Below are 60,948 nucleotides of genomic sequence, written 5' to 3' on the forward strand. Positions count from 1 at the left end.
AGAATAAATTAGGAGAGAAGCTTTGAGCAGAGAAGATTCACAAAGGGCAACTAAAGTGGTCTGAGTATGTGGAGATAAGATCCAGATGGAAACTGCAGTCAAAGTCATGAAAAAGAGAGGTAAAGTTACAAGGACCTTTCAAAGGCAGAAATGCTAGAATTTGGCAACTGAATAAAGAGAGAGAAGTCATCAACAATGAGGAAACAGTAAATACTGATCCAGACAAAGAAAAGTGGGAAACAGTAAGGAAGTGGGAGTGGAGTGAAGGTGAGGAAGGGGCTTGTGCTAAGAGCTGGTTTGAAAAAGGGAAGCAAGGCTCTAGTTTTAAACATGTGGCCTTTGGGGTGAGCTTGGAGACCCCCAAGACCAGACCAAAAGAAGGTGATGTCCAAGAGCACCTGCAAACTTCCCCAGACTCTCCCTTGCTGTGTCTTCACAGGTACCCAGCTCACAGCTCAGTCTGTGCCAGCAGCTGGGAGTGGTGAGTGACCTGTGGGTCAGTCCTGTCAGTCTGGTGAAGGAAAGACTAGAAGAGAGAGTTTGGGGATGGTTTCTTTGACTTTCTTTTTTTTTTCTTCTTAAAAAAACTTTGTTAAATGTTTATTTTTGAGACAGAGAGAGAAAGAGAGAGCAGGAGAGGGGCAGAGAGAGAGGGAGACACAAAATCTGAGCAGACTCCAGACTCTGAGTTGTCATCACATGGCATGTGACATGGGTGTTGAACCCACCAACTGTGAGATCATGACCTGAGCCAAAGTCAGCAGCCTAACCAACTGAGCCCCCCCAGGTGTCCCTCTTTGGCTTTTCATAAGGACTTCTCCATAGGGAGCATCTGAATTCACTCCCCACCCCCGCCCCTGGTGCACAGCCTGTGAGGGATGTACACCACAGGTGTGAAGGCAAGTGGCTCTGTCAGCCTGCTTGCCTTTCAGACCCACTTCCCAGGAAGCTTTGCAGCTACCTTCAGAAAGCTGCTTGACAGTTATTAGCTGACCAGGGTCAGCTTCGGAGTCTCTCAAATGCTTATACATGAAGACCTGGAGGTGAAGAGAGGGGCTGCCTCACAGCCCAGGTGACAACATTAAAGCTGAAGATGAGAAGTGGTGACAAAGCTGCCACTGCAGGGGCTCACAGGGACAAGCTGACTGGCCTCAACCCTACTCCCACTCATGGGCAGCACTTCCTCCCCCACAGGGGGACACTTGGGACTTTTGGCTGGAAGATAGGAGAAAGTGCTATGCCAGGGAAAACCACAGAACCTGGACTTGGCTCTGGCAGTAGCTTAGCTCTTGGTGACAGCATCCTGGACAGTGGGACAGTGCTTCAAGTTACCTTTCTGCCTCCTATGAGGTGTCATGTGCCCAAGCCTTTCCTACCCTATACCTGCAAATCCCATTTTCACTCACCACAGTCCTCTGTGGCTGAGACAAGTCCTTCCTTAGCTCTGATGAACTTTCTTTACACAGCATAGTGGTTAATATTTGGACTCTGGAGTTGGAGAACCCAGATTTGAGTCGTGGTTGCATCTACCTAACCAGGTGAGTTCTTCACCTATAACCATATAAAAGACATAACTTCCATTTTACAAAGGAGAGAGAATAAGGTCGAAAAAAGTCAGTCAATTGGCCCAGGTCACACATGTGGTAAGCGACAGAACTAAGATTTGAAACCAAGCCTGTCTGATTCTGGTCATGTGCTCTTAACCACAACAGACATTCTGTGAACCAAAAACCCAAACTCTTCTTCATGGGAAACTTAAAAATCAAATACTAAATGTGCTCTTATGAAGAATTTTGAAAGCACAATGAAAATGGAGATTAAAAACCAAAGTGCAGCTTACACAAATTCAGAAAAATTATAATTGAAGGTCATATACTTTCTATGACAAGAAATCTTGGAGATATTTTATTATGAGATCTCTATTCTATGTTAGAAAAATATTTTTATTAACACACTTTTGGAAATAATTTCAAGTAAGCATGACTTCACTGTGTGCAGAATTTGCAACTACAAGAACTAAGGTGGTTCATTTGATATCGATCTCTATCAATAAAACTGCTGATTTCTTATTTCTCAATTCAGTGAACTGATTTAAACTCATGAAGAACCAGAAATTTCACCACATTCTGAACTTGGAAAATAGCCTCTCAGAATAGCAGTCACTGCTAAAGATGGCTAGACTCAGTGTCACTGATGTTGCCAAACCTATTTCTTGAGTTCATTTAATACTTTGGCACATTGATGGGACAATAAGCGGTAATGTCCAGAATAATGAATGAGAGACTTGCAAAACACTGGAGCAATCATGTGAAATCCAGTGTATGTTCAATCTGGTCACATTCCACATTAAAATATTTTATCAGAGCCTGACTCTCTGGAAATGTGAGGCCCATATGTGACATGGGTGGGAACACCCTGAGGGGTCAGAGGCCTCACTGTCCAACTGGAGACAAGCTGAGCAGTCTCCTTCCATGACAGTTCTCAGGGACAGAATGGAATTTATCTGGAAAGCCAGATGCTGGCACTGTCATTGCCTAAGGGCAGAGGCCAAATATGTCCAGGTTCCCAGCTGCAAAAATGTACACTCTGCTCTGTAACTCTCTGGCTAAAGACCCCCTAAGTGGATCCCAGCATGAAACCTGAGAAAGAATCCTCTACCACGTGCCACATCCCTCCCCAAAGGACAAAGTAGGCCTGTCCCTTTCCTGGTTTGGTGCCTTCTTGTATATAACACTCAGGGATCACTGGCTGCTCATTCTGGTGCTTGCTTGGTCTTGCAACTCCCCAGTGAGGTTGAAAACTTCTTTAAGATTCAGGACTCCAATGGTGGTCAACTGTGAGCTACTACTTATTTAAATGAAGTATTTATGTTTTTGAGACATCTTAGCTATATATTTACATCTAAGTTTCCTAAATGGAACACTGAGTCTAGTTTTTAATTCCATAATTTATGTACATCATTCTCTAAGAGAGTTCTCAGTGACACCAAGACCCTGGACCGAGTTCTTCATCTCTAAAATGAACTTGCAAATTCCACGAGAACAAGAACCATACCATGTACTTTATTTAATCAACTCTGATTCACGGATGTGCTATTTTAACCAAGATCTAAAAGACAGCTGAAGACAACCAGGCAAAAGACGTGGGAAGCATATTCCAGGCAGAGGGAACATCCTGCAGAAAGGCCTTGAGGAGCAAAGGAGGAAGAATGTTTAAAACTCTGAAAGCAGGCCCAAGTGGCCAGAGCAGCCGGATGAAGCTGGGAAATGGGCAGGGCAGACTGTACTCTGCCTGAGGTCACAGGGAGGGTCTTGGCTTTTATCCTATGCACCATGGAGAGCATATGCACCATGCTTTTATCCTATGCACCATGAGATCCAGCCATCAAGGGTGAGTAACATGGCTAATATTCAGTTTTTAGGGCTGCCTGGGTGGCTCAGTTGGTTAGGCATCCAACTTTGGCTCAGGTCATGATCTCTCAGTTTGTGGGCCCGAGCCCTGTTTTGGGCTCTGTGCTGACAGCTCAGAGCCTAGAGCCTGCTTCGGATTCTGTGCCTCCTCTCTCTGCCCCTCCCATGCTCATGCTCTGTCTCTTTCTGTCTCTCAGTAACAAATAAACATTAAAAAAATAAAAATTTAAAAAAGACAGATTAGGAGCCAGAGCAGGGTCTAGCTGAAAGTAGTGACAGAGACTGCTCATGTATGTAAACCTTTCCTCTCAGAACCTTACACAAAGTATGCACTTGCATATGGATTTATTACAAACTGAGCAAATGAAGTAATTCTAATGGCTGCTTTTCTACACGATAAATAACTTTAGCTCAACTGCCTACAATTTTTTTTTCCTTTGGGAAGGTAATGCTGTGCTCTTCTTTCTTTTTTTTAACATGAAAGTGACTGAGTGTTTCATGGATGAAAATAAAAATCGCTCAGGTACACATATGTAACAGAAGTGGTTGGAGATACAAACATTTTGACTAATAGTTTTGACATTGCCATGCCTTCTCCGGCTCCGCCCCCAACATCCAGTAAAACCAGAAGCCTAGACATACAAAGAGGTGAATAGTGATTAGAAAGCAAAAGCCTCAGAGGGGAGCCTTGCCCAGGGACATCCAGGACATTGGGGCCAGGGTGAGAGGCTATAAATGGGGCCATAGTTTATCTCTGTAGAAGGTACCTGTCTAAGCCAAAACCTTCAGGATGGATGGAGTGAAGGCTATTGTGGGGAGAGAAAGCCTCGTGTTATGGGGTGGGTGTGGGTTGGGGAATGAAGCAGAAATAGAATCCGCAGTGAAAACATCACCAATTCACCCAACCCCCACGTCAGGGAGACAAAGGGCCTTTAGGGAGAGAAGGTTCTGGCCCACCTCCTCTAAAGGGAGTCTCTAGGTGTTCCTGGGCTGCTCAACTGAAAGAAAATCGGTCTTGAATCTAATCTATTCTTTCCCAGCCCCTGCATCCGCGCGCAAGGGGTCTCTCCCCTCCCGTAGCCAGACCTAAAAGGATCGTCTCCCTCAGACCCCAGATTCCTCATCAGCTACGCAGGACACCGCAGGGTTGAGAGGGTGCAGACCCTGGTTCCTCCACTCAGCCCGTCCACTGCGCGAAATAACGCACAAAAATTCCCCCCAAATCTTTCCTCTAAGTCTACATCGGAGGGCCGTTGGCGACTTACCGCTGGTGGCCGGCCGGGAGTGTCGCAGTAAGGGTCCTTGGCAGGGCCGGGAGCCTCTCCCGAGCCGCGCACGGAGCTCAGCACCACGGTCAGCTCCCGGCGCCGCGCGTCCCCGCCAAGTGGGGGACGAGGAGGGCCAGAGCCCGCCCGCAGCGGCTGGAGGGGCTGGGCGGCTGCGGCAGGAGGCGGGCAGGCGAGGGTTAAGCTGCCGGAGAGCACTGGGGCGGGGGCGGAGCCGGGCCGGGAGCCAGCTCGCGGGAGAGGCAGGCGCCCCCAGCGAAGCAGTGGGCGAGATGAAGGGCTCTGGGCCTGGGTGGGGGATGCTCCCGGAGAACTGCAGCCTCCTTGTGCCGCCACCGCTTGGGCCCCGCTCGGTCTCGCTTTGTTAGTATTTCTCCCGGTCTCTGTCTCTGTTTGTCTGTCTCCCCGCAGCGCTGTGGTTTTACATCCTTCAGGCCTTGCTGCCAGGGCTGCCAGGATGTACAGACGCCCAATGGTCTCTCCTGGTCCGCGACTGCACGCCTGCGCGGCGGTCTGAACCCCTTAGAGCTCACAGGTGTGGGTGCACTAATCCCTGCAGCCGGTAGCGCCCAGGCAGATTTAATCCCAACGCTCTCGGAAGGGCTGGGCACACGGGGCCTAGTTAAAGATTCCTACTCAAGATTCCGAGCTGGCTTGGAAGACGTGGCAGTCCAGTCTCGGATGCAGGGCTGAGTTTTACAGAACCTTTTTTACAGAGTGCCTTTCTTGTACCGAATTGTATTACTAATGGAACGCTTCCCTTAAAGCGCTTCCCTTACAAGTACTTACTGTGTGAAGTCAGCCGGTGCTTTGCCCTGCAACAGTTTTGTGGGGAAGAGCAGAAATGTTGTGGGGACTCTCCCCTCTGAGCTCAGGACCAAGGACCTGATGGTGGGAAAGGAATAAAGTAAGGATTAAATAACTTCTGGATGGCTCTGGGAGCGGTGCCAGGACCATGGGGGAAGGTGTGTGGGGTGGAGAGGGGCGGGAGCGCACAGCTGGTGCTGGTGAAGGTGCCTATCCCTCAGGAGTGTGTAACGGAGACAGAGATCCGGGTGGTGGTGATGGCTGATCCCACACAACAGGGGTGAGTGCAGGCAGTGAATGATGGAAGGAAGGACTCAGGGGTCGCCTAGTCCAGCCTTGGGTTGAGACCCAAAAGAGGTCAGGACTAGGGCAAATGACAAAGACCATGAGTTCCTTTCAGCCTGATGGTCTCCACTTCGTCCCCATGTCCAAAAAACCCTCTAGACACAGGGTGTGTCATGTTGGTGTGGGCTGTCTTTGGCATAACCCATCAACCTTCTTTATAGTCATCTTGAGATCATTTCACCCTAGAGTCAAGAAGCTTCTCACTGCTGTCCCCTCCTCCAGAGAGTGTCTGCCACCACCTTTGGATAAGTCCACCTAATTAATTGCATTTCTTGCTATTAAAGGGCCTTTCTACCTAGTGACTGATGCAAGATGACCCCAGGTGTCCCCTCTCCCTGTGGTGTAGTCCTGACCTTTTCTGGCAGTTTCTGGCCATCAGACTTCCCTCAGTCAATTCTTCCCTGTTAGGTAGAAACAAAGGCTGGTCTATGTTTCATCGCCACATACACCCTGAATCAAGAGGAGGACTCCCACAGACTCCACAGTCCTCACTAGCTGAAGTTAACAAACGTTACTTTCTTCTGTTAGGATCTTCCATCTTCTGCATTACAGGGACTTTATATTTTTCTTAATTTTCTCCTGTTTTGAGGATAATTATGGGCTTAACTTCTTCCAGTGGGTGATAATTGCTCTTTTCCATCTGAACCTGTCACCCTTGGGCCAATGAGAGCTATTCTAAGCCATCTACTCTCATCCTTTCAGAGAATTTTAAAACATCCTTACTTTTAGGGGCAGGTGGGTGGCTCAGTCGGTTGAGTGTCCGACTTCAGCTCAGGTCATAATCTCACAGCTTGTGGGTTCAAACCCTGCATCAGGCTCTGTGCTGACAGCTCAGAGCCTGGAGCCTGCTTTGGATTCTGTATCTGCCTCTCCTATGCTCATGCTCTGTCTCTGTCTCTCTCTCAAGAATAAATGAACATTAGAAAAAATTTTTAAATAATATAAAATATACTTTTAGGTAACAAAACAAACTATGTGTATAATTTATAATATATAATTTTTTTCTTTCCCAAAGATATGGGATCAGGTCTTCTCCAAGGATCCCCTGGAATGATCTTTCACAGCAAGATTTCCCAGTTCAGAAACTACTGATGATTTTTCTTTAATAGTGTCCTATTGTAAACTTCCTTTATGTAATTTTTATAACACACTTAGTTTTCTTATCAGACCTCACAACATTTGTGGGCCATGGCTGTAACTCTTTTCATCCCTGGCATGAGCCCTTAGGGTTCTCTGACCTTGCTCCCTGTCCTCTTGATTGGCCAGCGGGTCTCAGACCTTCTGGCCATAACCCTTGCTTTCTGAAAGACCCAAAAGATTTCAGTTGACTGAACACAAATACAATACGTAGGTGCTGATCTGTAAACTGCATTGGTCATGGTTCAAGAATCCAGGTTTGCAGCCTGAACTCAGTAGTTCCTTATGGATCCTACATCAGAGAAGACTGGGAAACGAGACAATGGGATCCTAGGAAGGCTGGCAGGGCTGGGACTGTCAACTTGGAGAAGAAATGCTTCAAGGGCCACAATTTGGAGTAGGTATCTGGGTGAGGAGGAGGAACTCTAGTACTCAGGCTAGTTCTCCTGCAGAAAGTTGTTCTCCCCAATCTCAAACAAACGCACATTAGAGAGTACATTCACATGATGTGGCCTACTGAAATGACTTGGTGGTTTCTTGTTCTTCAAAGCTATCTGTATTTTGTTTTATTTAAAATATGGAATACTTCATGGATCTGCATGACATCCTTGTGCACGGGCAATGCGAATCTTCTTTGTATCATTCCAATTTTAGTACATGTTCTGCAGAAGTGAGCACAAAATCCATCTATATTGTAAAACTTCCATTTAAAAAAATTGAACACAGTTTGTTTCTTTTTCTTTTTTAAAATTCTGGTAAAATATATATAACATTGAATTTTCCATTCCAATATGTTTTAGGTGGACAATTCAGCATCATTAAGTACATTCACATGGTTGTGCACCATCACCTCTAGCCATTGCCAAGATATTTTTATCACCTCAACAAAAACTCTACGAACTAAGCAAAAACTCATCCTTCTCTCCCTAGCTGGGGGTAACCTCTATTTTACTTTCGTTCTCTGTGAATTTGACTGTTCTAGGTAACTCTTAATGAGGGAATTATACAATATTTATCCTTTTGTGTCTGGTTTATTTCACTGAGCTTAAGGTTTTCAAGATTCATCCATGTTGTAATATGTATCAAAATTTCATTTCTTCTTAAGGCTGAATACATTGCTTTATCCATTCTTCCATTGATAGACATTTGAGTTGTTTCCACCTTTTGTCTATTGTGAAAAATGCTGCCATAAACATTGGTATATAAATATCTGTTCAAGTTTCAGCTTTCAGGTCTTTTGAGTATATTCCTGGAAGTGGAATTATTTGATCGTAATGGTAATTCTATGTTTAATTTTTTGAGGAACATTGTACTTTTTACTACATTCCTGCTAGCAATTCCAAAGTTCTCCATTTCTCTACATCCTTACCAATACTTGCTATTTTCCATGATTTTGTTGTTTTTCAATTAATAGTCATCCTAATGAATATAAAATAGTATCTCATCATGGCTTTGACTTGCATTTCCTTAATGATTAGTGATGGTAAGAAATCTTTCATGTGATTATCAGCCATTTGTATATATTCTTTGGAGAACTGTCTGTTCAAGTCCTTTATGTATTTTTAAATTGGATTGTCTTTTTTTTCCCAGCTGTATTGAGGTATTACTGACATATCCATATGGAAGTTTAGGGCATACAACCTGGTTATTTGATACATGTATATATGGCAAAACATCCCTCCTCAATATTAGGGTGTTGTAGTAACATTTGAAGTTTACTCTCTTAGGAATATTCAAGTATATAATACAGTATTGTCAATTATTGTCATTATGTTGTACAGTAGATCCCCAAACTTATTCATCTTATGCTGGAAGTTTCATCCTTTGGTCAACATCTCCCCATTTCTCCCCCCACCATCCCCTGCCAACCACCCTTCCACTCTCTACTTCTATGAATTCAGCTTTTTTAGATTCTACATACAAATGAAATCATATAGTATTTGTCTTTGTCTGACTTATTTCTCTTAGCCCTCAAGATAGGTCCATGTTGTCACAAAAGGCAGGATTTCCTTCCTTTTTTATAGATGAATCATATTCTATTATGTTTGTGTGTATATATGTGTGTATATGTATATGTACATGTATATACACGTACATATTATTTATCCATTCATCCATTGATGGACACTAAGGTTATTGCCAAGTCTTGGCTATTATGAATAATGCTGGAATGAAATATGTATATGTATATGTACATGTATATACATGTACATATTATTTATCCATTCATCCATTGATGGACACTAAGGTTATTGCCAAGTCTTGGCTATTATGAATAATGCTGGAATGAAACATGAGGGTGCAGACATCTCTTTGAGATAGTGATTTCATTTCCTTTGGATATATACCCAGAAGTGGAATTGCTGGATCATAAGAAATTCTATTTTTAATTTTTTGATGAACCTCCATTCTTTTTTTCATAGCGGATAAATCAATTTACATTCCCAACAACCACATACAAAGATTATATTTTCTTCACGGTCTCTCCAACACTTGTGGTCTCTTGTTCTTTTGATAATAGCAATACTAACAATTGTGAGGTAATATCTTGTGGTTTTGATGTGCATTTCCCTGATAATTAGTGATGTTGAACACCTTTTCATGTTTTTTGGCCATTTAGAAGTCTTCTTTGGAAAAAATATCTGTTCAGTTCCTCTGCCTATTTTTTAATCAATTGTTTTGTTGTTGTTGTTGTTACTGAGTTGTATGAGTTCTTTATATACTTTGGATATTAGCCCCTTATCACATAGAGAGTTTGTGAATATTTTCTCTCATTCCATAGATGCCCTTTACATTTTGTTGATTGTTTCTTTTGTTGTGCAGTGCAGAAGATTTTTAGTTTAATGTAGTTGCACTTTATTTTTGCTATTGTTGCTTATGATTTTAGTGTCATATTTTAAAATTCATTGCCAAGACCAAGACAGCTTTTTCCCTTGTCTTTTCTTTTATGAGTTTTATAATTTCAGGTCTTAAATATATTAAGTCTTTAATCCATTTTGAGTTAATTTTTATAAGTAATCTAAGATAGGGCTTCAGTTTCTTTTTTCTGCATGTGCATATACAGTTTATTGAAAAGACTATTCATAGTCTATAAATATGCTATGGTATTTTGATTACTACAGCTATGCTATGCTATAGTACTATGCTATTTTGATTACTACAACTTTGGCATAAAATTTGAAATCAGGAGGTGTGATGCTTCCAGCTTTGTTCTTTCTCAGGATTTGTGCTATTCAGGGTCTTTTGTGGTCTTTTTGGAGTTTTAGGATTGTTTCTTCTGTTTCCATTAAAAAGTGCCATTAGAGTTTTGATAAAGATTGCATTAAATCTATAGATGACTTTGGATAGTATGGACCTTTGAACAATATTAATTCTTCCTCCACAAACTTGGAATATTTTCCCATTTATTTCTATCTTCAATATCTTTCATCAATGTCTTGTAGTTTTCAGTGTACAAATCTTTTACCTCTTTAGTTAAATTTACTCCTAGGTATTGTATTGTTTTTGATAATATTACAAATATAATTATTTTATTTAATTCTTTTTCAGATTATTGTAAGCATAGAGAAATGCAACTGATTTTTGTATGTTGATTTTGCATCTTTCAACTTTACTAAATTTGTTTATTAGTTCAACAATGTTTTGGTGGAGTCTTAGGAATTTCTATGTATATCACATCATCTGGAAACAATGACAGTTTTACATATTCCTTTCCAGTTTGGATTTCTCTTTTTTCTTTTCCTCAGCTAATAGCTCTGCCTATAGTTTCCAGTACAATGTTGAATTAGGAGTGGTGAAAGTTGTCTTATTCCTGGTCTTAGCAGAAAAGTTTTCAGCCTTTCACTGTTGAGTATGATGTTAGCTGTGTGCTTGTCATATATGGCTTTTATTGAAGTATACCCTTTTATATCCATTTATTGAGCATATTGATCCTGAAAAGACATTGAATTCTGTCAAATGCTTTTACTGCATCTATTGAAGTGACCATATGATTTTTCTTTCATTCTATTAATATGGTGTATCATATTTTATTGATTTGTGTATTTTGCTTGCTTGGGAGTGTTTCATACATATGAAAGTATATAGCACACTTGTAAAGGTAAATATGCAATCAGATTTAGGAAATGATAATTTGTAATAGAATGGTATGTTAACCACTTAACTATAGTTTGAAAGTCAGAGGGGAAGAGTATTAAAAATAATTATGGCTACTATACTTTGTTAATGAATTCAATATAAAAAGAAGTAAAAGTGATATCAAAAATAAAAGCAGTGGATTAAAAGGTGAATTTTTTAACAGGTGATCAAAGTTAAGTTACTATTGGCTTAAAAAGGACTGTTTTATCTATGATATGTCTTATGTAAGCCTCAGGATCATCACAAAGCAAAACCCTAGAGTAGATTCACAAAAAATAAAGAAAGGGGAAACAGAGCACACCACCACAGAAAATCACCAATTTACAAAAGCAGGCAGAAACAGAGGGAAGAAGAAACAATGAAACTACATAGCATCAGAAAGCAATGAACAAGATAGCGTTAGTAACTCAACAACAACCCAATTCACCAGTCAGAAGGCACAAGTGCTGGAGTGGCTAAAAACACAAGACCAGCTCACATACTGCCTGTAAGAGACTCACTTCAGCTTTCAGGACACATGTAGGCTCAAAGGGAAGGAATAAAAAAAAACAACCAGGCAAATAGAACAAAAGTGGGGTAACTATATTTAGATAAAATAGACTTTAAGCCATAAAAGGTAACAAGAGACAAAGAAGATCATTATATAATGATAATTGGGTCAATACATCAAGAAGCTATACCAATCATAAATATATACATACCCAACATCAGAACACCTAAATATATAAACTGAATACTAGCAGATCTGAAGGGAGAAACAGACAATACAGTAATAGTAGAGGCCTTCAATATCCCACTTTCAACAATGAATAGATCATCCAAACATAAAAAATCAATGAGGAAACATTGAACTTAACCATGCATTAGTCAAAATGGACCTAACAGACATCTATAAAACGTTCCATCCAACAGCAGCAGAACACACATTCTTCTCAGGTGCACACAGAACATTCTCCAGGATAGATCATATGATAGGTAACACAGAAAACCTCAGCAAATTTAAGAAGATTGAAAAGATCATACCACTGATCTTTTCTGACCACAATGGCATGAGACTAGAAATCAACAAGAAGGGGAAAGCTGGAAATTTTTAAAGCATGTGGAAACTAAACAGCACACACCTGAGCAACCAATGCATAAAAAAATCAAAATGGAAATTTAAAATTCTCAAAACAAATGAAAATAAAAACAACACACCAAAACCTACGAGATCCTGCAAAAGCAGCTCTGAGAGGGAAATCTATAGCAACAAATGCATATAGTAAGAGAATAGAAAGGTCTCAAACAACTTAACTTTACACTTTAAGGAACTAGAAAAAAAAAGAACAAATTAAGCCCAAAGTTTGCAGAAGGAAGGAAATAATAAGGATCAGAGCAGAAATAAATGAAATAGAGATCAGAAAAACAATAGAAATGATGAATAAAACAAAGAATGGGTTTTATTGAAAGGTGAAAAAAATTAACAAACCATTAGCAAAACTAAGAAAAAAAGCAAGAAGCCTCGAATGAATAAAATTAGAAATGGGGGTGCCTGGATGGCTCAATACAATTAAGTGTCCACCTCTTCATTTTGGCTCAGGTCACGATTTCACTCACAGTTTGTGAGTTCAAGCCCTGTGTTCAGCTCCGTACTGACAGCGCAGACCCTGCTTGGGATTCTCTCTCTCTCTCCCTCTCTCTCTGCCCCTCCCACTCTCACTCTCTCTCAAAATAAATAAATAAACTTAGAAAAAATTCTAAATGAAAGAGGAGATATTATAACTGATACCACAGAACTACATAGGATTATAAGAGACTTCTATGAACAATTATATACCAGTGAATTGGATAACCGAGGAGAATTGGAAAAATTCCTAGAGATGTATATTCTATCAAAACTGAATCAGGGAGAAATAGAAAACCTGAGCAGACTAAGTATATTGAATAAGTATTCAAAAAACTCCTAGCACGGAAGTGTTCAAAACCACTGGTAAGTTTACTAAACATTTAAAGAAAATTAACCCCAATATTTATTAAACTCTTCCAAAAAATTGAAGAAGAGGGGACCCTCCCTAACTTACTTTAAAAGGCAGCATTATCCTGATACCAAACCCAGATATAGACACTACAAGAAAAGAAAACTAAATTCCTGATGAATATAGATACAAACATTTGCAAAAAAATAGTAAACTAGGGGTGCCCGGATGGCTCAGTCAGTTGAATGTTCCACTCTTGATTTCGTCTCAGGTCATGATCCCCAGATCATGGGATCAGGCCCTTCATGAGGCTCCTCGCTAAGTGTGAAGCCTGCTTGAGATTCTCTCTCCTCCCTCCCCATACCTCCCTACTCACATTCTCCTCTCTCTCTCTCTCTCTCTCTCTCAATTAAAAAATATATATATTAGCAAACTGATTTCAATAACATATTAAAAGAATCATACACCATAACCAGGTAGGATTTATCCTTGGAATGCAAGCATGGTTCAGCATACACAAATTAATCAATGTGATAAGCTACATTAATAGAATAAAAGAAAAAATAATATAATCATTTCAATAAATGATTGAAAAATCTGTTGACAAAATACAACATCCTTTATGATAAAAATAATTCTCAACAAATTGGGTGTACAAAGAACATACCTCAACATAATAAAGACCAATGGAACAGAATGAAGAGCCCAGAAATAAATCCAAACTTATATGGCCATTTATTATTTGACAAGAGAGACGAGAATACTCAATGGGGAAAGGATAGTCTCTTCAACAAATGGTGTTAGGAAAACTGGGTAATCAAACGCAGAAAAAAAAGAAATTGGAACCTTATTTTAAGCCATTCACAAAAATTAACTCAAAATGGGTTAAAAACAAACATAATTCCTGATGCCATAAAAATATCAGAAGAAAACATAGGGAAGAACCTCATCACAATGATTTTTTAGTTAACACACCAAAAGCACAAGAAACAAGACGCAAAAATGAATGAGTGAGACTACATCAAACTAAAAAGCTTACACATAGAAAAAGAAGCAATCGACAAAATGAAAAGGCAACCTAGAGAAGGGGAGAAAATATTTGCAAATCTGTATCTAATAACATGTTAATATCCAAGATATATTAAAAAATAAACAACTCCTACAACTCAATGACAAAAACCAAACAATTGGATTGAAAAATGGGCAGAGAAACTGAATAGAAATTTTTCCAAGACGACATTCAAATGGCCAACAACTACATGAAGAGGTGCTCAACATTGCTAATTATCAGGGGAACGGATGCCAAAACCACAATGAGATATCACCTCACACTTGTCAGAATGGCTATCAACAAGAAGACAAGAGATAACAAGTTGGCAAGGAAATGGAGAAAAGGGAACACTGTACACTGATGGTTGGAATGCAAATTGATATAGCCACTATGGAAAACAGTATGGGTTTTTGAGGTTCTCAAAAAACTAAAAATAGAATTACCAAATGATTCACCAATCCCACATCTGAGTATGTATTTAAAGGAAATGAAAACAGGATATTGAAAAGATATCTGCATCTCTATGTTTACTTCAGCATTATTGATGGAAATAACCCAAGCAGAAAAAGAAGATGTATATATACATATGCACACAATGAAATATTATTCAACCATAAAAAAGAAGAAAATTGTACCATTGATAACAACATGAATGGACCTTGAAGGCATCATGCTTAGTAAGATAAGCTGGACAGAGAAAGACAAAAACTGTACGTCACTCACACATAGAATTCAAAGAAGGCAAGTTCATACAAATGGAGAGTAGATATAGCATAGAAAATTGTTAAAGGATTCAATATTGCAACTGGAAGATTAGAGTTTTGCATGGCATAATGATTACAGATAGCAGTACTGTATTATATACCTCAAAATTGCTAAGAGACTGGATCTGAAATGTTTTAATCATAATAAAGAAATGATAATTATGTGTTGTGTCAGTGGTGTTAGTTAAAGCTATATTGGTGATCATATTGCAATATATAAATGTATCTAATCAACATATTGTACACCTTAAACATATACAATATTATATGTCAATGATATCTCAATTAACTAAAGAAAATATGCATGTGCAATGATAAGTGTAGGATAAATAACTAGGAACAGAATCCTGGGTCAGGTGTATGAGTAAAAACGCTCATATGGGCTAAGATTTGTGAGCATGTGATTTAACACCAGACTGCCTGAGTTTGAATCCCAATTCTACTACTTATTAGATGTGTGATGTTGGAGAAGGTACTTAACTTCTCTCTCTGTGTCTGACTTTCCTAATCTGTAAATGGGAAAGATGACATGGTGTCTATCACACAGCGTTATTATTGTGTGAATTTTAAACATTGTTAGTTACTGCAAATTGCCCTCCCTAGAGTTTAGAACAATTTATAATCTTACAACCCATGCTTATCACAGTCGTCAAAAAAAAGGTATTCTTTTTTTTTTTTTAATATGTGAAATTTATTGACAAATTGGTTTCCATACAACACCCAGTGCTCATCCCAAAAGGTGAATTTTTATCAATTCAAGAAGTGGAAAATGGGGGCGCCTGGGTGGCGCAGTCGGTTAAGCGTCCGACTTCAGCCAGGTCACGATCTCGCGGTCCGTGAGTTCGAGCCCCGCGTCAGGCTCTGGGCTGATGGCTCAGAGCCTGGAGCCTGTTTCCGATTCTGTGTCTCCTTCTCTCTCTGCCCCTCCCCCGTTCATGCTCTGTCTCTCTCTGTCCCAAAAATAAATAAACGTTGAAAAAAAAAAATTTAAAAAAGAAGTGGAAAATGTTATGTCATTGTTTTATTTTCCATGTCTATTGTATTAGTGTAGTGAATCACCTTTTCAAAAACTCATAAGACTTGACTAGTTTCTTTTATGTGCACCGGGTATATGTTTTTCAGCAGTTTTTAATTGTGTGATTTGGGGTTAAACTTATGGACTATATAATACATATACATATGTATATATTATATATATATATTATAGACTATATATATTATGGACTATATATATATTTTTATATATATATTTAATGTTTATTCATTTTTGAGAGACAGAGATAGAGCGTGAGTTGGGGAGGGGCAGAGAGAGAGGGAGATACAGAATCCGAAGCAGTCTCCAGGCTCTGAGCTGTCATTAACAGAGCCCAACGCAGGGCTTGAACCCATGGACCATGAGATCATGACCTGAGCTGAAGTCAGACGCTCAACCAACTGAGCCACCCAGGCGCCCCTGGACCTTATATTTTAAGGAAACCACTCATTTTTGAGATCAGTAGCAAGTATTTTGTCACAACTTTTGATTTGTCTTTTGACTTTACTTATGGTATTTTTCCCTTCTGTAGAGTTTTATAGCTTTAGATAAGTAAATCAATTAATATTTCCTTGTAACACTTCTGTGTTCTATATCCCATTTAAGAAGGCTTTCTACTGCCTTTGATGGCTTTATTTTTATATTTAAATATTTCTTTCATGTGAGATTGTTTTTAAAGCTAGATGGCCTCCCAGGTGTCCTAAAATAATTGAATAATTCATCATTTCTCACTGATATAGAATGATGCCTTTACTATCTATCTGTTATCTATCATCTATCTATCTAGCATCCATTTACCATCTATATTATCTTATCATATTATTTTATCTTATCTAGGATTGGGAACAAAGGGAAGTGATTGGGGTTACCAGACCTAGAAGCTCAGTGAAGAGGTTTTGTGTCACTGAAACTCAGACTCTCAGAGGAAGAGGTGCTGTCTGATGATGATACTTCTGAGGGACACAAAGAGAGAGAATCCAAGAGAGGAAACTGGAACCAATTGTTACTGCTGAGGTAAAGGGCTATTATTGAGGTGATGCAGACAAGAACAGGGAGCAAAACTGGAAGGGTCAGTATTTTATTCCTCCTTGTGCCCTCCATTCTCTCTCTAGGACCCTTTTGGACAGAGTTTAACAAGAGACGAGCGGGCAAAGGAGAGTGTGGCTTGAGAGCCCAGCTCCAGCATCACAAAGATAAGTATAAAGGGTGGGAATTTTTGCAGGGGGACAATAGCTTACTAACCTGCATGCCATATGTTTTAGAACTACTTCTGGACTTTCTATTTTGTTCTGTTCTTCTGACAGTTCATGTGCTAGTACCACATTGTTTTATGTCTCTGCTATGACTAGTGCCCACTCATTAGTCTTCTTTTTCCGAATATTCCCTGTTCCTTTATCTTTGTTCACTATTTCTTTTTCCCAAAGCAACATTGCTGTAAGTATGGATTGGTATAATGTTAAACCTATCAATTGGTAGAAATAATTGTCCAGTGTATGATGTAGAATATTCAGGACAGGGCTTTCTATGAGTTCAAGGCTTCTTTGTTGTTGCTTAAACCCATAATTTATAACACCCCCACTTTCTGGACCAAATTCTGTATAAGTTCATGTTCTTAGTCGCCAGCAACAGAACTGTCCTCTGACTGGTTCATCCAGAGAAAAGACTGCACTGAAAAATTTTGAGTAGGTCTCAGAATTTTCAACAGCCCTGCAGAACAAGACACAGAGGCCATGTAGCCATAACCCAGCCCAAACCATAGTACCTCCTCTGCTCCTGGCAAGGTGAGGCTGTGGCTTGCACATTGACCACCCAGCATGGACCTGGCTCTTCTGCTGTCATCACTGGCTCCTGTTTCCATGTATGGGTTGGGGACATCCCACCAAACAAGCCCACCACTGGCAGGACAAACTGTAAGGGAGGGGAAGCAGAATCTGGATGTTCTAACTTCCCAAAACATATCGAGAGAGTGCAGAGCTCTCGCATCCAGGTGTCCACAGATGGCTTCCATTGAGCCTACAAATGAGAAAATCTGTGTCCCATTGTCCAAGACTTCCCTGCCATTAATGGGAAAGTTAATATACATGCTCATCTCTGGGCCAGTAACAGCCAGTTACAGTTGCCCTAGAAATGCTTGTTTTCTTGACCACATTCCTTATCCTCTCTAGGTCTTTACCTTCTCATATACAAAGGGAGGTAGAAAGGTGGGAGAGCTGAAGAAGGAAAGGCTGTAGGTCACGTATTTTATTAATTCTTTTGTTTAACACAGCATATGTTAAACAGTATGTATAAGTTCTATGCAATTTTAAATATAAGAAATGGAACAAATACTGTGGACCCTGCTTATAAAATATATTAAACATAATTTAGAAAATCCCTGTTATCTCCAGTGACATCTTCTTCCTTCCCACATATAGTCTTTTTTCTGAATTTTGTGTTAATCACATTCTCTTTTATACTTTCCAAACATAAGCATGTATTGGTAAACTTCATGTTGTTTAATCTTCTCCATTTCCTTCTGCTTTATAGAAATGAAACTGGAAAATATGTATTCTTCTGTCACTTGCTTTTTCCAGCAACAATATCCTTATGAGATTCACCAATGTTAATGTGTACGCTCTTTGTTCACTTTTCAATGCTGTATAGTGTTCTGTTGTATGAATATTCCATAATGCATTTACCCATTCTTTTTTTCCTGGCCATTGGTGTCATTTTCCATTTTTAGCTATAGTAGCAGTGCTGCCGTGAACACAAAATACCTGACAAATGTTTCTCTAGGGACTGTATCTTGAAATGTAAATCCTGGATTATAGAGTAGGGCATCTTCAACCTTGTTATTTTCCAAAATGGCTTTAAATTGCTATAGTAACCCTCCCTGTATCCTTGTCCCTTGTAATGTGATTTGGAGCTTCTCCCATCAGGAGGTAGAGTCTGTTGTTTCATCCCTTGACTGTGGGGTGGTGCAGTTCTTTATCCAACAGAATGTGTTGGAAGTAATGGTGTGCTTGTTCCAAGTCTCTGAGTACTTCCCCTCCCTTGAAACTTCCACTGCCATGTGAACTGCCCAGGTTAATCTGTGGTAGATGTGACACTATGGGGAGCAGAGAAGAGCCATCCATAACCAAACCCACTGTATTATTTTCCTATTGCAGTTGTAACAAATTACCAAAACTTAGTTGTTAAAAATAATACAAATTTATTATCTTACAGTTCTGAAGATCAGAAGTCAAACATGGGTCTTACTAAACTAAAATTGAAGTGTCTTTTGGAGATCATAAGGGAGAATCTATTTTCTTTTCTTGTCTACCTTTTAGAAACCTCCCACATTCTGTGGAAGATGGCCGCTTCTCCATTTCAAAGCCAACAGTATAGCATCTTCAAACAGTTCCCCCTCTCTGGCTTGTGATTCCATCATCACATCTCCTGCTATCCTCCTGTTTCCTTACTTCTTTGTAAGAATCTTTGTGATTACATTGGGCCCAGGCAGATAATCCAGGACAATCCTCCCTTTTCAGGATTCCATCTGCAAAATCCTGATGAGACACAGCCATTGCTAACTGATAACATACATGTTTTATCTTCAGTTTCTTAATTTGGATACTAGCTCATTAATTTTGAGACTTTTTCCTTTTGGATAGAGCATATATGATTATGTATTGTCCTCTAAATTCTGCTCACATGTCAAAATTTTTGATATTTAATATTTTATTGTTATTCAATTCTAAACATTTTCTAAGTTCCAATATTAATGAACTGGTTTTTGGTCCATGAGTTGCTTAGATCATGGCTTTTAAATTTCCAAGCATACAGCAAAGGAAACAACCAACAAAACTAAAAGGCAACCAATGGAATGGGAAAAGATATTTGCAAATGACATATCAGACAAAGGGCTAGTATCCAAAATCTATAAAGAGCTCACCAAACTCCACACCTGAAAAACAAATAACTCAGTGAAGAAATGGGCAGAAAACATGAATAGACACTTCTCTAAAGAAGACATCCGGATGGCCAACAGACACATGAAAAGATGCTCAACGTTGCTCCTCATCAGGGAAATACAAATCAAAACCACACTCAGATATCACCTCACGCCAGTCAGAGTGGCCAAAATGAACAAATCAGGAGACTATAGATGCTGGAGAGGATGTGGAGAAACGGGAACCCTCTTGCACTGTTGGTGGGAATGCAAATTGGTGCAGCCACTCTGGAAAACAGTGTAGAGGTTCCTCAAAAAATTAAAAATAGACCTACCCTATGACCCAGCAATAGCACTGCTAGGAATTTACCCAAGGGATACAGAAGTACTGATGAATAGGGACACGTGTACCCCAATGTTTATAGCAGCACTCTCAACAATAGCCAAATTATGGAAAGAGCCTAAATGTCCATCAACTGATGAATGGATAAAGAAATTGTGGTTTATATACACAACGGAGTACTATGTGCCAATGAGAAAGAATGAAATATGGCCCTTTGTAGCAACATGGATGGAACTGGAGAGTGTTATGCTAAGTGAAATAAGCCATACAGAGAAAGACACATACCATATGGTTTCACTCTTATGTGGATCCTGAGAAACGTAACAGAAACCCATGGGGGAGGGGAAGGAAAAAAAAAGAGGTTAGAGTGGGAAAGAGCCAAAGCATAAGAGACTCTTAAAAACAGAACAAACTGAGGGTTGATGGGGGGTGGGAGGAAGGGGAGGGTGGGTGATGGGTATTGAGGAGGGCACCTTTTGGGATGAGCACTGGGTGTTGTATGGAAACCAATTTGACAATAAACTTCATATATTGAAAAAAAATAAATTTCCAAGCATATTTTAATTATATTTTTCATATTTATTTCTAACTTAATTGCACTGGACTCAGAAGACGTGGTCTGCACAAGAATTTCAATTGTTTGAAATTTACTTAGATTTGCTTTGTGGGTAGCATGTGGTCAATTTTCTTAATAATTTCAGACGTTTAGATATCCTATATATTCGCCAATTGTTGAGTGTCATATTTTAAATTTGTCCATTGGGTCAAGCTTGTCAATTGTGTTGTTCAAAATTCAATATCCTTGTTTATTTTGCTTGCTTGATCTACCAATTAAGGAGAAATGATCCCCAAATTCTTTATGAGGGTTGATTTATTCATTTCTCCTCATGACTTTATCAATTTTGCTCTGTTATTCTGTGTTATTCTGTGTTATTTTTTTGTCCTGATAAACTGGGCCTCATATCATTATGCAATGAGCTTTTTTAGTAATGCTTTTCTTGCTTGAAAGTCTACTTTCTGTCTTATGTTAGCTTACATTTAATGAGCATTTGCTTTCTGTATCTTTTTCTGTTCTTTTTACTTCCAGCTGTTCTCTGCTATTTATTTAGGGCTATCTTTTATAAATGACATATATCTGATTTAAAAGAAAACTGACAATATTGTCTACCCATCATCAAATTTTAGTCAATTTAAATGTATTGTTTTTGTACATTTAAACTAGTTGTTTGGATTCTATCATATTATTTTATGCTATTTTTCTTGACTTTTCTATATAGTTTTTCCTTTCTTGCTTTATTTTAGATGATTTCTGTTTTCTCTTACTCATTGTATTTGTTCCATAGATTTTTTTGAAAGCTTTCCTCTTTTTGCCTACTCTGTTAGTGGTTATCTTGGGTATTTTAACATACTTGCTTAACAAAGTCTTAGATTAATATTTCTACCCTCGTCCTGAAGACTGCTAGAACTTTAGAATGATTTGTGTGCAATTATACCATCCCATTCATATGATATTTTTGTATGATACTTTTTTTAACCCCCTAATTAGACATTTTTATTGCTTTCATACAGCCAACCAGACCATGACTGTTCAGATTTATGCACATAGATTTCAATGTTTATTCCTCACCATTTTTTTCATGCACCTCAAATCATCCATGTGGAATAATTTTCCATCTGCCAGAAATATATCCTTTAAAATTTCTTTAATGTGCACTGTTAAGAATAATGTCTTTTGGGTTTTGTGTTCTATAATGATTTTTATTTTGCTTTCTGAAAAGATTGTTTTCCCATGTGTAGAATTCCAGATCAACAGTTATTTCTCTCATCACATCAGACTTTTGCTGTTTTTGTCAGAAGTCAGCTGTCTTTTAAATTGTTATTCTTTTGTCTCTTATCTCTACCTGCTTTAAATAGCTTGTCTTTGTATTCAGTTCCCTGCAGTTTCACATGATGTGCTTCAGGTGGATTATTTGTCATCTGTAGTATTTGTAACTAGTTAAGAGTTCTTGGGTCTGAGGTTTGATATCTTTCAAACATCTGAAAAATTATCAGATATTATGTCTTTAAGTATTTTCCTTTCCACGTTGTCTTCCTCCATTGTATTCTTAGATGTCAGTCTTTTCTATTCTAAATACAATGTCTCTTAATCTCTCATTTATATTTTTTTATTTCTTTGTCACTCTAGGCTGAATTTTAGATCATTTATTTAAACCTATCTTCCAGATTTCAAAATATCTCTTCAGTTGTGTCTAATATACTTTTTTTGTATTGCATAAAAGATTTATTAACATAACTTCGGAGAGTTCAAAATTAGCTGTGATGAAGAATCTGCTGCATACTATACTTTTTAACCCATTTTAAATATAACCCATCTTTTCCAATTCTAATTATTATGTAAATATTTTTATTTCTAGAAGTTCTATTTAATTTTTTTCCCTAATCTTCTCAGTTATTGTAAAAATGTATTACTCTTTATTCATATGCCCATGTCATTTTTCATGTCTTAAAACATATTGAGGGGTACCTGGCTGCCTCAGTGAGTAGAACGTGTGACTCTTGGTCTCAGGGCCATGAGTTCAAGCCCCACACTGGGCATGGAGCCTACTTAAAAACAAACAAACAAACAAACAAACAAACATTGAACATTTTTGTATTAGCCAAGTGTCTGACAGTTCAAGGAGCTGGATGGAGTATACTGCTGCTATCTTTTTTCTTCTCACTTTCTTTCATGGTACCTTATTCTTTTGTGTGATTTTGTGAGTTTTGACTACATGCAATTCATTTTCTTTGGCATTCTTTTACCAGGGAAATTCTTTGAAGCATGAGCTGAAGCTCTAGTCCTACAGAAGAGCCACATCAACCACAGTATGAGGTTTGTTGACCACAAAAATATTTTGAAACCTAGTTCTAGTCCTGTCTGAAGGGTAGCTTCTATTTAAGAATTCTTGAGGAATTTTCTTCCTCTTCTGCACAGCACCAATATCAAGGCAGTAAAGTCCTTGCTGTTTGTTAGTTGTCATATATCCTTGTTCTGAGACTATAATCGTTTGGGGTTCCAGCTTTATAGATGTCTTCATGACACTCCCTGGTATAGATGGGTCCTAGGTTTGCTCTCCTCCCTCCCACATCCTGAGAAGCTACCCAAATGGAGGTTCCTGGTCCCAGATTCAGCAAATCTGCTTGCTTACACTTCAGGTTCAGATTACTTTCAGTAATCTTTTGGTTTCTGTGTGTTTGTCAGCAACATGCTTTGTCAGTGGCCTTGGAGGGTATGGGGGAAACCATTGGAAAGGCACAGATCTGGCCTCAGCTTCACTTTGATCAGAGCTCTGCTGAGTCATTTTACTTGCTTCAATTTTCAGGTAGGGCTTCAGTGAGAAGTTAGCTTTCTCTACTTAAAAACTTTTTTATTTTATTTTTTTATTTTTTTTTTCAACGTTTATTTATTTTTGGGACAGAGAGAGACAGAGCATGAACGGGGGAGGGGCAGAGAGAGAGGGAGACACAGAATCAGAAACAGGCTCCAGGCTCTGAGCCATCAGCCCAGAGCCTGACGCGGGGCTCGAACTCACGGACCGCAAGATCGTGACCTGGCTGAAGTCGGACGCTTAACCGACTGCGCCACCCAGGCGCCCCTACTTAAAAACTTTTGAAATGTTGAATGCTGAGGTCATCTTAAAGGTCCTGTTGCACAAGTATATTACAGTTCTCTGGAGTTGATGATAATTGAACACTGATGCATCCAACATATAATTTTTAACCTCAGCTTGCCAAACTGTGAAATTTGTAGCTCTTAAAAATGGTGAAGATGTCACTGTGCCTCCTGGAGGAGAAGTGGCCCCCGACCATCCCCAACAGCTACCAGTAGTGGAGTGTATACAGGTATGGGAGCATGGCACGAGGAGCATCATAAGCACCTCGCTGTTGGCTGCCATGAGCCACACATGAGTTTTGGCATCAATGTGGTTGTACTTGGTTAGCATGATATCCAGGCAAAACACCATAACAGGGCTAACGTACAGTATGAGTAGCACTGTATGGATGAGCAGGGTGCCTATGGCCCAGGAATAGCCCTGGACCCAGATGCCTGAAGTCCTGGTCTCTGCATAGATCCTCCAGAAGCAGTAGGTGATGAGACCTGTGCATAGAAAGTGAATGCATAAAATGTAGGTGTGGGTAATAGTGACCAGGGGGCCACAGCCTGGCTCATTGCACAGGGTCAGCTGCAGGATGCATAAGGCCCCTTGTTTCTCTAAACTGGCATCTTGCTGCTTGCTAAGCCAAATGAGACATGTAGGGAAGAATTAGGCCAGCAGCCAGATGAGGGCCACCACTTTCTGGACAGCCTCACAGGACATGAAGGAGAAGCAGCACAAAGGATAACCAACTGCCAGGTAGGTGTGCAGCATGGTGGCCATGAAAGACAGGATGGAGACAGCACGGAGACAGGCACCCTGAGGTCCCCAAGGTTTAGGAGGTGTTGCTGGCTAACGTGGCCTGCTGATAAGCTGGTCAGAGGCTGGCCAGGCTGTTGTGTCCAGGGGGAAGGGTGCCAACTGAACCTCCAGGTTTCCTGGCAGGAATGGCAGGCTTTCTCACAGGCGGTTGGTTCTGTACCCGCCCAAGGTATAGATCTCCCCTGCAGGATCCTCATGGTGCTACTCCTCTGCAAAAATGTTGAGCTTGAGCAGGTCTTAGGGATGACTGTTTAACAAAAATAAAACAACAAAGCAAAATTCTGCTCATACAGGGCTTTCTACATTCATGCATAGCTGTCAGCTGTCCTGGCTGCATGTGTGTGGGCACATCTAAATGGATCAGCCGGGGCGCCTGGGTGGCGCAGTCGGTTAAGCGCCGACTTCAGCCAGGTCACGATCTCACAGTCCGTGAGTTCGAGCCCCGCGTCAGGCTCTGGGCTGATGGCTCGGAGCCTGGAGCCTGTTTCCAATTCTGTGTCTCCCTCTCTCTCTGCCCCTCCCCCATTCATGCTCTGTCTCTCTCTGTCCCAAAAATAAATAAACGTTGAAAAAAAAACAAATCTAAATGGATCAGCCTATTGCCATGATTCACTGGTCACTGATCTCTGATCTCTTGAGAAGTGTCCCCCATTTTGATGTCCCCCAAACCCATCTGGTTGGCTAGCAGGGAGTGTGCAATGAATGCTCACCACATTGGATTGAATTCAGTGGTCATAGTCAGGCAGTCCTATCTGAAGGGAAGGAGCAGCCATCTGGGAACTAGGATTTCTGGACTGTGGAACAGGCCTAGCTTCCGTCTGAGGCTGCACATGACAGGGCCTCAGGAAGTGGTACCAGGCTAGAGGGGCCTGGGTATGCTCACATAGGTGACCCTATGTGTGAATGTGTGTGTGTCCCACAACCCTTCTACACAGGACTCCACATGGGAGAGCATTCAGCTGCCCTCTTGTGGTGTCCCTGTGTGGCAAGACAGATACCCCACTTGGCAGAGGCTGCACAGATGCTAGAGGAAAGGGGCAGAAGGCAGGAGAGAGAAGAAGATGGGAGGTTCACAAGCAGCTGGGACATCACAGGTTATCCAGAAATGTATAGACGGTTATGTGCACTTGGTTGGGGCCCACAGTGGGGTGGCCTGGGAAAGAACAAGGCATGCTCCAGTTCAGGTAAGCAGGCTTTCTGTTATTGAGATCCTGGCTTTGAAACCTTAGGAAGCTTTGCTCATCTCTCTACATTTGTTTCCTTATCTGTGAAATGTGAGTGCTACCTATGCAGACCTCATGGAAATACTGCAAAAACCTAGAGGTTACATACTTAGTCCAATGTGTAGCCTGGGGTAAATGCTCAATACCAGAACACTAGCCCTTACCTTACCACACTCTCCAGAGGCTTGGGTCCTCTCTGCTCCACAGACCCCCTTGCCCTCACTGCAGAAGGAGTGCACTAAATGCTTCATGCCCCTAGGACCCCCACCCCATGCTGCCTGTGCCACACTCCAGCCCCTCTCTGGCCCCACACCAGGCCCCAGCTTGACACCATACTGAGCCCAAGGAAGGAGCTGCTACAGAGCTATTGACTTCCTGAGCACAGGCGGAATGTTCTTAAGATTAGAGGGAGACAAAAATTTCAGACATTGAGCCACAAGAAGCCCAGCCTCACATCATGAATGTCACTTGGAACATATTCAGCAAGTGACACACCAGAGTCCTGCTTCATCCCTCAGCTAAGGGCCCTCTGACCACATAGGCATTTGCTTTCTGCCTCCCTTCTCTTTCTCAGCAGTGTCATAAGCTGAAGACTTCAGAGGAAATCTGGCTTTGCCTCTTATGATTAACTGTAGCCTTAGCTGAATTACTTTTCCCCTCTGGGTCTCCATGACCCCACTGGGGGCCCATGATGACAATACACCTGTCCTGGAGGCCTGCATCCAATTACACAGGTGCTGACAGTCACTGCCAAGTAGCTTCTTTCCTAAGAGTGCCCCATGGATAGAGCCTTGCCATAGAACATATCTGGGGTACAGGTAAGGGGAGACCCCCACTTAACTCCCACTCAACCCAGGGACCATGCCTTTCTTGAGGGTTTGTTACAGTATTTGAGGAGGAGCAGCAACTTCATCCTGAAGGTAGACTATGGTAAAGACTCTAAGGGTTGTTCTGACAAAGTACATCTCCCTCCAGAAAATTTGCAACGCCAGAGAGCTAACCCTGCCTCCCTATCTCCTCTGTCAGGGCCTGTGCTCCCCAGGGGGTCGCCCCTCAGACCTTAAGTGGCCCCAGGTCTGGGGAGGGAACAGAGCCCTGCCCTGCAGGTGTACTCTGAAGCCTGTATGCCTAGAGCTGGGCTGGAGGTAAGGCTGCCCCCTGCTGTCAGCCTTACAGATACCCTTGCCAGTCCCTGGCTGTCAGTCTTGCCCTCAGCAGGTGCTTGTCTTAGAATACAGATTCCCTGGGAGAGGGAAACCATTAAATGACAACCCTTCAGTAAAAATGTAACTGAAGGCTCAATCCTTCTGATAGCTGGTGACAGGCAACAGCTCCAGGGAAATGGAAAGTTAGTAACTCCCATGATGAATGAGCTGGTAAGTGTAGTAAGGAGCCTGCCTTACTGTTGAAAATCATGCACCACCCAGGTTGCCCTTTCTGGAAAAATCCAGACTAGCATGGATGTGGGGTCTCTGGTATCAGCCTTTCTCGAAGGTCAGTATGTGCTGACTGCTGTAGGGATGACATAGCACTTCCCCTTCTTGGTTAGTGACATCAGCACCTTTAAATGCTCTATTCCCCTCCATTCTCTGATCTCAGTATGGGTCAGAACATGCCTGTCTGTACACGTTGTGGGTGCTATAGGAGACCACATACTGATACAGAGAAAATGAGCAGTACAGGTTAGCAAATCTACATGTCACTTTGGAAATAAAATCTTCACCATGTGTGGCATTTCAAAAGCCTCTGGCTCCTGGGACTGCCCTTGTCCAGGGACCAGACAGAAGGCACCATCCAGGAAGCTGGAGATAAGCTGAAACTATGGAAAAGCTTGATGCAAATTCAAACTGCCAAGTGGACAGGCCCCCAAGTCCTGCCCCCCAAGGGAGAGAGAAACTAAGTGACTGCACACAGCCTCACTGTGGGGCACCTACTGCATGCAAGCACCAGCACATGACATCATGGAAACACTACACTGAATCAGCAAGACAGCTTCTAGGTGGGAAACTGAGACCAAAGGAGGTTAAGTGCCTTGCCATTGTGGGAAGGCTCAGGATGAGTACAAGCTGCCTTTCCCGAGACATGCAGAGTATTCATTGCTGCATCCCCCAGAGTTGGCAACAGAACAGGAATTACTCACTGTAGTGTTAGCATGAAGCTCAGGTGTGTCAGGGTGTGGGCAGTTGAAGTGGCAGAAGTAGCCCCAAGCAGAACCTCTACCTCACATAGCTGTTCCCATAGACAGCCAGCAGCCAGGACTCTCAAGTTGAAGGGAATGATCTAAACAAGAGCTCTTGGGCTCCTAGCAGCAACACTATGTCCCTCAGCAATAGGCAGTGTCACCTGACTGGGCTGCAGGAATGAGGTCCTCATCGTCATATGCCTAGCTACATGCCTCTGTGTCAGGGAGAAACAAAGGAAACTTACAGTTGTACCTACTGGGTGCCAGGTAATTTTATACACATTGTTTCACCTTTGGGATTCTTTTTGAGGGTGAGGAAATTGAGGCAGATGTGAGATGAAGGCATTTTCTCAAAGGCATCCAGAAAATAGATGGCAGAACTCTGGTGTGTCTCACTCCACATTAAGTGTTGTTTCTTTCCATCCTTGCTCCATCAGTGTCCAGGACAGTCCTCTTGTCTCTACCGTCCTAGCAGGTATTGGTGCTGGACTCTTCACCACCATCACCATTTCCATCAGCATCTCAGTCAACACATCTTTTTTTAAATTTTTTAGATTACATTTTTGTTTTTTTGAGTATAGTTGACACACAGTGTTACATTAGTTTCAGGTGTGCAACCTAGTGATTCAACAAGTCTATATGTCATGCTGTGCTCCCCACAAATGTCACCACACAGCGCTGTTACAACACCCTTGACTATATTCTCTGTGGAAGCCTGTACCTCCCCTCACCTGTTTTGCACATTCCTCCACCCCCATCCCCTCTGGCAACCATCAGTTTGTTCTCTGTATTTATAGGTCTGGTTCTTTCTGTTTATTTGTTTATTCATTTTCAATCTACATATCTTCATCATCACCATTATTATCACCATGTCAGCATTACTGTCACCATCACATCGGTCTTATCCTTATTTCATCCCTGTTATCACTGTCCTCATCATCACATGATCATCACCATCGTCACTGTCACCATAATCTTCCTCCTCAACAGTCTTACCATAACAGGATCACTAGCATAGCATCAACATGTTGCTCCTATTTTAAATAAAACTCTTCTCATTGCTCTTAAGATAACGACTAAGGTCTTTGTCCTAATACATGAGACCAAGTGCAGCCCATCCCTTGCCCCTCCCTCCATCTTCAGTCTGTTCTCCAGCTCACTTCCCTCCTTTCCATTCCTTAAAGAACATGTGACTCTTGCTGCCTGGAAACATTGTTACCCCCCTTCCTTATCAGCCAGTTATCAGTTTGAAGGACTTTTTTGGCAAATGTCTCCTGCCTGCTGGAATGGATCACAGCTATCTTCTTTATACTCATATATTTCCACCCCTGCTTTTTTTTTTCTATTTACAACAATTTGTTTTAGTGTTTCCTTGTGTGAGTCACATCTAACTTTGTTATCAGAATCAGGTCCATAGAGGCTGTCCTGCTCACTAGCAGACCCTCAGTGCCTGTCACACAGAGAGGTCATGTAAATGCTAGGCTGAGGCTTAAAGTGGCTTGACCTGAAGGCCAGTTGCTGAGACAAGGAAAAGAGATGGGGTAGAAGTTCCAAATGAGGGACTCAGCTTGAGCAGAGCCAGGAAGATGAAGGACCCAACACTGCCAGGGCACTGCCTGTGGGCCACATGGGCTGTGGCAAGAAGGAGGAGGGGGGAAGCAATGAACACTGCAGAGCAACAAGACAAAACTTACCTACTATGAGGACAGAGCTGACATCCAGATGGACAATGGGCTGGAGGAGGCCTGGAGGCAGAGTGAGATTTCTTTGTGATGGACCAGATGTGTAGAAGAGGAATACTTTTGCAAAGACAGGTCCTAAGTTGACCGTTCCATTGGTAGATATGCCACTTTTTAAGAACTGTCCCTGAAATCCTAGAGGCCTTCACCATACTGACATCTTTAGAATTAGCAAATTTTCAGAGTACCTGCTGGCTTAGTCAGTAGAGCATGCAACTCTTGATCTCAGGATCTTGAGTTCAAGCCCCACATTGAGTGTATAGCATACTTAAAAGAAAAATTATATATACATATAAAATATGTATAAATATATACAAATATATACATATATATACATATACATATACATATATATATATATAGCAGAGTTTCAATCCATAATCAAGTAATATTGGAATGCCATCTGCATCTCCTGGTTAAACCTAGATTTTAAAAATAAAAAATATATACTGATGAAATATAAATTAAAACTCTGATAGCTCCCACAGGCCCTACTATTCTCTCCATCTCCTGTGTTCGGTTGTTGGCCTTGTTCTCTACCACACCGAGCTCCCTGAATGCAGGGCCACAGCTTATTTGCATTCAACCCCTTTCAGATGGTGTTTCCAGGTCAGCACTCCTACCTGGTAAATCTTAGGATAATAAATAAATGGGTGATAACACCTGAAGCCTGGCTGGGGTAGCTGCGCCAGAAAGACCATAGTGTTTGGTCCTCATTACTTGTATGCAAACCTGAGTGTCTCTTGGTCTTCAGGGCTGGCCCAGGTCTCACCTTCTACACACACTAGGGTGTCCATTAACCTTTCTCCACATTGTAGTCAGAGAAACTTTTTTTTTAAATTTTTTAAATTTGTATTTATTTTTGAGAGAGAGAGAGAGAGGGCATGTATAAGTGAGTGGGGGAGGGGCAGACAGGGAAGCAAAGGACCCAAAGCAGGCTCTGTGCTGAGAGTGGGGCTCAAACTCAACCAACTGTGAGATCATGACCTGAAGTTGGGCGCTTAGCCAACTGAGCCACACAGGCAACCCCAGAGGAACTTTTTATTCATGCAGTCACTGAGGCAGTAAGTAAAGATTATTTTATTGTATTTTAGCATGAAAAGCCTCTTTCGGGGCGCCTGGGTGGCGCAGTCGGTTAAGTGTCCGACTTCAGCCAGGTCACGATCTCGCGGTCTGTGAGTTCGAGCCCCACGTCAGGCTCTGGGCTGATGGCTCAGAGCCTGGAGCCTGTTTCCGATTCTGTGTCTCGCTCTCTCTCTGCCCCTCCCCTGTTCATGCTCTGTCTCTCTCTGTCCCAAAAATAAATAAACATTGAGAAAAAAATTAAAAAAAAAAAAGAAAAGCCTCTTTAACTGTGCATATAATTCTTACCATCTCATTTACCCCCTCCTGAAGTCCAAAAAGGCCCCATAAAGACTGGAAAATCATTCTCACTTCTGTCCCAGCTGAAGAAGTATTGGGACTGTGCCTCCCTGTGCAGCAGCTGCCCACGAGCCTCCCAGCCTTGTACACTCTGCCCTGCCCTCACCTGGTGCTCTCCTCCATAGCCAATTCCTTGGTTTCTTCCTGTCTCTTCTGTGGAGGCTGCTCCTTCCCATCTTCTGTAGACTCAGGCCCTCTCCTCACCTCACCCTGCTACTACTTAGGATTCATTTTGTTCATTTATTTAATTCTAAAAGTTAATATATAACACTATGTTCTTTTATTATCATTGTGAGCTATTTTAAATATATTGAAAAATGCAGAGAGGAACTAACAAATGTTCATGGGCCTACTATCCAGAATTAACAAATGTTTGTATTTTGCCATATTTGCTTCCAATAATTTTATATACTGTTTTAATGTTATATATATATATACATAGATATATAAAATATAAAATATCGTATATTTTATATGCAATATATACATGTGTAGCATATAAGTATAAAAAAAAACATTACACACATGGCTTACAGCTGCCTTTGTCACTATCCTCTGGCCTGCTCCCTTTCCTACCTCCCCAGGGGGAAGGCTCCATCCCAAATTTAGTCTATGTTCTTCCTACCCATGCGTTTGAACTTTCAATGCAAATACACGGTTCCCAAATCATATATAGTATTGGTGTTCATGTTTGGTGTTGAACTATGATTAATTCCACTATTGCCTTTTTTTACTTAATATTATACCTTGTAAGCCAGTGTTTTTCTTACACAGATTGTTCATTCTATGAAAATGCCCTACACACATGCACCCCAATGTTTACAGCAGTGCTATCGACAATAGTCACAGTATGGAAAGAGCCCAAATGAGCCATCGATGGATGAATGAGTAAAGAAGATGCGGTATATATATACATATATGCAGTGGAGTATTACTCAGCAATCAAAATGAGTGAAATTTTGCCATTTGCAACTATATGGATGAAACTAGAGGGTATTATGCTAAGTGAAATTAGTCAGTCAGAGAAAGGCAAATATATGATTTCACTCATATGCAGAATTTAAGATACAAAACAGATGAACATAAGGGAAGGGAAGCAAAAATAATATAAAAACAAGGAGGGGGACAAAACATAAGAGACTCTTAAATACAGAGAACAAACAGAATTGCTGGAGGGGTTGTGGGTGGGGGGATGTGCTAAATGGGCAAAGGACATTAAGGAAGACACTTGTTGGGATGAGTACTGGGTGTTATATGCAGGGGATGCATCACTGGATTCTACTCCTGAAATCATTATTAGACTATATGCTAACTAAATTGGATGGAAAGAAAGAAAGAAAGAAAGAAAATGAAAGAAAATGAAAATTTGCAAAATGAAAATTAAAGAAAGAAAGAAAGAAAGAAAGAGAAAATGCCTTACCACATTTCATTCTCTGTTTATACCACCACTCTATATCCTTTACCTATTGATGGATATTTATGTTATCTCCAATATAAGCAGAGCAGTGATGAGGATGCTGGATTGAGTCTCTTATGTGCATACATGATGTTTCTCTAGTAGCAATAATGATCAACCATAAGAAATCATACATTCATCAGAATTTTCCTTTGGCAGGCAACATGTAGGCAGATACGTACCCCAAGAAATGGAGAATACCACTATGCACACAGTCCTGTCTCAGCCCTGAGCACCCACGGAAGAAAAGACATACAGAGGTCACATGGAGGGGAAAATGCACATGAATTCCAGTGGAGCAAACTCTTCTCAGCCCTGCCTTCCATGGCTGGGAGGGGAAGGTCATTATAGGGTCCTTGGATGCAATATTCCAGCTGCAAGCCATTGCTCCACAATGAGGCTGTGTCACAGACACCAGAACACAGCCTCTGCCTCTAGGAAGCTTGTTGTAATACAGCAAGAGGGTGGGAAAAGGACACTGCACACACAGGACATAACAGGGGAAGACAATGTTTTTAAAACTCCCCACAAAGATGCAGCAAAGGAAGTCCTAAGAGGAAAATACATTGCAAGCCAGACCTATCTTAAGAAATAAGAAAAATCCCAGATACAAAATCTAACAGCACACCTAAAGGAACTAGAGCAGAACAACAAAGAAATGCCAAGGCCAGCAGAAGAGAATAAAGATCAGAGCAGAAATAAACAATATAGAATCCAAAAAAACCAGAACAGGTCAATGAAACTAAGAGCTGATTTTTTTGAAAAGATAACAAAATTGATAACCCCCTAGACAGACTTCTCAAAAAGAAAAGAGAGAGGACCCATATAGATAAACCCACAAATGAAAATGAAAATTAATCCCTCATAAATACAAACAATTATCAGAGAATACTATGAAAAATTATATGCCAACAAAATGGACAACATGGAAGAAATGGACAAATTCCTAGACACCTACACAATACCAAAACTCAAATGGGAAGTAATAGAAAATTTGAACAGACTCATAATTAGTGAAGAAACTGAAACTCTCCCAACAAATAAGAGTCCTGGGCCAGCTGGCTTCCCAGGGGAATTCTACCAGACATTTGAAGCAGAGTTAATACCTATCTGTCTAAAGCTGTTCCAAAAAATAGAAACAGAAGGAAAACTTCGGGACTCATTCTATGAAGCCAGCATTACTGTGATTCCCAAGCCAGAGACCCCACCAAAAAGGAGAATTACAGGCCAATTTCCCTGATGAACATGGATGCAAAAATTCTCAAGATACTAGCAAATCAAATTCAACAGCATATAAAAAGAATTATTCACCATGATCAAGTGGGATTCATCCTGGGCTGCAGGACTGGTTCAATATTCGCAAATCAATTAATGTGATATGTCACATTAATAAAAGAAAGGATAAGAACCATATGTTCCTGTCAATAGATCCAGAAAAGCATTTGATGAATTACAGCATCCTTTCTTAATAAAAACCCTCAAGAAAGTCGGGATAGAAGGAACATACCTAAACATCATAAAAGCCATATATGAAAAGGCCACAGCTAATATCATCCTCAATGGGGAAAAACCAAGGCTTTCCCCATGAGATCAGGAACATTACAGGGATATCCACTCTCACCATTGTTGCTTAACATAGTGTTGGGAGTCCTAGCATCAGCAGACAACAAAATGAAATAAAAAGCATCAAAATTGGCAAAGAAGTCAAACTTTCACTTTTTGCAGATGACATGATTACACAGAAAACCTGAAAGACTCCACCAAAAGGCTGCTAGAACTAATACGTGAATTCAGCAAAGTTGCAGGGTACAAAAATCAGTGTACATAAATCAGTTGCATTTCTATACACCAATAATGAAGCAACAGAAAGAGAAATAAATAAACTGATCCTTTAGTTTACAATTGCACCAAGAACTATCAAATAACTAGGAATAAACCCAACCAAAGATGTAAAAGATCTATATGCTGAAAACTATAGAAAACCTATGAAGGAAATTGAATAAGACACAAAGAAATGGAAAACATTCCACGCTCCTGAATTGGAAGAATAAATATTGTTACAATGTCAATGCTACCCAAAGCAATCCACACATTCAATGCAGTCCCAGTCAAAATTGCACCAGCATTCTTCTCAAAGCCAGAACAAACAATCCTAAAATGTGCATGGAACCACAAAAGACCCTGAATAGCCAAAGTAATGTTGAAAAAGAAAACCAAATCAGGAGCATCACCATTCCGGATTTTAGCCTCTACTACAAAGCTGTAGTCATCAAGACAGTATGGTAATGGCACAAAAACAGACATATAGACCAATGGAGTAGAATAGAGAACCCAGAATTGGACCCACAAATATAGGGCCAACTAATCTTTGACAAAGTAAGAAAGAGTATCCAAGGAAACAAAGACAGTCTCTTTAGCAAATGGTGCTGGGAGAACTGGACAGCAACATGCAGAAGAATGAAACTAGACCACTTTCTTACACCATACACGAAAACAAACTCAAAATGGATGAAAAACCTAAATGTGAGACAAGAAACCATCAAAACCCTAGAGGAGAAACTTCTTTGACCTCAGCCACAGCAATTTCTTTCTTGACACGTCTCCAAAGGCAAAGGGAATTAAAAGCAAAAATGAACTATTGGGACCTCATCAAGATAAAAACCTTCTGCACTGCAAAGGAAACAATCAACAAAACTAAAAGGCAACCGATAGAATGGGAAAATATATTTGCAAATGACATATAGGATAAAGGGTCAGTACCCAAAATCCATAAAGAACTTACTAATGTCAACACCCAGAAAACAAATAATCCAATGAAGAAATGGGCAGAAGACATGGATAGACACTTTTCCAAAGAAGACATCCAGATGGCTAACAGACACATGAAAAGATACTCATCATTTTCATCAGGGAAATACAAATCAAAACCACACTGAGATACCACCTCATACAGGTCAGAGTGGCTAAAATTAACAACTGAGGAAACAACAAATGCTGGCAAAGATGTGGAGAAACGGGAACCCTCTTGCGCTGTTGGTGGGAATGCAAACTGGTGCAGCCGCTCTGGAAAACAGTGTGGAGGTTCCTCAAAAAAATTAAAAATAGAACTACCGTACAAGTCAGCAATAGCACTATTGGCAATTTATCCAAAGGATACAGGAGTGCTGATTCATAGGGGCACATGTACCAGAATGTTTATAGCAGCACTTTCAACAATAGCCAAATTATAGAAAGAACATAAATGTCCATCAACTGACGGATGGATAAGGAAGATGTGGTTTATATATACAATGGAATACTCCTTGGCAATGAGAAAGAATGAAATCATGTCATTTGCAACAACGTGGATGGAACTGGAAGGTAGTATGCTAAGTGAAATGAGTCAGAAAAGACAGATATCATGTTTTCACCATATGTGGAATTTGAGAAACTTAGCAGAAGACCATGAGGGAAGGGAAGGGGAAAAATAGTTACAAACAGAGGGAGAGAGGCAAACCATAGGAGTCTCTTAAATACAGAGAACAAACTGAGGGTTGGTGGAGAGCAAGGGGGAGAGGGGAAAATGGGTGATGGTCTTTGAGGAGGATACTTGTTAGGATCAGCACTGGGTGTTGTATGTAAGCAATGAACCACCGGAATACACCTCCAAAACCAAGAGCACACTATACACACTGTATGTGAGCCAATTTGACAATAAGTTGTATTTTTAAAAAGGAAAATAAAAATAAAATTTTCTCTTTCTGTTTTCAAGAATAAGAAAAGAAAAAGAAAAAATTGAATAGATGGACCAGTGAACAGAATGAAATATGATTGAAATTACATCTGGTTTCCCCTAGAAGTTGAACTATGAAGCACTTTATAGTCTGTGAACTAACCAGGCTGGGAGACTTATAGTGTTCCCCTAGAGCATGCTTATGTGCCTTTGGTCAGGGCTTGGTGTAACGTCCACATTCTCCACTAGACGGCGGTGTTTACTGTAGTGGGGCAGATGGTTGTGGTGCATGTACTGGTGTAAGTACATGTGAGGGAGAGGTGAAAATGGTGTCACCCAGTTACCTAGTCTCTAGTATCAGAACTCTGCGCTCTCACCAACCAGCAATTGAGCGCTCCTCCTTTGTCTCCAGCTTCCATCCATTCCCCACTTCTATGCTGTCTGTGACCAAGCCATCAGCCTGCCAGGTGTCACACCTCCCTCCTGAGTTTTATCTTAGATGGAGCTGTGTTTCCAAACTCCTCACTTCTGAGGGTCCTGCGGCTTTGACTTGCTCCGACCCTCTGGGGGAGGATCTCGCTGAGCAATGGCTGGGTGCCAGCACCCCCAGGAACGTTCACGTGACTGTGCTACTACAGATGCCCAGAGACTATGGCTGGGTGACAGCCTGCCCCAGAAGAAGTTCATGAGATCATGTAGCAGCAGCATTTCAGGGATTATGGTAAATCACAACACACATCTGGCCCCAGGATTTACCCTTAACGTCCTTGTTCCAATACCAGCAAATGTGGCTGTTCTCTGGGGTCCAGTGGGACCTTTGCCTATGGAGAAGCCACAGAACTTCTACCAAATGTCCTCCCAGCAGAGGAACTGCCTCTCCCTGGTGGCCCAAGGACCCTTCAGACCTTGCTGTCTACTGCTGGGGATTCACTCTTCCCACCAGAGCTCTGCCAGGTATGGAGCTGAGGAGTTTCAGACTCTGCATTCCCCTGTTTATAGTATTTATACCATTTATCTTAATGGTATTTAAACCCTCCCCTTTCTCCCTTTCTTATTCAGTCCATTATGTGTGTTTCAACTCTTTCTCTTTCTCTCCAGCTGCTTTGGGGGAGTAGTGCTTTTCTTGTACTCTCCCCCCTGTCTCTGTCTTCTTTCCACAAGCAAAAACAAGTCCCTACCCTCTGTGACTTCTCTCTCCCCCAGTTTACCTCTTCACGCTGCATACCTGCCAAGTTCTGTGGTTCAGGTTATGCAGATTGTTGTGTTAATCCTCAGATCAGTTTTCTAGGTGTGCAAGATAGTTTGGTGTTGATCTGGCTGCAATCAGGGATGAGAGAGACAAAGAAACTTCCATGCTACTCTGCCATCTTGGCCCCTCCCTAATATTTGCTTCTTTTATACTCTCTGAACTGTTTTGTTTTTCTTTCCCTCTTCCTTACTTTTTCTTGCCCTTTAATATTTTCTTAACCTTAACAAGAAATCTTCAAACTTTATAAGAGAACATTTGTAGTGCTTTAGAGATTTACATGAATGAAGTTCTAAATTTTTCTGCATGAGTCGTGTAGTCCTTAATAGATAATTTCATGAGTTATAGCTGCAATCTCAATGACTATATTTTAAAGAAGAACTTTAAAATATTCCTCTAAATTTATTTGGAATAATGGAGGCTCTCTGAAAAAAATAATAAAGAAAATAATGATTGGAAACAATTATTGTGTCCTTTTTAGGGGGAAGTACTACATAGCTGCACAAAATTTGTACCTGAGTAGCTCTGTCAACTTGCTTCCCCCTAGTAGAGATCTAAGGGTCCAACTTCCATTTTGTATTTTATCTGTCCCTGTCAGTAGAAAACCCCAGTACTTCTGCTGACATAAACTCCAGAACCTTGTGGTCCTTGGGTGGATTTCATTAGGTTTCACTCTATTAGATAAAGCCACATCCACACATATTTTTGAGACAATTCTTTCTCTAAATTGGCCTCCTGTTGAGAAGTTATGTATATCCCTCCCACCTCACCACACACAAAAGCTGAAGAATAAAAGTACTACACCTCTCCCTAATATAGTGTGAGACATAGAGGACAAGATTGAGAGTTTTGAACGGAAGCTGGAGAAAGTGACCAGAATGGGCAGGGTGGGGAAGCATGATGACTGGGCCTCAAAGGGGGCATCAGGTGTGGGGAATTGGAGACATTTCAGAAGCTAGGAGTCACTACTGGGCAGGAGCCAGGGCACACCAGGCAGGTGGGTCTAAGGACAAAGGCAGCCTGCCACTGAAAAACCACAGGAAAACTGTTTTCAGGAAATGTGGGAGATAAAGGGAACTTTGGAGAAGATGGGGTATAGGACATTTGTTGCTCACCATCTGAGATGCTTTTGAAGGTGCTCAGGGTGAGGGAAGGACATGTCTGGCATTGGGACATGTGCCTTCCAGGCTTCCCACGTGTCATTTCCACAACTACGCACATGAGAAGTTTGCAGGTGAGGAAACAATCCAAGGAAAACCCAATAATTATGCAGGAAACGCAGGTCCAGGACTCAACTCCAGGTCTGCTGGTGCCCCACTGTGTCCTGCTCCTGGTCAATCAGAGCTCTAACCTTTTCCCCGCCTACCTCAACTCCATGCTGTTTCCAAGGAAGTGCAGAAGATAGGCTTGGGACAGGGGTGCCACCATAATGAAATCGGTGGTTTTGGAGAGTGGAGAGCACCCTGTGAGCAGTGGCAGGGTGCTAGGTGGGCTGTGGGGATGAACTATCCTAATCCCCACCTCACACATAAGGAATCAGCATCCTCAAGAGGCAAACTGGCATGCAAGCAGGGTCTGTGCCAAGACTGGGCCCAGCTAGCAGGCTCTAGAACCATGACGGTAAATGATGAGAAAAATCAAGGCAAGATAAATACAGCTTAAATTAAATCACATAGCTTGTAGCCCACCAATAGACACCTAAAACATTCAGAGTGCCCTTCCTCAAGCAACTCATGGCTGCCTTAGTGTCTTAGTGTTTTGTTTTATTAAAAGCTAAATGTAACCATATCTTAACAGCAGCTAGTCCTTCAAGGTCCTGAAAGCCTGGCTTCCAAATTCCTTAGAAAACTTATTTTATCTCCCTCCTTCCACATAAAATAAAAAAGGAGATAAAGAATAGGCATAAAGAGAATAGATTAAATATGTCTGCTTAAACAAACCAAGAACCAGAGTAACCAGACTAGAGGAGGGAATAAATAAGGAAAAAAGGAAGAAAAAAAATATGTATAAGAATTGCCCAAAAATTAAATCAGAAAATGAAAAATCACTGGGTGCCTCGGAACCAGTGGCAGCACTGGTCTGGATGAGGGCCTGTCTAGTACATCACGTTAATCCCACTCCAGTAGATACAAAGTTACCAGGTGTGGAAGGGCATGGTTTTCTATAGGTGGGTCCCACCTCCACTGTGGGCCTACTGTTGGTTCCCTGAAGCCCCCCCTTGTTGGTGATGGGGAGAAAAATGGTGACACCCCAGTCTCTCCTCCACAGACAGAGTGACCCAAACCACTCTGTTCAGACCATCCTCACAGTGCCACGGGTGTGAACGAGGCGGTTTGTCTTGCTCTGTTGACTCCCATGCCTCTCTGGCACTCAGCTGGGATTTAAACCCTGATGTCTTAAAGAGTCCCTCTCTGTGTGCCCTGTTTCTTAGGAAGTGCTTCTCCACACCTGGACATTTGGCCTCTGGCTGGCAGGCATAGGCAGTCTTTGTCCTTTGAATGGTTATATACTTTCTTCCCACTGCACTCCAAGGAGGGGATTGCTTTCTCCCACTGCAGACTGCACCTCTGAACTAGTTAGTGAGCCCGGGGCTGGCTCCCCTCCTCCCCAGGTGTGCGAACAGGTCAGCTGGCCCCAGTTGGAGAAAGCCTTGAAGTTAGAGATTGGATCTCTGTCTGTCCCGTTCCATGGTTTTTCTCTTGTCCAGATACAGTACTACACTTCCCCAGCCTCTCTTTCTCTTCCCTTTGTTTCTCCATAGAAGGAGTTACCATCCCTCTATGCCCACGCCACCTGTTTTTTCTCCACCAGTTTGCAACACACACTTATGGCCCTCCAGGTTGTCCCCATGGATGCCTGGAAATGTCTTTACCCTAAATAATGTTTTAAACCACTTATTTTAACAATATTTTCTTTAAAATCACACAATTAAAATAAAGGGTGTTCAAAAGTCAAAGTTTTTATATGCTACCATCTAGTGGAGACTAGAACATACTCCACTAATTCCATCTGAAAATGCATTCAGATCTTTTGTTCATAAGACAGAAGAGGAGTTTTGCTTACTGCAATCATTTGAAGTCCTTCTCAAAGTATAATCCAATGACCTGGGGTATCAGAATTAAGTGTTTAATCACAGTTTCCAAGAGCCCATGAGAGGGTGGCCCAGGAATATGCATGGTTTAACCCCACTGGAATTTGAAAACTAATGTTCTATCTCCTTGAGAGGCATGGTATGAATGTAGGCATTATCATAAATCTAGTCTCTAGTTAGGATGCAAATCTCTAAATCTTGATGGGATGTATATATTGAAATTCTCTTTTCTTTATTCCAGGGTTTAAAACAAGTAGAAAGTAAATATTCAATCAGTTTCCTATAAACTTAGGAAAAAGGATCATGCGTGCACCTGAGTGGCTCAGTCAATTGGGTGTCTCACTTCAGCACAGGTCATGATCTCACTGTGTGCTGACAGTTGAGAGCCTGGAGCCTTCCCCAGATTCTGTGTACCGCCCTCCGCCCCCGCTGCTCCTCCCCCACCCATGCTTTCTACCTTAGTTATTGGAATGAGATAGTCTCTCACTTCACATACCATGGAGTAATAGTATGGAAAATAATGAGGCAAATAAATATGCTCCAATGTGAAAGATCTTATAACAGATCAAAGATCAGATGGTTCTATTATCCTCCAGATATGACGTTCATCCTTGACTCCAAGGTGGCTGCTACAGCCCCTGTCATCACATATGGATCCCACCTGGAGCCCTAGTCTTCAGTCTGGGAACTGTGCTGCCAATGGAACCAGTCATCATTTCTGTTTTTATAAAAAAAGATTATTCTTTCATTTTTTTCTACTGTATTTTTTTACTTTTTTGTAAATTTTTAAAAATTCTGTTTTACTTTCATCATTTCATTTTATTCTATTTTTTATTTTCAAAAATTTTCCTTCCCTCCCCAACCTTTTTTTTTTCTTTCCCTTTTTTCTCTATTCTATCAAGCTTATTTCAACAACCAGACCAAAAAACACCTAGGATTTAGCTTCCATTATTTGATGTTTTTGTGCTGTTCTTAATTTTTCCATTTTAATTTTAAATTTTGTTAATTCTTTGTCTTCCTCCAAAATGGCAAGATGAAGGAATTCATTCCAAAAGAAAGAACAGGAAGGTATGACAGCCAGAGACTTAATACAGATACAAGCAAGATGTCTGAACCAGAATTTAGAATCACAATAATAAGAATACTAGCTGGGGCTGAAAAAATCATAGAATCCCTTCCTGCAGAGATAAAAGAAATAAAGTCTAGTCAGGACAAAATTAAAAATGCTTTAACTAAGCTACAATCTTGAATGGATGCCATGGTGGCAAGAATGGATGAAGCAGAGCAGTGAATCAGCAATATAGAGGACAAGCTTATGGAGAATAATGAAGCAGAAAAAAAGAGGGAAACTAAGGCAAAAGATCACGATATAAGAATTAGAGAACTCAGTGACTCATCAAAAATGAATAACATCCAAAGCATAGGGGTCCCAGAAGATGAAGAGAGAGAAAAAGGGATAGAAGTTTTATGTGAGCAAATCATAGTGGAAAACTTTCCTAACCTGCAGAAAGACACAAACATCAATATCCAGGGAGCACAGAGAACTCATGTTAGATTCAAGAAAAACCAACCATCAACAAGGCATATCATAGTCAAATTCACAAAATACACAGACAAGGAAAGAATCATGAAAGCAGCAATGGAAGAAAAGTCCTTATATTACAAGGAAAGACAAATCAGGTTCACAGCAGACGTATCCACAGAAGCTAGGCAGGCCAAAAAAGGAGGGGCAGGATATATTCAATGTGCTGAATTGGAAAAATATGCATCCAAGAATTCTTTATCCAGCAAGGCTGTCATTCAAAATAGAAGGAGAGATAAAAAGTTTCCAAGACAAACAAAAACTAAAGGAATTCATGATCACTAAATCAGCCCTGCCAAAAAATTTAAGGGGGACTCTCTGGGGGGAGAAAAGATGGAACAAAACAAAAAAGACCAAAGCAACAAAGACTAGAAAGGACTAGTGAACAGAAACTCCATCTCTACAGGCAACATAATGGCAATAAATTCATATCTTTCAGTACTCACTCTAAATGTCAATGGACTAAAAGCTCCAATCAAAATACATAGGGTAACAGAATGGATAAGAAAACAAATTCCATCTACATGCTGTTTAGAAGAGATTCATTTTAGACCTAAAGGCACCTTCACATTGAAAGTAAGGGGATGGAGAACTATCTATCATGTTAATGGTCACCAAAGGAAAGCCAGAGTAGCCATACTTACATCAGAAAATCTAGATTTTAAAATAAAGACTGTAACAAGAGATGAATAAAGGCATTATATCATAATTAAGGGGTCTATCTACCAAGAAGTTCTAAAAATTGTAAACACTTATGCTCCAACTGTGGAGGAATGCAAATATATAAATCAATTAATCACAAATAAAGAAACTCATTGATAATAATACCATAATAGTAGGGGACTTCAACACCCCACTCACAGCAATGGACAGATCATCTAAATGGAAAATCGACAAGGAAATAATGGCTTTGAATGATGCACTGGATGAGATGGACTTCACAGATATATTCTGAACATTTCTCCATAAGGCAGCAGAATACACATTCTTCTCAAGTGCACATGGAACATTCTCCAGAATAGACCACATACTGGGACACAAATCAGCCCTCAACAAGTACAAAAAGATCGAGATCATACTGTGCATATTTTCAGACCACAATGCTATGGAACTCAAAATCAACCACAAGAAAAAATTTGGAAAGACAACAAATACTTGGAAATTAAAGAACATCTTATTAAAGAATGAATGGGCTAACCAAGAAATTAAAGGGGAAATTAAAAAGTACATGGAAGCCAACACAAATGATAACACCACAACCCAAAACCTCTAGTATGCAGCAAAGGCGGTCATAAGAGGGAAGTATATAGCAATCCAGGCCATCCTAAAGAAGAAAGAAAGGTCTCAGATACACAACCTAACCTTATACCTTAAAGAGCTGGAAAAAGGGGCACCTGGGTGGCTCAGTCGGTTAAGCGGCCGACTTTGGCTCAGGTCATGATCTCGCAGTCTGTGAGTTCGAGCCCCGCGTCGGGCTCTGTGCTGACAGCTCAGAGCCTGGAGCCTGTTTCAGATTCTGTGTCTCCCTCTCTCTGACCCTCCCCCGTTCATGCTCTGTCTCTCTCTGTCTCAAAAATAAATAAACGTTAAAAAAAAAAGTAAAAAAAAAAAGAGCTGGAAAAAGAACATCAAATAAACCCAAAACCAGCAGAACATGGGAAATAATAAAGTTTAGAGCAGAAATTAACGCCATTGAAATAAAAAAAAAAATCAGTAGATCTTATCAATGAAACCAGGAACTGGTTCTTTGAAACAATTCACAAAATTGATAAATCCTGGCCAGTCTGACCAAAAAGAAAAAGAAAAGGACACAAATAAATTAAAACAAGAATGAAAGAAGAGAGACCACAACCAACACTGCATAAATACAAACAATAGTAAGAGAAAAGAGCAGTTATACACCAACAAATTGGGCAATCTGGAAGAAATGGACAAGTTCCTAGAAACATATAAACTGAAACAAAACGAAACTGAAACAAAAAGAAATAGAAAACTTGAACAGACCCATAACCAGTAAAGAAATTGAATTAGTAATCAAAAATCTCCCAAAAAACTAGAGTCCAGGGCCAGATTGCTTTCCAGGGGAATTCTACCAAACATTTAAAGAAGTGTTAACACCTATTCTTTTGAAGCTGTTACCAAAAATAGAAATGGAAGGAAAACTTCCAAACTCATTTTATGAGCATTACCTTGATTGCAAAACCAGACAAAGTCCCCACTAAAAGGAGAACTACAGACCAATTTCCTTGATGAACATGGATGCAAAAATCCTCAACAAGATACTAGCCAACTGGATCCAACAATACATTAAAAGAATTATGCACCATGACCAAGTGGGATTTATACCTGGGATGCAGGACTGATTCAATGTCTGCAAAACAATCAATGTGATACATCACCTCAATAAAAGAAAGGACAAGAACCACATTATCCTCTCAATAGAGGATACATTTGACAAAACACAGCATCCTTTCTTGATAAAAACCCTCAAGAAAGTAGGGATAGAAGGATCATACCTCAAGATCCTAAAAGTCATTTATGAAAGACCCACTGCTAATATCATCCTCAATGGGGAAAAACTGAGACCTTACCCCCTAGGGTCAGGAACAAGACAGGGATGTCCACTCTCACCATTGTTATTCAACATAGTGTTGAAAGTCCTAGCCTTAGCAATCAGACAACACAAAGGAATAAAAGGCATCGAAATCAGCAAGGAGGAAGTCAAACTTTCACTCTTTGCAGATGGCATGATACTCTATATAGAAAACCCAAAATATTCCACCAAAAACCTGCTAGAATTGATCCACGAATTCAGCAAAGTCACAGGATAGTAAATCAATGCACAGAAATCAGTTGCATTCCTGTACACCAATAATGAAGCAACAGAAAGAGAAATCAAGGAATTGATCCCATTTGCAGTTGAACCAAAAACCATAATATACCTAGGAATAAACCTAACCAAAGACATGAAAAATCTATACACTGAAAACTATAGAAAGCTTATGAAAGAAAATTGAAGACACAAAAAATTTGAAAAATATTCCATGCTTATGGAAGAAAAAAATGTTGTTAAAATGTGAATACTACCCAAAGCAATCTACATATTCAATGAAATTCCTATCAAAATAACACCAGCACTCTTCACATAGCTAGAACAAACAATCCTAAAATTTGTATGGAACCAGAAAAGACCCTGAATAGTGAAAGCAATTCTAAAAAGAAAACCAAAGCTGGAGGCATCACAATCCCAGACTTCAAGATGTATTACAAAGCTGTAACCACCAAGACTGTATGGTACTGGCACAAAACCAGACACTCAGATCAATGGAACAGAATAGAAAACCCAGAAATGTACCCACAAATGTATGGCCAACTCATCTTTGACAAAGAAGGAAAGAATATCCAGTGGAATAAAGACAGTCTCTTTAGCAAACGATGTTGGGAAAACTGGACAGTGACATGCAGAAAAATTAACCTGGACCACTTTCTTACACCATGCACAAAAGTAAGCTTAAAATGCAAGAAAAACCTAAATGTAAGACAGAAGCCATCAAAATCCTAGAGGAGAAAGTAGGCAAAAACCTCTTTGATCTCAGCCACAGCAACTTCTTACTCAACTTGTCTTTGGGGGAAACAAAAACAAAGGAAACAATCATCAAAACTATAAACTAAAAGGCAACCAATGGAATGGGAGAAGATATTTGCAAATGACATATCAGATAAAGGGTTAGTATCCAAAATCAATAAAGAACTTATCAAACTCAGCACCCAAAAAACAAAATAATCTACTGAAGAAATGGACAAAAGACATGAATAGACACTTTTCCAAGGAAGACATCCAAATGACTAACAGACACATGAAAAAATGCTCAACATCAACATCATCAGGGAAATACAAATCAAAACCACAATGAGATATCATCTCACACCAATCAGAATGGCTAAAATTAACAACTCAGGCAACAGCAGATGTTGGTGAGGATGTGGAGAAAGAGGATCTCTTTTGCACTACTGATGGAAATGCAAACTGGTGCAGCCACTCTGGAAAACAGTATGGAGATTCCTCAAAAAATTAAAAATATAACTACCCTACAACCCAGCAATTGCACTACTAGGTATTTATCCAAGGGATTCAGGTTTGCTGTTTCGAAGGGGGCACATGCACCCCAATGTATAGCAGTGCTATCAACAATAGCTAAAGTATGGAAAGAGCCCTAATGTCCATCCACAGATGAATGGATAAAGAAGATGTGGTATATATGTACAATGAAGTATTACTCAGCAATCAAAAAGAATGAAGTCTTGCCATTTGCAACTGTGTGGATGGAACTAGAGGGTATTATGCTAAGCAAAATTAATCGGTCAGAGAAAGACAAATATTATATGACTTCACTCATATGTAGAATTTAAGGTAGAAAATAGATGAATGTAAGGGAAGGGAAGCAAAAATAGTATAAAAACAAGAGGCAGACAAAACATAAGAGACTCTTAAATATAGAGAATAAATTGAGGGTTGCCAGAGGGGTTGTGGGTGGAGGGATGGGCTAAATGTATAAGGGGCATTAAGGAAGACACTTGTTGGGATGAGCACTGGGTGTTATATATAGGGGATGAATCACTGGAATCTACTTCTGAAATCATTATTGCATTATATGCTAACTACTTTGGATGTAAATTTAAATAAATAAATAAAAATAAATAAATAAATAAAAAGCAAATAAATAAATAATGAAATAAGCAAATATTAAAATTAAAAGAAAAAGCAGGAGGATAACCAAGAGTCTAAAGAGCAGAGCCAAGAGTCACAGAGAATTCTTTCCTAAGGCCTTGAAATCTTGTCCAGTAGGATATACAAACTTATGCACAAGTAACTCCTTTGTATTTTCCATCTCCCCTCCTCCTCCCTCTTTGAATGGCAATGTCTTGCATTGTTATCCTAGGCCTGTCCCACCATTGTGTGTTGGGAATGTTGAGTAGGTAGTTTCTTTAGTTTTATAGGTCCTCAGATGGAGGAAAAATTTTGTTTAAGAACGATGTTTAATGGATTAAAGCTAGGAACCTCATCTTCACCTAACTTAGAGGATTTAAATGATGAGATTTTGCACTTTGAGCTGATGAGATACTGATGCTTACATTTAGATGACTAGGTTGGCTCACAGATTGGCCCCTGTTCGCAGAGGTCAAGGAGAGGCTAGAAAAAGAGGCAGGCTGCTGCAGATTGGTTGGTGGCAGATTTAATTAGCAAGAGAACTTAAATATGAGGCTTGTCTTGGGTGTCCTTGAAGCAGCTCCAACTTGGTGGGCAAAGCATACGTTCCAAAGCCAGGGGAGAGTGAGGGGCCTCTTCTGCCTGGATCTAGCTCTAAGATCAACCAGTGGTCATATCCTCTCAGTGACCTTCTCTAACAGATGAGACTCTGAATTTTTAGTTGATACTGTAATGGAATGAGACTCTTGGGGACCTTAGAATATAGTGAATGATTTTGCATTTGGGAAGAACATAAGTTGTTGGCAGCCAGAGGTTGAACTCCGCATACAACCCATACCCTTGCATAATGCCCTCTTGCCACCTGTGACTATAATGAAATATCCACCCCATTACTATGCCATGCTGTATTGCTCAAGTGAGTTTAAGAAAGAGATATTATCCATAGTGGGTCTGACCTAATTATGTGAATGGGGGAGGGGTAGAAATGAGTGCATTGGATCTTGAAAGCCAGTTAGAAATATTTGGTGACATTATATAAGCACATGACCTCTGACCATTAGTGCATATTCCTAGGCATACACCATAACCACGCTGTGTCTGCCATCAAACTGGGGTCCTTTGGCAGAAGACTCTATATGTCCTCTGCTTCTCCCATCAGCCTAGGGACTCTGGCATCGTGTGTGGGCCCATTGCCTCCTCCTGGTACCCACACAGGCTGCAGGGCAGGAGGCGACACTCCCCACAGAGGGAGACGGTTTCCCAGCAGCCCTTGCGGCCTCGCGTGGCGCAGGCCCCTCGTCTGGGAAGACGACGTGGACTGGCCCAATGGCAAGCGCCCGGGCCGAGGGCTCAGGCCCAGGCTGGCAGGGGGCCTGCGTGCTGGCCACAGCCCTGCTCTGGCTGTGCCCACTGTTGCTTCGTGCTGAGCCTGAGGGAACTGCTGCGGATGGTGAGTGTGGGGGGGAGTATGGTGAGGGGCGTCAGGTTTCCCCACCTCTCAAGTGTCCCTCACCCACCCCACCAGCCAGGAGGACCTCTACCTGGCTGAGTGGGGCCCTAGAATTCCTGGGTTCCCCTTCGGCAAGGTCAGGGAGACCCATGGCTGAGGAGACCAGGGCACCCCCTCTTCTTGCCAGCTCTTTCCTTCTGGATCTCAAGCCTCCTCAGTTCAAGAGCGGAGGTTCATCACTGGCCTGTCTGTGTGGACCCCCAAAACCTCTTCATTTTAAGAACAGGATGCAGTGCTTCAGGAGAATTATCAAGCAAAATGTGCTCCATTTGGCCTCAGTCTCCCTAGAATATTGGACTGAGATGGGAGGGGTGCAACCACTTAATCCTCAGTGGCCCTGAGTAAACAGCATCCCTAAGTAAGTCCTTAGTTTCTGGGACTTCAAATAATGGTGTGCTAGTTAAGTGAAATAAGGTCTGGTGAAGCACCTGGGGCAGCACCACCTCCTGGTCTTGACTTGCGCACCCCAGTGGTATGCAGATGTGTACCTCTGCAGGTGCCTGCACCACAAACCTCACCCCCACCCTTCTTACTGAAACCCACAGGCTGCTTCCTTAGTACTACCATCACCAGCAAAGCCAGGTGGCTCTTTGTTACATGAGCCATGTCTCTTCACACTGGGCCTTGGATTTCCCAGCTGAAAAGTGAGGAGGGGCCACGGGGGCCCTGTGTCCTGTTGATGCTGACATCCAGAGACACCAAGGCTGGCATCCATAATACCTCATGGTGCCTCATGGGTAGGATTGTCTCCACAGTGTGTGGGAAGCCAGCAGTAACTGGGAAGATCTTTGGTGGCCAGAATGCACCGGACCGTCGGTGGCCATGGCAGGCCAGCCTACTCTACCATGGCAAGCACATCTGTGGAGCTGCCCTCATAGATGCCTACTGGGTGATCTCAGCTGCCCACTGCTTCCAAAAGTACGTGTTCCCAATGGGCCCAGTGACTTGGGTGGGATTGGGGAGGGAACACAAGATGGACAGAACAGAAGGGGGAGAATGATGTCCCAGACCTTTTTCCCTAGGCTTTGTTCCTGGCCACCACCAGGTGTCTGTGTGCACTGTTGCCCCTGACTTTGAGCATTCCCCTCTACTTGGAATGCCATCCATTCTCACCACCTTACTCCAGTTTCCTGACTCTCTGAGTTCACATCTCCCAGTACAAAGGCCATTTACCTTATCTCTTCCTTCAGGGATGTTCCCATCTGTCCCCCTCCTCACACTTTGGTAATACCAAGATGGTATGGCTGTCTCAGCTACATGTACATTACTTGTACATAGCTAAGTGGAAATTAACTTTAACTGTGATTATCAGTAAGTACTGGAAAACAAACTTTAGTTCTAAAGTCATTGCCTCCAGCCCACTTTTTGTCTTCTTTAAATTTTAGGATTCTGAGTCCTGTTCCCACTCAAGGTAGATTCTGCATTCTACATCTTGCCCAGCTCTAGACAGGCCAACAAGATGTCAGTGGGTTTGTTTCCTCTTGTGCAGATGGTAGTGGGTGTGTAGTATCCCTGGCTGAACATATGGCACAGGTTTTAGGCTTTAAGTCAGAGCAATAGTTCTAGGGTCCCCACTTTCCAGGGCTGGGGGAGCATTAGAGCCTGGACAAATTGGGCAATTATTTTGTCCTCTTCCAATCAGGCTGTTCAAAGGTCATCATTGGCACAACTGCCAGAGGCTTCCCTGGGTCCTAACCACCTGCACATTCTAGCACATTTCTCTATGGAAGCATCATGGGACTCTGGCTGTTTAACCAGCATCCAGAAATTCCTGTCACTTCTGTAGAAATATGTGCCTAAGAGCAACTGTGTTCACCACTGTCTCCATAAGCCAGAGTGAGGCATGAAGCAAATGGCCTCTGTCCTCGGATGGGACACAGATAGTCAGGAGAGTGGGCTGCATCTCAGGTGTATCCTGAGCTTACTCTGTGCCCAGAGGGAGCGGGGAGAATATCACACTTGAAGTCAGAGGAGGTAAGAGCCACTGGCATCAACTGGCTTTGAGAACCACTTGGGTTCTGTTCATTTATTCAGCACTCGTGGTTGGTAGGCCCCTTGTGAGGCCCACCATGGAGGATGTGGAGATGCAAGACCCACCTTGAAGTTTCTCATCCTATCAGGAAAGTGACACATGAACCCAGCTACTGTGCTGCAGGATGGAAAGACCAGAATATGCAAGAGGGTAGACCCTGAGCCAGTGTCAGGAGAGGTACCATGGGTTGCATCAGAGGAGGGGCTTGGAGCTAGTACGGCCTTGTGGGAGAAGAATCCAGTCACATGGAGTCTGGGCAAGGGAGCAGCACGAGCAGACCACATATGTTGGAAAGCTGCTCACTTTCCAGAAGCAAGTTCAGTTCCATGTGCTCGCCTGTTTGCTCCACACAGGCTTATTGAGTGCCTGTCTCCAGATGGGGTTCATCCTTTAGGGAAGTCTGAGTGTGAAGAATGGGAAGAGGGAATGGATGATTCTGCCCTGAGAAATGGGGTCTTTGAGAACCACTCCAAGCCATGGGACCTTCCAATTGTTCTGGTCAGAGCTGGGAAGGAGCCAAGTCTCCTCTGTTCTAAAATGAAGGGGTATAGTTTGATGTGCCCCAATGTTTCTTTCCAGCACTGAGATTCTCTGCTCCTTTGATTTGGGGGCATACTGGGAAAGCCATCAGAAACTTTCAAAGGACAGATTTCCTGAGGCAACAGACAGACAAGAATCCAGCCCACCTGATGAGAATATTAGGAAGGGAGGAGAGAGCAACCTCTGGAATAATGGTGATGTCTGGTTGCTTATGGGGTTGGGAGAGTTGGGGGTAGGCAGTCAGGTGAGAGTGCAAGGGTGTTAGCCCAGTGCTCAGAGGAGACAGGTGATAATACAGCCTCTCACAACAGGTCCCATGAACCATCTGACTACCAGGTCCTGCTAGGGTACCATCAGCTCCAACATCCCACTGAGCATAGCCGGCAGATGACAGTGTATCGAGTCATTGTTCACAATGACTTTAACAAGCGCTACTACATGGGCAGTGACATCGCTCTGTTGCAACTGCATCTATCTGTGAACTTTACTTCTCACATCCTCCCTGCCTGCCTGCCTGCCGGGGCCTACCATGAAGCTGCCCCTTCACAGCAGCTGCTGGATAACCGGCTGGGGGATGATCACTGAGGATGGTGAGTAGGAGCAGGGCAGGCAGGGAGGGTAAGGGTGGTGGAGGAGGAAGGTGTGTTAACTATTGTGGGGCCCTTCCAGCCCTGATACCATTTCCTTCTAAAGCTTCAGTTTCCTTCTGTCATGCTTCAAAAAGTCTGAGCATATCTAACTTTTGGAATCAAGAACTTGGGCTCTTTGACTCCAAGCCATTTAGGATTCCACTCTGATTCACAGGTCCTGCATGAGACCATGTCAGGCCCCTCCAAAGCTTCATCAGGCACCTCTTGGGCTTTCCCTACCATGGAAGTTACTCAGGGAAGCATAACAGTAAGGAAATGAAAACAAGTTTGCTTGTTGGCTTGAGAGGCAAAATTGGGTGTTTCTGGATTAAGAACATATTCCTATGTGAATCTCACTTCCCCTCATCCATTAATTCAAGTAAAACTTACCTGTTCTGCCAGCTTGCTGGGCTTGTACATTTTTAGGCTGAGAGAGGAGAAATGGTGGGCAAATATTTTTTTAACACAATGGAAAATGCTTTTAATTTAGGAAAATGTAACATAGAGTGAAAAAAGCAGAATGTAAATTTGCCGTGATTTGTAGGGTCATAGGGTCATGATCTGGCAGAGTATCTCACTGGAGGTATTTGGGGCAAGATTTTCTTTGCTGTGCTCTGGCCACAAATATCAATCACACTGTCTAGTCATGAAAACAGCCAATGCTTCAACATTTCCAAAGACACCCTCTTGGGAAGCACTGTCACTCATTAAGAACCACTGGCAGAGCAAGGAGGATTCTGCAAAACTGGTCGGAGGGTAGGAATTGGGGTATGAGGGGAAGTTGCAGGCTAGAGCAGCCAGCAGGTCAGGGAGCATCTGACATCAATGATAGACTCAGCCTGCAGCTGTTCTGTCCTCTCCCTGACCACAGTTGCTGGGCCTGGGTTGTCCCCAAGGACATGTGAGAGCTGTACATGGCAAGCACTCCACAGGACGGAGCTGTCACTGTGACACTGAAAACACCAGTCTGATCTGTGAGCAATCTGTGGAAATAGAATCCACATGGAAAGCATCCACAGACCAGCTGCTCGTTGAGGCTGGGCCATGTCTTATTTGACATACTACCTCACCCCACCCAGCATCCATTAGGTGCATCACTGGAACCTGGGCCAAGCCAGGACTTTCAACTTCCACCCTCCACCTCTACTTCTATATCTGCATAGCTGCCGGATTAATTATTTTCAAAACACAAGGAGACCCTTCAGTGGTTTCCCAGTGTGCTTGAGAGAAATCCAAACTCCATATACTGGTGAAGAGGCCTTGCTCGCTCTGGACCCTGCTGTGACCTTGTCTCATTTTTTTCAACTCCCACGCCACTGCAACCACCCAGACCTCCCTCCTGGCACTTCCCACCACAGACCCCGCACCTTTGCTCTCTTGTCTGCCTTAAATGTCTTGTCCCTTCATCTTTGCAAGTCCTCTGAGAGACTTCCCCAATCCTGTCAGTTGGAAATGGCAGCATGTCCATTAGCAGGCCGGTTGGGGAGGTAGCTAGCTAGCCCTTCTCTCAGGCTCCAACCCACATCTGACTTTCCCCCACTCCTGACCCCTGCAGATTTCCTGGCTGCACCATTTCAGCTGCAGGAGGGAGAGGTTGGCATCATTGACAGTGAGGTCTGTAAAATGTATTTCCAATCGCCAGACTCCAGCAGCAGTGAATATTCTATACACGAGGATATGTTTTGTGCTGGGGACCTCATGACAGGAAAGTCCATCTGCAGAGTAAGTGAGATTGGCTCTGTTTATCAAGTGGGAACTCCCCTCTCCCTTTGTGTCTTCTCTGGATCCTGCCCCTGACTTCCTCCTCCTAAGCTCACCCCAGCCTGAAGTGTCAGAACTGAAGGTCAGAAGACCCCAAAGAATACTAGTTCATTCCATACATTTCTTCGTTTAAAAAAAAACGTTGTTGAAGAATAGCATGCATAGAAAAGGGCATAATTTAGACATGTGCCATTTGATGCATTTTTAGAAATTTGCACAATCAGGGACACCTGGGTGGCTCAGTCTGTTAAGCATCCGACTTCAGCTCAGGTCATAATCTCATGGTCCGTGAGTTTGAGCCTCATGTCCGGCTCTGTGCTGACAGCTCAGAGCCTGAAGCCTGCTTCAGATTCTGTGTCTCCCTCTGTCTCTGCCCCTCCCCTGCTTGCACTCTATTTGTCTGTCTCTCTTTGTCTCAAAAATTAAACATTAAAAAAAAATTTGGGGGACGCCTAGGTGGCTCAGTCAGTTGAGCGTCTGACTTCGGCTTAGGTCATGATCTCGCAGTTCGTGAGTTCGAGCTGCATGTCGGGCTCTCTGACAGCTCAGAGCCTGAAACCTGATTCGGATTCTGTATCTCCCTCTCGCTGCCCCTCCCATTCTCTCTCTCTCTCTCTGTGTTAAAAATGAGTAAACATTTTTTAAAAAATTAAATAAAAAAAAAAGAAATTGGCACAATTACGTAACAACCAGCACCTAAAGAATCCTCCTGATACTTCCTTCCTGTTACTAACTCCCTGAGACTAGTCCTGGCTTCTGAAGCTCTGTGGATTAGTGTCGGGACTTACCTACATGGAATTATAGAGGATGCATTCTCATCTGGTCAATATTATGTTTCTGAGATTTATGCATCTTGTGTGTAGTTTACATTGTTCATCTTGTTGCTGTATGGTATCCAATGTGTGAATATACTACAATTTTATTTATCTATTCTAGTCTTGGTGGCATTTGGATAGTTTCCACTTGAGACCATTACAAATAGATTTGCTGTGAATATCCTAGTGCATGTGTTTTAGTGCACATGGGTTCACATTTTGGTTGAGTATAACCCTGGGAGTAGAATTACTGTGCCATAAGATATGCACAGGTTCGTCTCTCACAGGTACTGAGGAGCAGCTTTCCAATCCACTGGTACCAGTTTGCACTCCCCCCAGCAGAGGATGACAGTTGTGTTTGCTCCACATTGCCTCCAGTACTTCATGTTGTCTGCCATTTTCTTTTTTTTTTTTTTTTTTAATTTTTTTTTCAACGTTTATTTATTTTTGGGACAGAGAGAGACAGAGCATGAACGGGGGAGGGGCAGAGAGAGAGGGAGACACAGATCGGAAACAGGTTCCAGGCTCTGAGCCATCAGCCCAGAGCCCGACGCGGGGCTCAAACTCACGGACCGCGAGATCGTGACCTGGCTGAAGTCGGACGCTTAACCGACTGCGCCACCCAGGCGCCCCTTGCCCGCCATTTTCAATGTGATTTTTAATTTGCATTTCTCTGAGAATTTCTCTGTGAATAATGAAGATAAGCACTTTTTTCATATGTGTATTGCCTCTTTTTAAAAGTGTCTATTCAAATTTTTTTGCCATTATTTCAATGAGATTGTGTGTCTTTCTCATTGAATTTTAGAATATGAGTATGTTATTGAATATATGTATTAAGAATATTTTCTCCTACTCTGTGGAATCCTTCTATTCTATGGTGGAGAAACTGAGACCCAGAGAGGAAAGTGGATAGCTCAAGGTGAAGTGGCATGATCATAGTCAAACCTAGAAAAGCTTGGAGCTATGGCCCCCACATGCTTCCTCATACAGAGCTCCTTCCTCTCCTGCTCCTTTTGCTACCTCTTTGTCTCTCTCCTTGACCATCTCCCATCAGCTGAAAAACATACTGTCATGATGCCCATCTTAAAACACCCTACACATACCTTCCCTTTTCCCCAGCTCTCTGCCCTGGGCCCTGATTCTCAGCCTGCCTTCCCACAGGGCTCACCCACTTCAAGGGCCCTCTCTGGCTTACTCACTTCTCTTTCTTGCCTCAGCCCATTCTATCAGACTTTTGTGCTCGCCCTTCCTCCACAGTTTTCTCACCAAGACAGCCAGATGCCTAGGTGCACCTCTGACCTCCTCCCACTTGGTGCTTGGCCATGCACCCTGCAGAACATCCCATCATACTTGAAGGGCAGCCCCTCTTGTGTCTCCTGCTTTCTTCCTCCTCTTTCTGACCTCCACACACCAAGGACCCACCACTCAGCCCTTATTCTGCTTTTCCTGCCTTGCTCCATTTTTACCTTAAATGGAGGGAAAGGGTCAGGTAGGGCAAATCTGTGCCTCACCATTTCTTGCCTGTCTTTATCAGTCTCTTTCTGCTGCAGTAGTTCATGACTGGTCTCCCTGTGCTGATTTCTGCCCTGCCACATACTGTGCTTCACCCAGCCCCAGAAATCCTACCATCCTTTTAGAATCTGTATCAGGTCACACTACCTCCCTGCTGAGTGTCCTTCAATGTCCCTTCATCCATACCCTCCCAGCTGATAAGCCTGGGCCTGGCCCTGCCACTTCTCAGCCTCACCTGTGCCAAGCAGGCCACCTACCTGTGCCTGCAAATTCCAGGTCAGGCCTTGCTCATCCCTCCCATCTCTGCTTAGAGGCTCTCTGATGGTCCAGTTAGGGCAGCCCTTCCTGCCATTTACCACCCCCTGGGTGCCTCTGTTCCACATCTTGCATCTGTGCATGGTGTGTGCTGTACTGTCTGTGTTCATGTTCTGTGTCATATCAGTGTCTCCTACACACAGGGTACTCGGTCATGTTTATTCAACAGAAGGCTGGAAGGGTGCTATGTTTCTTTGGTCCCTACTTTATAACCCATGAGATAGAAGCATTATGCCCAATGGTGCCTTCCTGCCTTGGAGTCCTGACCTCAAAGTCCTTAGCATTTTTCTGGGACCCCCTTGGGCTCCCTGCCATTCTGACCACCCTACCAGTTTGGACTTGGGATCACTTCTTTTCTGCTGAGCACATTTAACAGTTTGCATTTTCTAAAGAAGCTCCACAAACCAGAGACCTTAATAAGTCAAAAACAAATGCCCAGGTGGGATGTTGTACTGGACTGATAATTACCCAGAGGGCTGCAAGCCCCATGGGACTTCAGGTGGTACCTTCACTCACTTAGGATTGGGAGCACAAAGGGCTGGTGTCCGATATCTGGAGTCTGCCTGCATATTCTGATAGGTCTATGACTGCCAGCTTAGAAGGATGCTCAGAGTCCCCTCCACAGGCTTTGTGAAGTGAGCTCCAAAGCCCTACCCTTGCGATTTTGATCAAAGAGGTCTGCAGTGGGACTCTGTGTCTGGATTTTTCAAATCCTCCATGTAATTCTGATGAGAACAATTCACAGCCGCACCTTGACATGAGGCTTCCTAAACTCCACTCTAGTGGAGGGCAAAGGCACTTCACACTGTCTAAACCATGTGTGTCCCCCTCTGTTTTGGTCCCCATGACTCATGCTGTCTCTTTCCTCAGGGAGATTCTGGAGGCCCCTTGGTCTGCAAGCTGAATGGTGGCACTTGGTTTCTGATGGGGCTGTCTAGCTGGAGCCAGGCCTGCCGCTATCCCATAGGCCCCAGCGTCTTCACCAGGCTCACCTACTTTTCCCACTGGATCAGTGAGAAGCGGAGCACCTTGCCCAATCCTGATCCTTCTTTTGCTCCTTCTCAGGACAAACCTCCTATTTTGAGTGACTTTTCTTCTCTGGGCACTGTCCACAAGCCCAGCACCTGCATAACCCTTGTGTCTTTACAGACCTTCCTCCTACTGCTGATTTTCCTAAGGATTCTGTGACAGACCCTGTGATGCCCCTCCTGGCCCTCCCCAACAAGCTTGTTTGCATTAATGCCAACAGGCTCTACATTCTTCTTAAATGTGTCCATCTCTGAGCAATCCTGTCCATCTGAAGCTTACTCCAGGCCTGATAAAATTTTAAAAAATATATTAAAGAAGCTTCCTGCTCCTGTTTCTGACCTATCAGAGCTACCTTCTGTCCCCACCTTACTGTCATTCAAGCTCCTTGGCACATGAAGTTCTCCCCGCTCCCACAGCTGGGAGTAGGGAAGGGCAAGGACACTGAGGGCCTGGCTAGCTATCTGGAACTGAATCACTAGCCTTGAGGAGTCTTCCAAAGAGCTGTCATGGCTTAGGGCCCAAGGCCTCACCCCATGGAGGAAGTGGCATCCCCTAGGTCCCACAGAACACTAATGGCCAGTGTGATAGGGACGGGTCGCCCTACGGGTGGATGATTTGCCGTGAGCTGGAGATGAAGAAGGATACTCCAGGCCCACAGGCCACAGAGGTTCTATTTGAAAGGCTCTATTTAAAGTAGACTGTGAAGGGCTCTGGCTACCAGGCTAAGGTCCAAAATCACAGGTCAGCTGCCCTCAGATCTCTGCTGTTAGTCTATTCCCCTTGTACCCACAGTACCTGTCCTCCCCCTATCTCCAGAGGCCCAGCCCCCCACCCCGGGGGAACCTGTCATAGCTTGTGGTTTGGCTGACCCAGGACTTGCTGGCCCAGCACTGAGCCTTAAGCCATGTCCTGAACTGTCCCCTACAAATATGTCTGGGTCACAGAATTGTAACTAGTTAGCAGAATACTCAGAAGAGTCTCATAACCACAAGACCCACCCTGAACTCTTGGTGATCAGGGAGCAGCCCTCAACCATTGCAGATCCACTGTATCAAAATGCCATCAGGTGTTCTGTGCAAATTCTTTCCAATCCTGTCCCCCAGATAGCCTGGACTCTCACCAGCAGGTGAAAATAGGTGAAGTCACATCCACATGGTCACCAGAATCTTGCTGGCTTTAAGCCCTCTGCTACTCATGCAGAGGTTTCCTTCCCAGCTCAGCAGTGTCTGGAAGTGATTAAAAAAAAAAAAAAAAAAAAAAAAAAAGCATTCTCTCCCTATTAGTAGACTCAGTTATGGGGCTTCCTGGCTGGATTGCTGGGCCCGGAGGTGGGAATCAGCACTTAGTTCAGATTTGGAGCATTATCTACCCACTGCCCCTAGAACTTCCACTTACCTTCAACCCATGGTGGCTTTGTGCTGACTGTGCTGGGTTTCTCTCCCACAGTGACTTCTGCTTTGTCCATCAATAGCCATGTTTCTATGTGAAGCACCGAGTGGTGTGACTGTTGGTCCTGCATGAAGTTTCTTGGGTCCCCTAACTCAGTAGATGCAAATACATTTCCAGTCCACTCTGAAGATCTGCCAAATCACAACTTTCCCACAGCCTACTTCCCTGTTACAGCCAGCTTCAATGTTTGGTATTATTATCCATGTTTGATCGCTTTTTACAGATCTTAACCCAAGATCTAGCATGGTTAAGTAACTTGTCTGAGGTGATGTGGGTAGTAAATAGCAGAGCAGAAATTCAAACCCAGATTTCTTAAGGAGCTCAGAGGTCTTCCCTCTAATGCAGGCCATTCTCAGGCACCTCAGGCCCTGTGTGATTTCCTCTCTCAGGTTAATTTTGAGAGGTGCCTTGAGAGGCTTGGGTTAACTGTCCCAAGTGTGGCCCTGGTCAGTGACAAGGAAAGATCCCAAATAACAAGACTGATGTCAGGGTGCAGAGCAGGTCTGGAAGGCCAGTAGGACTGGGGCTGGGGAACAAGCTGGGAGTGCTGCTGAGGTGGATTTCACCAGACCCGCCATCAGAAGCTCCCAATGGGCTGCTAGGTCGCACTCCCACATCAACCCTGGATGAGCAGGGGAGGTGAGAAGGAAATGTAGAATCAATAAGAAATCCTAGAGGAAGTAAAGTTTTCCTGAAGTGGCCTGTAGCTGGGTTAAGAGAGTAGGGCAATGATAGGATGGGCTTGAAGGCTGTTTGCATGTCCCACTCTCCCCCCATCTGATACCATGTGACAAATGCTGCCTAATCTTTCTCAGGTGCCAGTGTATTCCAGGGTGGATGTGTCAACTAGTGTGTAGCTTCTGATAGCCATCTTGAGTACATGCCCTCCGTGCCCACACTTCTACCCCTGAGGTCAGGGGGAGTACTACATGGGGAGACTTGATCCTTCCACTATGATTTCTTCTAAGAGCTTTAATGTTGAAGCCTTGGCTGCAGAAAATGCCTGGCAGATATCAGTATGGAGGAGAGGTTAAGAGTGGATTTTTGATGCCTGGGACCTCTGGTCTAGGGTCACCCTCCCTTCTCCTTGAACTCACCAGGACTTCTGTCCTTCTCTGGTATACTGTACCAAAGAGTGACAGAGTAGCTGCTAACCCATGGGTTATATGAGCACATGTGCCAAAATAACTGCACAACTGAGAAGTATGATTGCCACATAAGAAATACAGAAGATTTGACGTTACATGTTATTTGAGATAGAATTATTAGAAGAGACAGACCACCAAAAATTAATAAACGCAATAAATGTCCTTATGGATATTGGAAAATATTATTAGCAATAAGACCCAAGACAAAGAAACCACAGGAAAGAACCAAGTCAAAATATTGTGTATGAAAAATACAATGGTTGAATTAGAAGGCACAACAGATTGGATGAATAACAGGTAAACACAGATGAAAGAGGCATACAGTTGCTACTTTGTGTAGACATTACAAAGTATGGACTTTGGAGCTGGCACACTTATGGTAGGATAATGTGTGGAGTTTCTTTACAAAAGATCTAATTTCTAAGGTATGGTTGGGGATAAGGAGAAGAGGAGGCCAGTGCAGGAGCCTGGCATAAGCTCTGCCACCCCCCACTTCCCCCACCCCTGGCCCTAAGGAACAGGGAAGGGAGAAGAGGAGCAAGGACTGACAGCTGAGGGACATAGCTAACTGAGGAAACCTCACAAATAGGGTTTTTGTGGAAATAAACACTGTGACCACTTCTGTCGCCTCCTCAGATCTTCAGCTGAGTCTCCCCTCTGGTTGAACCCACTGTGGCCAGAGAGAATAGGAACCTGTCAGGCCTTCCAGCTTGCACTTCCACCCCCACAGAAGGAGTGGGATGGGGTGGAGAGTATGCCTGGAGGGACAGACAGAAGATAATTGCTACAGGGGGTCTAGATTACTTGGGTCCACTCTCCTGCTAAAAAAAAAAAAAAGAAAGAAAGAAAGAAAAGAAAGTCTTTATTAATTCAGTAAAGAAAATATTCATGAGGTACCCGGCTGTCTCAGTTGATGGACCATGCAACTCTTGATCTTGTGATTGTGAGTCTGAGCCCCACACTGGGTGTAGAGATCACTTCAAAAAATAAGATCTTATGTAAAGAGGCAAACCTAGAAGTTGACTCTCACCTATAGAGAACAAACTGATGGTTACCAAAGGAGAGGTGGGTGGGGTCATGGGTTAAACAGGTGATGGGGATTAAAGAGGGCACTTGTGATGAGCACTAGGTATTGTTTTGAAGTGCTGAATATTGTACACCTGAAACTAGTATTATGCTGTAGGTTAACTAACTAGAATTTCAATAAAA

At 42.3% G+C, this 60,948-nt stretch overlaps 1 protein-coding gene and 1 non-coding gene across 2 annotated transcripts; one reads left to right on the top strand and one right to left on the bottom strand.

Annotated features, from left to right (window-relative positions):
- Window positions 1–7,556: 7,556 nt before the first annotated feature.
- Window positions 7,557–7,663, bottom strand: LOC125174169 (U6 spliceosomal RNA). Its single transcript, XR_007155299.1, has one exon. It is a non-coding gene; the product is annotated as a U6 spliceosomal RNA (small nuclear RNA).
- Window positions 7,664–26,530: 18,867 nt separating this feature from the next.
- Window positions 26,531–57,399, top strand: LOC125171668 (serine protease 40-like). Its single transcript, XM_047868839.1, is given in 8 exon segments — window positions 26,531–26,595; window positions 37,155–37,326; window positions 48,159–48,449; window positions 49,147–49,427; window positions 51,393–51,579; window positions 51,581–51,671; window positions 53,266–53,432; window positions 56,984–57,399. Coding segments are annotated over 8 exon segments (1,572 nt in total). The 3' UTR covers window positions 57,302–57,399.
- Window positions 57,400–60,948: the final 3,549 nt, after the last annotated feature.

This window comes from Prionailurus viverrinus, chromosome C1 (genome assembly GCF_022837055.1).
Source record: "Prionailurus viverrinus isolate Anna chromosome C1, UM_Priviv_1.0, whole genome shotgun sequence".
Classification (NCBI taxonomy): domain Eukaryota; kingdom Metazoa; phylum Chordata; class Mammalia; order Carnivora; family Felidae; genus Prionailurus; species Prionailurus viverrinus.